Source organism: Elaeis guineensis, chromosome 16 (assembly GCF_000442705.2).
Source record: "Elaeis guineensis isolate ETL-2024a chromosome 16, EG11, whole genome shotgun sequence".
Taxonomy (NCBI): Eukaryota; Viridiplantae; Streptophyta; class Magnoliopsida; order Arecales; family Arecaceae; genus Elaeis; species Elaeis guineensis.
Window position 1 is genome coordinate 29,427,496 of NC_026008.2, and position 51,070 is coordinate 29,478,565.

At 35.2% G+C, this 51,070-nt stretch overlaps 1 pseudogene; it reads left to right on the forward strand.

Annotated features, from left to right (window-relative positions):
* The first annotated feature begins 2,262 nt into the window (after positions 1-2,262).
* LOC140854259 (bZIP transcription factor 29-like) lies at positions 2,263-43,300 on the forward strand (annotated as a pseudogene).
* Positions 43,301-51,070: the final 7,770 nt, after the last annotated feature.

Here is a 51,070-nt window from a genome sequence, read left to right on the forward strand (position 1 = left end):
TATAATTTTAAAAAATATTGTTCCAAACTATAGAGTTTAATATAAATTATAATTAATTAAATATGAAAATGATGGTACAAAAAATATAAAAAATGCAACAATTTTTATCATCCATTTTTTTTTTGTCCTCCTCTTTCAAGCTCATCCAAGGCTCTTTCTCTTTCTTTCTCTTTATTTATTTTTTCTCCTCTTCCTTCAAACTCGCTTAGAATCCCTTCACTTTCATGATGGCTCTCTCCACCTTCAATCTTTCTTACCAGTAGTTCCTCTTTCTCCTTTCTTTTCTTTCTTCTCAGTCACTTCTCTCCCTCGAAGTCCATCCATGAGTGCTCTCCCTCTTTCCCTCTTCTCTTTCTTTTTTTTTTCTAATCCTACCTGTGAGTCTTTTGATATCATTCTCTCCCTCTATACCAACCTTCATGATTCTACTTCCATCTTTTTGGTGATCCATCAAATATGAGTAAAAGATATTTTTATTTGTTGAAATAGAAAGCTAATACTATTTGTTGATAAGTGAACAGTAGGATCACATTAGAACATCTCAAAAATTTGAATGACTAGTTTGATATTTTTTAAAATTAAAAAAATATAAATAAAATTAGATTAAAATTAAAAAGATACTTTTATAATTTATTTATAAAAAATTTAAATCAAAATCTTGTTTGAAATTTATTTATGATAATAACATTCTCGTATTTGGAAGTAATAAAGGAGATGAAGTCATCTTAGAATGAGTTGATGCAGTGCCTGAAATCATCAATCAGAACTTGTTCTTCTACTCTACCAAAGCTATCCAATAGATTTGATCTTTTCAGCTTCAATTCTTCCTCCCAAACCCAGGGGCCGCAACGCCAACTACCATCGAGTCCTAGCTTCAGCCCCTAGGTCAGCAAGGGCCCCAGCATTCTGTCGGTCCACCCCACCCTCCCTCTCACCTCCCCCTACCCCCTTGCCTCCCTCTGCCCCTAAATCCCCTCCTCCGCCACTACTAAGGCTGTAAATAGGTCGGGTTGATCCGTGATCCGACTCAACCCGATTCGGTTAGACCCGACTCGGACCCATTTAAAAAACCCATAGAGCCGGGTTGGATTCAAAAATTGGACCCATTCCCTTTTTCGGGTCGGGTCTGGATTTTCAGAATTTGGATCCGATCCGATCTGTGAAGATTTTTTGATTAATTTGGATCTTAAGATACATGACCCAATCCGATCCAACCCGATCCGAACCCAAACATAGGATTCGAACCCAATTAGAGTGACTCACCCAAATAGGGTTTGGGCTTGAGCCAAAATTTTTCAAACCCTTCGATCTTCCCCATCCGATTCTCAAACTAAAAATCTTCAAAATTAAAAATTTTTCAAACTTTTCAGTTCTTTTATTCTGACTGTTGTAACATTTATAACAACCCGAGGAGAAAAGATTGGATGGATTCTTGATAATTTAAATGAAGAGCATCGTGATTACTTCTTCTGACTTCTTGCTGGGCTCAATTTTCTAAACATTTTGGTTTATGTTTACTATGCCATGAGGTACAAAAGCAAGAGGGCTTCTTGAATTTCAATTCGTTTTGTTGACTTTAAGAAATTTTAGAGTATGCTCTAATGTGCACAGATGTTGTGTCATCCACAGTATATGCAATCTCATTTTTAATCATGTATAAATATTTCTCTTGTATTATATTTTATATTGGAACAATTATATCACTATATAAAATTTATTTTTTTTAAACTTTTTTTCTTCTATGTGGACTTCTAGAATCTTGATTTTTCTCAAAAATCATTTGTTTCCCTTTGCTATTCAATACAATTAATTATTAGAAGTTACAGTTGGAGGATTGGAGGAAAAAAAAAGAAAAGAGGCATTTCTTAGTTGTCATCCAGCATTAATATTCATTGATGGTAGGTTTCAAATAAATTAAACCCGTGATCCGATCTGATTCGAACTGGATCCAGATTTCATGGATTGGGACTGGGTTATATATGGACCCGACCCGATCCGAATGATCCAATGGGTCAATAAATTCGGCCATGGACCTGACCCGATTCGATCCAATTTTTTATTGGGATGGGTATGGGTTCAATATCAAGACCCAATCAAAAAATCGGATCGGGTCGGGATCACTCAGGACCTGGTCTGACACCACCCATTTGCAGGCCTAGCCATTACCGTCCCTTCCCACTCCTGCTCCCTATCCCAACCGGCCTTCTTTAACCTCGACTCATTCGCCTCTTTGAGCCCCTACCCTCCTCCGCTAATGCCCCCATGGAGGACCTCGTAACGGTCATCTCCCCTACTTCGATGGAAGTGCTGCTCACCATATCATCCTCTGGTAGGGCATCTAGCAAGAGGCTCCTACCCCGCAAGGCCCACCGGCGGTCGTAGAGTGACATACCCTTCAAGTTCTTCCAATCGAGCCTCCCATGGTAGGAATTCACATGCCGGTGCTGCAGTAGGCAAAGGATTTCCTCGAGTGATTGTCATTAGCGAGGGAGGGGTTTGGGCCTGGTCGGCAGACACCGTAGTTTGTGAAGCATGAGAACAAGTGGGAATGGATTGGGGATAGCAGAGCTATAGGGATCAGAGAATGAAAGTGAGACGGGGATTTAGGGGATGATCTGGTCAATGCTTACATGAATTTGGACAGCTTGGATGCTTTGAATTCCTTTATGTTGATGCCAAATCCCAAGCCAAAGAGGTCAGAGTTAATCTTCTCAAAAGAGGGCGAGGAGAAAGTCCTCGATCAAAGATGAGGTGCTAATGTAGACAACCGAATGCTAAAGCAGGACTTACAAAATATCCTTAATCGGAGTGTTTTCTAATGGAAACCCTTCGATACTCAAGTTAGTTGGAAATTGGAGAACAAAGAAAGAGAAAGAGAGAGTGGAGTGTCTTGAGACCATTCAAGAGCTTAGTTGGGGTCTCTTTTTCTCTCAATATATTGAGGAGTATGAGTCATACACATCAGGGAGACTGGTCATTCTTGGAAAGGCATATGGATTGCATTTCCATATTTGTGATGCGGAGCCAATCGATAGTTATTTTTTGGGGCATAATCGAATCCTAGCAGTTAGGACTTTCTTATCTATCATTTTTATAGGCATAGGTAGACTGCTTTCCTAAAATGATCATCTCGTCAGACTAAGAGAACCTGCCCAAGTTGGACCATGTTCTGCAACTCTTCCAGGTTAGCTGCAACTGACTCTAGCATACCTCAACTGAATTTGAGGATCTGAATAGCCGAGGCCGAGGTGGTGGTCCATAATAGTTGCCCTCTACTCTCGAGTTCGAGTTTGAATAGAGATTGACCGAAGAGATCGTAGAAACTCAAAGCCAAAGTTGATTTGGTAAAGTTGAAATGTACCTTGGCAACCAAGCTCAGATGCCAGTAAAGGTTTGGACACACCGCCAATCAATACTACTGATCTTTTCAATCTATTGATCTAGACCGTCAAAGCTGTGGATCCACGTGAGGTCAATTATGGCCAACCTCGGATTGCCACTTGGCAACCATCAATAGTGGCTAGATGAATTGCCACCAGATCGAAACCGTCCGAGCTCCTATAAATAGATAGTCCCTTTATTCGGATTTTATTTTTACTGTTTATCATTTCACTATCATAGAAGAGGAGTGGGGTCCTTAGGCAATTTTTGGTGAATCTCCGGTGATCGCTGTTAGTAGCCGTAGTCATCTTCAGCTATAATCAGGCTCTGAAATCCGACCTCCGACCTCCGACCTCCGACTTCTGACCTCTGAAGCTTAAGCCTTGGGCTATTCAATCATCCCTATTCTAGGCTAGCTTTCTTTCTTTTTCTTTCTTTTTTTAATCTTGCTCAGGATGAGTGTATCAAGGTCATCTGTCGGCACTTGGTCCTCTGATCAGGACCCATCCAATGAGGGTCCTCGGTCCAATGGTGAGCCCTTATTGGAGAGCTTCGAGGTCAAGGAGGTGTCAAATTTTGGCCCTTTTCGAGTGGCCTATCCTCACTCGTGAGGATCTAGAGGTCATCTACCTCCAATACCAAATCCCTCCAGAGTTCAAGCTGAAGCTTGTTGGTCCTGAGGACCGAATAGCCAGGCCTTCTTGAGGTTAGGTCAGACTCTATAAAGAGTCCTTGAAAGTCAGCCTTAGGTTGCCTCTACATGTTTTTTTATTGTAGAGCTCCTTAGGGCTTTTCAAATAGCTTTTTGTAGCATGGCATGGAACTTATAGTGCCTCATAGTGGCTTTTCTTTCTTATTGTTTTCTTCTTGGTGCTAAACTAACCATCTGTCTCTTTCGAACGTATTTCTCATTCAAAGAACACCCCAAGGAGATTGGATGGTGGTATGCTTATTGTTGCCCAGCTAGACAATCCAAGGGGGGTGTGAATTGGATTATTAAAAATTTTAACTAAGTAGTACAGTGAATAAAAAAATTAAACTGAGATCAAATAAAATAAGTGAGATAGCAAGTACATAAACACAATAAGTTTATAATGGATCAGTGTACTTCAAATACTTATGTCCACTCTTTAAGCAATCTCTTAAAAATTTCACTATAATCTACTTGATTACAGTGAGTTTGTTTTATCCAGACTCACAAATAAATCTAATTGATTTTAGCTCAGGTCAACCAATCAAAATCTTTATAAGCCTTACTCTTAGGCTCCCAATCCAATTCAGGGTTTGATCAACCCAACCTTTCAAGTCTCAGCCCCCACTAAAACTAATACAGAAATATCAGAATGAAAACAATACAACAACTAAAAAACTCTTTGAGTGGTTGATTTGTTGTCATTGAAGCTCACTTGAAGAAGTCTTGAATGCTAGTAGTGAATGTACTTAGCTTCTCCTTGATTGCGCTCAGAAAAAGTCAAGTGAAATTTGTTTGAGATAGGTGAACACTCTTGAAAGCTAATGAATGCTCAAAGTATTCTTTTTTTTTTTGAATAATGTTATTCCTTTTTGTTTCCTTTTCTTCTTTTTAAGTCTTATTGATTTTTTCCAAGTTCTGAATGATTTGAACCTAAAAGTAGCCATTTCTGACCGTTGGAGGTGGAAAATAGCTATTGAAAATAAGTTTCGATAAAACTTAGTTTGTTGTAGAACTAGCCATTATACCTGTTAGAAGCACTCGAGTTGGCTCGAAATGGTCTCGAGTCGGTTTGGTTTGGATTCAAATCGGCTCCGCTGCTTTTCGAGTTTGCTCGGCTTCGATATTAAAAAAGTAGCTCTCTGTTCCTCTGAGAGAGCCAGCTTCGATTTTAAGTCGAGTTGGCTTGGTTCTCAGAAATTAATTTTCAGTCTTTTGCTCCACTGAGAGAGCCAGCTTCGATTTGGATCGAGTCAGCTTGATTCTCAGAATATGAAATTCAGCCTTCTGTCTTTCTAAGAGAGACAGTTCGGATTCAATTCAAGTTGACTCGACTTTATGCCAAGGCAATCATGCCAGTCCTTGTTCATACCAGAGTCAGCTCAATTCTCAGATGAGTCGACTCCGAATCTTCAATAAGGCTTTTCTTGAGCCGTTTGTCTCCAAAACTGATTTTTTTTAAATCTATTGATCTTCAAATATATTTTGGGCCTTCCTATCAGTGTTTTTCTTACAAAAATATTTTTTGAAACACTTGAAAGATATTAGTATCATTTTATGCTCTAATATTTTGTAATCATCAAAATTATTTTTGGGATCAACAATCTCTTTCTTTTTGATGATGACAAGATATCAAGCATATAGTTGTGTATAATAAGTTGCTCAATGTAAAAAAGATGTACAATATTAAGGGTAAATAAATGTTATAGATATTTACACTTCATTATACACTATATGTATAAGTAATTACTGATTTGACAAGTTGTATAGTAGAAATACATAAAATTCTTAAGAGGTATCAATCTATTTAAATTTAAGTTCCCTCTTAATGAGTGTTTTTTATGAAATGGTTTATATATGAAATTTTTGTAGGTAGCAATGAAAATTTTTAACTTGAAGTTTTTAACTTTCAACTTTCATTTTAACTTGTGAATAGCTTGAAATATATTCAACTATATTACGAATAGCTTGAAATATGTTCAAATATGCTCAATCACTCAATTTTCTCTCCCTTTTTGTCAACATCAAAAAGAAGAAATCAGTGCGAAGGGGAGTTAAGATAAACTGAAGCAAACATCCATTGATAGATAATATTCATTACAAGATTGTATTGTTTACAAAAAGTTGCCTCACAAATAATACAACAATTGACATCACACTACATAATAAAGCAAAATACTAAAGATAAGAGACATCAGAAGACATTTTAAACCTAAGAGAACTAGTCCTCATCAGACAAAAACTCTATGATAGGCTTTAATGGATTAGAGGATGAGGAGGGCGTAGTTCTCTTGCTTTGGATCCTTGCTGAGGGCTCGGAGCCAACAAGAGGAAAACCAATGCCTGGTCTGACAACAGCATTGAAAGGTGGTCTAGCTGAGGAGGGGTGTGGCTGACTAGGAGAAGGTCTAGGTTGAGTTGGAGGTGGTCAAGATTGGGGTGGGGATATCCGAACAATAAGTAGATCGATCTGTGACTTCATCCTTCACATAGCAGCAATGAGAATCCCGATGCTGTCTTGTTCAGAAATGATGGCGTCCTTAACCTTCTTGACAAGTCGGATAGCCTCACAGTTAGATGATGAATGTCTGAAGATAAATCAGTGCACTAACTCTGCAATGTCTCTAAGGTCTCAATCCTTTAAGTTAGCCTAGCAATATCCTGACGAAGTATCTCAAATTGCTGCTGTGAAGATTGTCAGAGCATATTCTAACTCTGAAGCATCTGCTGATTGAAGTCACTGAACATGACCCCTATTTTCTCCACAACCTATTGAACAACCTCTTAGATACTAACAATCTGATGAATGTGAGGGGTATGAGGAGAGATAGGAGCTCTAGGAATGTGCTCTGCTGTAGCTGGCATGGGTGTTGGTGCTGGTGCAGGAGAGGATGGTCTGACTATAGGTGCAGGAGAGGATGGTCTAGTAGAATCTGAAGGGAATGATGATCCAGATGTATGAGAGGGTATCCCCTCTCTTTCTCTCACCTACTAATCATTCACCTTCTTGTATTCCATATGGTGAAAAGAGTGCTTGGTGTAATAATCAGTGTGTGTGAGAGTTTTAAAATCTTCTTCCTCCAACTCAATTTATGCATCTACAAAGACTAGAGTGAATATATTCCATAAGAAAGACAAGCTTTGGTTTTTGATCTACCTGCAGCACTCTTGATTTGCTCTAACATCATAAACGGCAAGTTCATAGTCCTCCCTTCAACCAAATGGTGCATGATAGCAAGTTTCCTTTTAGAGATCCAATCAAATCTGTCAGCCTTGGAAAAAATGATCCTGCAAATGATGTTGTGAAGAAGTCTCATTTCAGCCGGCAGTTGGTTAGCTCTGTGAAAATCAAAATTTTCCACATCTTCTCTACCCTAAATCCTCCTTAATCTTTCTATATCATTCTATAAGAAAGGGAAGCAGATTTTGATTCTTGGCATTTCCAATAGATACCCTAATTTTCTCTGATCTAGGGCAATCTCAGTTCCCTTAACTATGGACCAGACACAGTCCATGTCCATTTGCGTGTTCTCAAATAATTCTCTCACTAGATTAGGGTAGGTAGGTACCTGGAGTGAGTAGATTTTCTTCCAACCCTGCTGATGGATCCAAGTGCCAATTCAAAAATTTTCTCCATCTAGAAATGCAGAGTCGACCTTCCTCCCTGTGGTGACTACTCGAGAAGCCATGGAGACACAGTTTGGAGGGAAAATCAATGAAAAAGGACTAGGATGAAGATCATCAAGCTGCTGCTGGCATTTGGACTGTGCTTCACGCACCTCAGCAGTTTCTAATCTCTTCCCAATGGCAAATCAAGCTTGGGGTGCCATGATGCTCGGATTTCCTAAAGGATTGGAGAAGAATGGTAGACGAAGGTGTTTTGGAGAGTTTTGGAGAGGAGTTGAGGGGGTTTTAAGATGAGCGAGCTCGAAAAGGTAAAGTGAATAGGGTTTTTGGATGGATGGAGTTTTATAAAAAATTGGATCTCGATCATCGAGTCGGCTTGAGTGTCAAGCGACTCGCATGCACAACTGAGTCAGCTCGAGTCCCAGTACCAGACACACAAAAAAGATTCAAAATGAATTCAAAAATGATCCAAAAGCATCTGAAAAGACTCAAATCAAATCAACTTATGGATGAACAAAAATTTATTGAAAAGATTTTTATTTAGAAAGGATCATAAATTTTTAATTCTCCTCTGATCATTCTAATTCAATCTTCATTGAGGGGTTTGGTAAAAATATTGGCCAACTGATTTTAGTACAAATAAATTTAAGTATAATGTCATTGTTTCAAACATGATCTTTGATAAAGTGATGCCTTATTTCCATATACTTTGTCCTAGAGTGTTGAATAAAAATTTTAGTTAAATTAATAGCACTTGTATTATCACATCTTATAGAAATTTTGCTTTGATTTATGCCAAAATCTTCAAGTTATTGCTTAATCCACGATATTTGTGCACAATAACTTTCAGCCGCAATATATTCAGTTTCTGTAATAGATAATGCTACTGAATTTTGTTTCTTGCTATACTATAAGATTAAGTTTAGTTCTAAAAATTGACATATTCCACTTGTACTTTTTCTATCAATTTTACAACCTCCATAATCAGCATCTGTATAACCAATTAGTTCAATTGATGATTATTTTGAATAATATAATCTTAGATTTTATGTGTCAACTAGGTATCTAAGAATTCTCTTAATAGCAAGTAAGTGAGTTTCTTTAGGATTAAATTGAAATCTAGCACATATACAAATACTAAAAAATATATCAGGTCTACTAGCGGTTAAATATAGTAATGAACTAATCATACCTCTATGGAGCTTTTGATCTATATTTTTATCATTTTCATCTTTGTCAAGTCTGCATATGAGGCTCATTGGCATGTCAATTTCTTTTGCATTCTCTATTTTAGTATCTCTCGAATATATTTGGTTTGGTTGATGAATATTTTTTTCTTTATTTATTTAATTTAAAGCCTAAGGAAGAATATCAATTCTCCTATCATGCTCATTTCAAATTCATCCTGTATAAGCTCAATGAATTCTTGACAAAGATCTTAATTAGTAGCTCTAAAACTAATATCATTTACATAAATCTAAACTATAAGTAAATCATTTATTTTTCTTTTTAGGAATAGAGTTGTATCTATGCTACCTCTAGTGAAGTTATTTTCAAGTAAAAATTTACTTAGTTTTTCATACCAAGCTCTAGGTATTTGTTTTAATCCATATAAAGTTTTATTAAGTTTGCACACATGATTTGAAAAAATATGATTTTCAAAATCAAATGATTGTTCTATAAAAACTTTTTCAGCTATATAGCTATTTAGGAAAGCACTCTTTATATCTATTTAGAATAACTTAAAGTTCATATAACAAGCAAATGCAAGCAATAATCTAATTGCTTCTAATCTTGCTATAGGAGTATAAGTTTCATCAAAATCTATTTCTTCTTCTTGGTTATATCCCTTAGCTATGAGTCTTGTTTTATTTCTTATCACATTATGTTTCTCATCTAGTTTGTTTCTAAATATCCATTTAGTGTCAATAATTGGGTGATTAATTGGTCTACTTACTAGGATCCAAATATTGTTTCTTTCAAATTGATTTAACTCTTCTTGCATGGTAAGCATCCAATTTGGATCATTTTCAACTTCTTCTATGTATTTAGGTTCAATTTATGAAACAAAAGTAAGATAATCATGAGTTTCTCTAAAGATGGATCTAGTTCTTATCTCTTGTGAAGGATCACCAATTATAAGGTCTTTAGGATGATTATAGGCATACCTCCATTCCTTAAGTAGATCACCATGCTGTTTATTCATACCTTCATCTTGGATTTCTTCATAATTATCATCTTTTGAATCTCTATTTTCACTATGATTGAGTTTATTCTTCAGGTTGAGTTTCTTTACTTCTTTTTCTAAGTTTCCTGCATTATCATCAAGAACATCTTCTTTTCTCGAGGATAAATTGTTGGTCTCATCAAAGATTACATGGACAGACTTTTCAACAATTAAAGTATATTTGTTGAAGACTCTACATGCTTTGCTAGATATAGAGTATTCAAGAAAGATATCCTCATCTAATTTAGCACCAAATTTTTTTAGATTATCTTTTTCATTATTTAAAATATAATATCTACATCCAAAAATATAAAAATAACTAATATTTAGTTTTCTTTCTTTTCAAAGTTCATAGGGGATTTTCTTAAGAATTGGACGAATCAAAATATGGTTTAAAATATAACAAACAATATTTATAGCTTCAGCCCAAAAGTATTTTGAAAGATTTTCTTGACATAACATAGTTCTGGCTATTTCTTCTATGGTTCTATTCTTTCTCTCAACAACATCATTTTGTTGAGGTATCATTGGAATAGAAAAATTATGTTCTATATCATTTTCATTACAAAATATTTTAAAATTTTAGTTTTCAAACTCAGTGCCATGATCACTTTGAATTCTAACAATAATAGATTTTTTTTTTCATTTAAAACCTCTCAATAGAATTTTAAAAATATAGGAAAGGCTCCTTCTTTGTGAGCTAAAAATAAAAACTAAGTAAAATGAGAGAAATCATCTATAATCACAAATCCATATTTCTTTCCTCCTAGGCTTATGGTTCTAGTAGGTTTGAAAGGATTCATGCGAATTAACTCAAGTGGCCTAGTAGTTGAAACTATATTTTTGGATTTAAAACTCTTCATAGTTTGTTTACCAAATTAGCATATATCACAAACATGATCTTTTTCAAAATTCAACTTCAGTAAACCCTTAACTAAGTCTTTTGCAATTAATTTTGATAAAGTATTCATGCTTGTGTGATATCCTGATTTTTTTTATCGTACGAATCTCAAAGCAGTCTAAAAAAAAAAAGAGGAAGAAAATGAAGAAGACTCCCGCTGGGGGTCTTCTTCCATCCAAAATCATCGGAGGAGAAGTCGAATCCGAAGAGGATTCGACCTCCCCTCCAACCTATAAATCTCCTCTCCTCTCCTCTAAGGTTAGCCATGACGAGCACCGGATCTCCTCTCTTATTTTTCTCGATTTTTCTCATTGAAGCCACGGATGCCCTTATTGTGTTCGTTTCAAATCGTCATCGAAGATCTCACCAGTGATGGAGGTAAGCCCCGACCCTCCTTCTTCTCTTCCTTCCCTTCCTTTTTACGGCATTATGCAGCCCCACCAGCTATCGGATTTGCCAAAAAATTCACAAAAAGAAGAACCCTTATTTTTTTCTATTTTAAACGAGCCTTCTCCCTCCCTTTTCTGGCCACCAATGCTGCTGCCCATGGTGCCGCACCCATGGGTCATGACTCCCACCTCCCTAGCTACCTTCTCTGGAGGTTTGGCCATCAATGATTGGCTAGTGATTGGAAAAATCAAAGAAAAAAGATCGGCGATCCCCTATTTTTTTGAGTTTTTTTTATTTTTTTTGTTGGCCAGCCACTTGCCACCAGCCATCCCTTGCCTAACCGTCATCAGCCATCACTACTAGACCTCCACCTATGTCACTGCCACCCATTATCGGTCTTCCAGCCAAGAGCCAGAAACCATCCATCCCCCTATTTGGTCAAAGAAAAAGAAGAAGGAAAGAAGAAGGAAAGGAAAGAAAAGAAAAGAAAAGAAAAAGAGAAATTTTTTTTTCTCTCTCTTATCTCTCTCCTCTATGATTCTCTCTCTCTTAAAATCTCTCTAGGATTTTTTCTCTCTTTTTCTCTCTAAAATTTCTCTTTCCTCTTTTCTCTCTCTAAGAAAGATCTATAGATCTTGTATCGGGCTATCCTTTCCTCTTTTAGGGATCCATGTTGACCTCAGTGAGATGACTTCTAATCGATTTAGTATCCGGATGGTTTATCGAACTGATCACTTAGTCAACCACTTTCTTTTATTATTTAATTTTAGTGAATATATGAAATAAAAAATTGATCATGATTTAATTTTTTAAATAAGGTTATCTAATTTATTTAAGGAAGACTAAAGATCTAGGACGATCGAGGCAAGTGGATCTTATGCTCCTTATTTATTTTTAAATAATCATATTTTGTATTCAAAAAATTATTGTTGATAAAATTATATTTTTCATAAAATAAAGATCAGCATATGTGATATGAAAAAGTATATTTTATTATGAGCATTGATTTCATGAATATATTTTATGAAAATAGTATAATTATGAAGCATGAATTTTATTATTTTTTTATCTATGTATATGTATATTTTAAGAAAAAGATATAAGAATTTCGAAAGCTCTCAGATAGCTATGAACGAATCTCTTTGAAAAAATCGACATCTAGAGCTAGCATCTACACGCAATATGGCCCCACCAACAGATATAAAATTGGCACACAGAATAAGAACTCTATCGATTAAGAAATATAGTCCTGTCACTGGTATAATAGTGACCTTAGCATAAATATCTATGAGTAATATTTTGAAATATGATACGAATACATAATAAGAATGATTTATGATTCACGATTATAAAATATACATGATTTTATGCATGCATGATGGGTTTATAACTTATTTTATTATATGCTCTATAAAATATTTATTTTTATAATATCTATTACTTTCTAAATATTGTATTATTATGAAAAATAAAACTTATACTGGATCCGATAAGAAAGTACAAGTTTTACTTACTGGACTAGTGTCGCTCATATTCTTTTTATTTTTTATTTTTTGTACAGAGAAATAAGGTTAGGACCGATGAAGAGAATCCAGACTTGAAGATTTGCGAAGCAAGCTTAAAAATTTTGTAGTGAAAGTTTAATTTATTTTATGATTATAGACTTGTAGTTATGTAATTATGAATCTTAAAATTTGGGTTGATATTTATTTTTAGATTTAGATACTCTGAACCAGTTTTGATTTAATTAAATATTTGAATTAAACTTTATTATTACTTTTATTTGTGATGCATCTGTTATTATATTTAAGAAGATGAATGTTGGCTTCATATTATCATGGGCTGTATCTCTTGATAGCATGACTGTGTTATGTTCCGAATTTGGAGTGTAACACTTTATGATATCAGAGCTATACGTTTGATCATGGGTAGAACTTAAAATCTAGCAATAGATAGTTAGGCCATGTATTGTTAGATTCTGACTTAATTGAATAAAGAAAGATAAATTTTATTAACTATACTACTGCCCTATTATAGAAATGCAATAATCTTAAATTTTGAATAGGAAACGATGAGCGACAAAGAGGACGAAACCTTGGCAAATATGACTACTAGGACAAGATGAGCAAGAATGACGTCGCAGGGAGTTGCCAACCAATCGATTGAGCAGGCTCCTAATGCACCGGCCACTCAAGTAGATATTACTAGAGTTGCCAAATGATGGCCCAGCTTATTTAGCAGTAGCAACAGACACAAGTCACTCCTCAACCTACATCATCTATGGAGTCATACTGTTTGAGATTCAGAAGGTTCAACCCACCACTATTTGAAGGTGGACCTGACCTTTTGGTTGCAAAGATATGGATTCGAGAGATAGAGAAGATGTTCAATATCTTATCATATCCCAAGAATGTGCAGGTCAGAGTAGCCGTGCCTATGTTGAAAGGGAACACTAAGTTTTGGTGGATTACAATAAAAGCTACCTATGGGAATAATGATGACCAGCTAACTTGGGAGGAGTTTAAAGAGATATTTTATGATCAGTACTTTTCTGGGACAATGAGATTGATAAAAGAGAATGAGTTTCTGGCTTTGAAGCAAAAGGATGATATGACAGTACTGAAATATGCCAACAAATTTAATGAGCTAGGCCGCTTCTACCTCCAGCTTATGGAGTTCGAAAGGAGCAAAGCTAATAGATTTGAACAAGATCTAAGATATGAAATTCGGTCCCGTCTGTCTTCTCATATTTTCAATGACTAGAAGGACGTGTTGGAACGAGCTTTGAAGGTGGAGTCAGAATTAAAAAGATCAGATTTGAAAAGAGGAGATAGAAAGAGATCAAGATCAACAGAAAATTCAAAGGATCAGCAAAAAAATTTCAAAAATAATAACTCTGATAAGAAGAAAGAATCTACATCCTGTTTATACTGTGGTAAAAATCATAGCAGATCTTGTCTCAAGAAGATAGGAGCATGCTTCTCATGTGGTGAGAAAGGACATATGGCTCGTGATTGTCTAAATAAGAAAAAGGATGACTCCAGACCTACTAGACCAGCTGATTAAAAATAAAAAAGAAATGCATGAGTATTTGTTTTAACCCAACAGAAGGCCAACACAGGTAATCAAGTGGTGACAGGTAGTATCCCAATCAATTCCATAGGTGCTTGTGTGCTATTTGATTCCAGTTCTTCTTACTCTTTTATATCTTTCAAATTTACTACTTTAAATTGTATGCCTGAAGAATTGATTGAGCTGTTATATGTTAGCACACCTCTTAAGAATATTACTGTTGCTAACATTATTTTTAAGAATTGCATAATTTAAATAGGAAAAAGAGAATTTGCAGCAGATCTGGTTCGATTAAATATGCATGATTTTCACATTATTCTTGGGATGGATGGTTATTTTCGTACCATGCCCATATTGATTGTTTTGAAAAAAGAGTGGTGTTTCAAATTTCGGATGAGCCATAGTTCTTCTTTCAAGGTGAAGCTCATAACGCGGAACCTAAATAGTTAAAGCCTTCTTCGAGTATCATCTCAGTTATGAATGCAAGGAAGGCTTTAAGGAAAGAATGCAAGGCATTTTTGGCCTACTTAGTGGATGCCTAGAAGGAGAAGATAGAGTTGGATGATATTTCAATTGTCAAAAATTTTTTGATATTTTTTCAGATGAGCTACTTGGGCTGCCCCTAGATCGTGAGGTTGAATTTAAAATTGATATCACACAGGGGACTGGACCTGTATCAAAATCTCCTTATCGGATGGCTCCTATAGAATTACGTGAAATAAAGGTTCAACTACAAGAACTTTTGGATAAGAAGTTTGTCCAGTCAAGTACATCACCATGAGGAGTTCCTGTATTATTTATGAAAATGAAGGATGGGAGCATGCGATTATGCATTGACTATCGAGAGCTGAATAAAGTAACTATGAAGAATAAATATCTTCTTTCTCGAATAGATGACTTATTTGATCAACTACAAGGTGCTCAAGTCTTCTCCAAAATTGATCTACGATCAAATTATTATCAACTAAGAATTAGAGATGAAGATGTGCCTAAGACTGCATTTAGGATCAGGTATGGGCATTATGAATTTTTAGTAATGCCTTTTAGACTAACCAATGCACCAGCTACTTTTATGGATATGATGAACAGGATTTTCAAGCTGTATCTAGATCAATTCGTTGTTATTTTTATTGATGATATTCTAGTTTATTTTAAAAGTAAAGAGGACATAAGAGATACTTGAGCATTGTGCTACAAACCTTGAGGGAAGAAAAGCTCTTCACCAAGCTCAGTAAGTGTGAGTTCTGATTGGACAATGTCATCTTTCTCGGCCATATAATATCTAAGAAAAGAATCTCAGTCGACCCAAAGAAGATAGAAGCCGTGGTGAATTAGTTTTGTCCGACTAATGTGACAGAAGTTAGAAGCTTCTTAGGCTTGGCTGGTTATTATAGAAGATTTGTTGAGGGATTTTCTCAAATTAAAATTTTTCTAACCTGTTTGATCCAGAAATGAGCAAAATTTGAGTGGAGCAGTGAATGTGAGCAGAGTTTTCAGGATCTGAAACAATGATTGATATATGTCCCAGTTCTTACTTTACCTTCTAGTAATAGAGGATTTGTCATTTATAGCAATGCTTCCAAGAAAAGGTTAGGCTGTGTATTGATACAGAATGATAAGGTGATAGCTTGTGCTTCTCGACAGCTAAAATTCTATGAGCAAAACTATTCGACACATGATTTGAAGTTGGCAACTATAATATTTGCCTTGAAGATTTAGTGACATTGTTTATATGGAGAATTATGTGAAAGTTTTATCGATCATAAGAGCTTAAATTACTTATTTACTTAAAAAGAGCTAAATATAAGGTAAAGAAAGTGGCTTGAACTATTAAAGGACCATGATCTAAATATTAAATATCATCATGAAAAAGCCAATGTGGTGGCACATGCACTTAGTAGGAAATCCACAGCAAATGTGACGGCCATGCTTTCTACTCAGCAACAAATTCTGAAGGATCTTGAAGATTTATGAATTGAAGTGATCAGTACTGATGTTAAGAATGTGTTAGCCAATTTAATGGTACAACCAGCATTGATTGAATGGATAAAAATGGCCCAATAGAATGATATTCGTTTATGTCAGTTCAAAGAAGACATGGAGAAAGGGTTGCGACTTGAGCTTAGAATTCATTCAGATGGTACTCTATATTTTGAGAATAAATTATGTATATCTAAAGATCCCGAATTGAAGAAAAAAATTTTGGAGGAAGCTCATAAATCTTGCTTCTTCGTTCATCCTGACAGTACAAAGATGTATAAAGATTTAAAATAATATTTTTGGTGGAACAGAATGAAGCAGGAGATGGCTCAATTTATATCTCGATACTTGGTATGCCAGCAAGTGAAGGTTGAACATCAAAGACCTGCTGGTTTGCTAAAATCATTAGAGATATCAGAATGAAAATGAGAGCATATTACGATGGATTTTATCACAGGGCTTCCTAAAATAGTGGGGAAGAATGATGCAGTGTGGGTGATTGTTGATCAGCTTACTAAATCTGCCCACTTTTTACCCTTTCGAGTTGGTACTCCACTTAATAAGTTAGCACGGATATATATTGATGGAATAATACATCTGCATGGTGTTTCAATAAGCATTGTGTCTGATTGAGATCCATGATTCGTATCCAGATTTTAAAAAAAATTTTAAGATGCTATGGAGATCGAATTGAGACTTAGTACTGCTTTCCATCCTCAGACCAATGGCCAATCTGAAAGGACAATCCAAACTCTTGAGGATATATTGAGAGCTTATACTTATGATTTTGGAGGACATTAGGATGATCATGTGACTCTAATTGAATTTGCTTATAACAATAGTTTTCATTCTAATATCAAGATGGCACCCTATGAAGTCTTATATGGAAGAAAGTGTAGATCTCTTTTGCATTGGGATGACGTTGGTGAAAAGAAATTGTTGGGTCCTGGTTAGATCAAGATGCTAGAGAGAAAATTTATCTGATCAAGAGAAGACTCAAGGCAGCACAAGATAGATAGAAGAGTTGGGCTAATAGAAAGAGGAGAGAATTAGAATTTCATGTCAGCGATTATGTTTTCTTAAAAGTATCACCTACGAAGGGTGTTGTGAGGTTTGAGAGGCATGGCAAGCTAAGTCCACACTATATTGGACCTTTTGAAGTTTTGAGCAGAGTAGGAAATATTGCTTACAAACTAGTTTTACCATCAGAATTGTTCAAAGTGCACAATGTCTTTCATGTTTCACTACTGAAGAAGTTTGTACCTGATCTGAATAATGTGGTAAAGTATAAGCCATTGCAAGTTCATGAAGACCTATGAAGAGTTTTTTCTCTGAATTATTGATCGAAAATAACAAGTCCTAAGGCGGCACGTAATTTCATATGTAAAGATCCATTGGAGCAATCATGAAAAGAGAGAGGCTACTTGGGAGCTTGAAGATGATATGAAGTCAATATATCCTCACTTACTTGATAATGAAGGTATGCTATGTTTCGAGAATAAAATTTTTTTTAAGGAGGATAGAATGTGACATCTTGATTTTTTTTGATTGCATGAATCTCAAAGTAGCCTAAAAGGAAAAAAAAAGATAAAAAAAAGAGGAAGGAAACAAAGAAGACTCCCGTTGGGAGTCTTCTTCCATCCAAAATCATCAGAGGAGAAGTTGAATTCATGGAGGATTCGGCCTCCCCTCAAGCCTATAAATCTCCTCTTCTCTCCTCTAAGGTTAGCCACGACGAGCACTGGATCTCCCCTCTTATTTTTTTCAATTTTTCTCGTTGAAGCCGCGGATGCCCTTATCGTGTTCGTTTTAAATCATCGTCAGAGATCTAACCGATGATGGAGGTAAGTCTCAGCCCTCCTTCCTCTCTTCCTTCCCTTCCTTTTCATGGCATTGTGCACCCCCGTCGGCCATCAAATTTATCAAAAAATCCATAAAAAGAAGAATCCTTATTTTTCTCTATTTTAAATGAGCCTTCCCCCTCCCTTTTTCGACCACCAGCACCGCCGCCCATGATGCCGCACCCATAGGTCATGACCCCCACCTTCCTAGTTGCCTTCTCCGGAGGTTTGTCCATTGATGATCGGCCAATGATCAAAAAAATCAAAGAAAAAGTGGGGGGGGGCAATCCCTTATTTTTCCAAGTTTTTTTTTATTTTCTTTTGTTGGCCGGCCATCCCTTGCTCCACCATCGTCAGCCGTCACTGTCGGACCTCCACCTGTGCCACCGCCACCCATCACTAATCTTCTGGCCAAGAGCCACAAACCACCCATCCCCCTGTTCGGCTAAAGAAAAAGAAGAAGAAAAGAAGAAGGAAAGAAAAGAAAAGAAAAGAAAAAGAGAGAAATTCTTTTTCTCTCTCTTATCTCTTTTTTCTAAGATTCTCTCTCTCTTAAAGTTTCTCTAAAATTTTTTCTCTCTTTTTCTCTCTCTAAAATTTCTCTCTCCTCCTTTTTCTCTCTAAAAAAGATCTACAGATCTTGTATCGAGCCATCCTTTTCTCTTTTAGGGATCCATACTGACCTTAGTGAGATGACTCCTAATCGATTTAGTATCCAAATGATCTATCAAACTGATCACCCAGTCAATCATTTTTTTTATTATTTAATTTTATTAAATATATAAAATAAAAAATTGATCATGATTTAATATTTTAAATAGGATTATCTGATTTATTTAAAGAAGACTAAAGATCTAAGGCGATTGAGGTAAGTAGATCTTATGCTCTTTATTTATTTTTAAATAATCATATTTTTTATATCAAAAATTATTATTAATAAATTATAATTTTTATAAAATAAGGATCAGCATATGTGATATGAAAAAATATATTTTATTATGAGCATTGATTCCATGAATATATTTTATGAAAATAGAATGATTATGAAGTATGAATTTTATAATTTTTTTTATCTATGTATATGTATGTTTTAAGAAAAAGATATAAAGATTTCAAAGACTCTCAAATAGTTATGAACGAATCTCTTCAAAAAAATCGACATCTGGAGCTAGCATCCACACGAAATATGATCCTGCTAATGGATATAAAGTTAGCACACGAAATAAGAACTCTATCGATTAAAAAATATGATCCTGTCATGGATATAATGGTGACCTTAGCATAAATATCTATGAGCAATATTTTGAAGCATGACATGAATACATGACAAGAATGATTTATGATTCATGATTATAAAATATACATGATTTTATGCATACATGATGGGTTTATAACTTGTTTTATTATATGCTCTATGAAATATTTATTTTTGTAACATCTATTACTTTTTAAATATTGCATTATCATGAAAAATAAAACTTATGCTTGATCCGATAAGAAGGCATAAGTTCTACTTACTGAGGTAGTGTAGCTTATATTCTTTTTATTTTTTATTTTTTATATAGAGGAATAAGGTTAGGATCGGTGAAGAGAATCCAGGCTTGAGGATCTGTGAAGCAAGCTTGAAAATTTTATAGTGAAAGTTTAGTTTATTTTATGATTATGGACTTGTAGTTATTTAATTATGAGTCTTGAGATTTGGGTTGATATTTGCTTTTGAATTTAGATGCTGTGAATTAGTTTTGATTTAATTAAATATTTGAATTAAACTTTATTATTATTTTTATTTATGATGCATCTGTTATTATATTTAAGAAAATAAATACTGGCTTTGTATTATCATGGGCTGTATCTTTTGATAGCATGACCATGTTATATCTCGGATTTGGAGCATGACAGCTTGCATGTCTCAACCTATGATACCATAACCAATTAATTTCTTGGATTTTAGCATCCATAGAAATAAAGCATTGATCACTCTTTATGGTTATCTCATCAAGATCAACCATATAGACATTACCAAATCTATGACCAATAAATTTGATACTATCATCAAAGGGCCTAGTAACTATGCACAAAGATGATTTAAATATGACTTTAAATCTTTTATCACATAATCAGCTTATACATAGCAAGTTATGCTTTAGACTATCAACTAACAATACATTTTTCATAAAAGTGGAGGGAGTGATTTTGATTTTACCAGCTCTAATAATCTTTTTCCTTTGTCGTTATCACCAAAGATTACCATTTCTCTATGCTTTCTTTCAAGGGTAATGAATTGATCCTTGTCACCCACTATATGTCTTGAACAGCCATTGTCTAAATACCATGCTCTCTTGTTTTCATTGGCTACAAGATATTCTTGCAAAACAATCAAATAGCTGATTTAGGTACCCAAATTTTCTTGAGTCTTTTAAGGTTTGTGATTTAGGAACCCAAATTTTCTTCACAGTTTTGCCATCAGATTTATTCAGATTGCATGCATAGGCTTTATGTCCTATTTTATCATAGCTAAAACAAGTGATGTGAGTACTCATATTTAAGGAAGATGACTTTGTAAAGAAATTTTTTAGTAACTTTTGCTTGTTATTTAGTTTATATCCAATCCTGGCTTTATCATAGATACTTTTTTGACTATTTAATATCATTTGTAGTTTGTCAGAACTGTAAGTGAATTTGTTAAATAATGGTTTCAAACTATTTGCTTCATTTTTTAGAATTATATTCTCATCAAGTAATAGTTTATTATTTTATAGTACTTCATCCTTTTCTTTGGTTAATAATGTATTCTTATTTTTCAAGTCTTTGTATTTAGTACTAATCTTTTTGAAATCATTTAGTAGTTCTTGGAAAGCATCCTAGAGTTTTTCAAATATAAAATCTGTGGATGGTTCGGAGGTTACCTCTTCATCTTGTGCCATAAGACATAGATTCACAATATTTTGATTTTCTTCATATGAAGAAGAATCATCACTGTCACTCCATATTGCCATCATAGCCTTTTTCTTGGATTTCTTAAAAATTTTCTTGAGGGTTGGGCAATCAACCTTGAAATGGCCCGATTTTTTGCATTCATAGCATAGTGGCTGATTCCTGTCTTTCTCCCTATCTTTGCTTGATTCTTCTTTACCTAATGGCCTTTTCTTATATCCTTATTTTCTCTTTCTCATAAATTTTTTAAATTTTCTTGTAATAAGAGCTATGTCTTCGTCATCTCCATCATCTTTAGTTCGCTCCTCAACTTCTTCCTCATTTGCTATAGACTTGAAAGCAATAATCTTTTTTTTCGGCTTTCATCCTTATTGTCCTACTTCATTGCCAACTCATACGTCATCAGAGAGCCAATAAGCTCTTTTAAGGGTAGTTTGTTTAAGTCTTTTGACTCCTGAATTGCTGTGACTTTTGCTTCCTAAAATTTTGATAAAGATCTGAAAAATTTTCTCACCAACTTACTATTAGAATAAGCTCTATCAAGATTTTTTAATCTATTTATAATATCAATAAAGTATATGAACATATCAGTAATTGTTTCACTAGGTTTAATTTTGAAAAGTTCATATTGGTGCACAAGCATGCTAATTTTTGATTCTTTAACTTTGTTTGTGCTTTATGTATAACTTCAAGTCTATCCTAAATTTTTTTTGCGGAATTACATGTGAAAATTTGATTAAACTCATTTACATCTAAGACACAATACAAAATATTCATAACCTTGGTATTTAGCTGAATTGATCTTTTATTCTCTTCATTTCAATCCTTCTCAGATTTAGAAATACTAATGCCATCGACTATGTGCGGTCCATAGATTATGATACTCCACATATCATAATCAAGTGGTTGAATGAAAATTCTCATGTGAGCTTTTCAATAAATATAGTTTGTGCCAATGAAAAGTAGTGGTCTATTTATGAATTGCCTTTCAGCAAGTGAACCTCCCAATTATGTTGCCATGATCTTTTTCTCTTGATCGTTAGATCAGTATCTAGCTGAGAATCAAGCTCTGATACCACTTGTTGTGTAGCTAGACAACTCAGGAGGGAAGATGAATTGGGTTATTAAAAATTTTAACTAAGTAGTGCAGTGAATAGAAAAACTGAACTGAGATCAAATGAAATAAGTGAGACAGCAAGCATACAAACACAACAAGTTTATAGTGGTTCGGTGCACTTCAAACATCTATGTCCACTCCCCAAGTAATCTCTTGAAAATTTTACTGTAATCTACTTGATTATAGTGAGTTTGTTGTATTCGAGCTTACAAACAAACCCAATTGATTTTAGCTCAGGTCAACCAATCAAAACTTTTATAAGTCTTATCCTAAGGCTCCCAGTCCAATTCAAGGTTTGGATCAACCCAACCTTTTAAGTCTTAGTCCCCACTAAAACTAATACAGAAATATCAGAATGAAAATAATACAACTAAAAAATCCTTTGAGTAGTTGATTTGTTGTCGTTGAAGCTCACTTGAAGAAGCCTTGAATGCACTTAACTTCTCCTTGATTGCACTTAGAAAAGTCAAGAAAAATTTATTTAAGATAGGTGAACTCTCTTGAAAGCTAATGAATGCTCAAAGTACTCTTTCTTTGAATAATGTTGTTCCTTTTTGTTTCCTTCTCACCATTTTAAGTCTTGTTGATTTCTCTAAGTTCTAAATGATTTGAACCCAAAGGTAGCCATTTCTGACCGTTGGAGGCAAAAAATAGTTATTGAAAATAAGTTTAGATAAAATTGAGCTCGTTACAGAACTAGCCGTTATGCCTATCAGAAGCATTTGAGCTGGCTCAAAATGGTCTTGAGTCAGCTCGATTTAGATTCGAGCTGGCTTTATTGCTTTTCAAGTTTGCTCGTGTTCAATTTTTAAAAAAATGGCTCTCTGTTCCTCTGAGAGAGCTGGTTCTGATTTTGGATCGAGTCGGCTTGATTCTCAAAAATCAATTTTCAGCCTTCTGTTTTACTAAGAGAGCCAGCTCCGATTTGGATTGAGTCAGCTCGATTCTCAGAATATGAAATTCAATTTTCTATCTTTCTGAAAGAGTCAGCTCGAATTCAATCAGAGTCAGCTCGGCTTCATATCAAACCAATCGTGCTAGTCCTTGTTCATGCTAGAGTCGGCTCGATTATCAGATGAATCGACTCTGAATATTCAATAAGGCTTTTCTTGAGCCGTTTGTCTCCAAAACTAATTTTTCTCGAATCAATTGATCTTTAAACATATTTTGGGCCTTCCAACTAGTGTTTTTCTTACAAAAATATTCTTTGAAATAGTTGAAAGATATTAGTATCATTTTATGCTCTAATACTCTATAATCATCAAAATTATTCCTAGAGTCAACACTTATCTTTGAATAGGGCAGCACCTCTTTCAAGGTGCTCCTTCCTTGATCTATAGTCAGAAGGAGAGTTACTTTTTTGTTCCAACTGAGCAGTCCTGGGGTTTTGATACTTCATGAGGTCGATCTTGAAGGTCATCAAATAAGCCTTCGATGCTCTTTGACATCGAGAAGGAGACCTTGAAGCTCATTTTTAGCTGTACTGCTCCTATATGTAGACTCCTTTTCAAGACTTTATGCCGTTGCTAATACCATCTTTTTGTTGCTAATAAGCTTACCGATCAAATAAAAAAAAAATTAGTTATTAGCAACGCTTATAAGAGTCGCTAGAAATTAAAAAATCCATTGCTAATATTTTTTTTTTGCGACGGCTTCTCTTTTGGTTACCATTGGTGGTCGGTAAAAATGGTTATTAGTAATGGCAATATTGCCATCACGAATGACCATCGCTAAAGGTCCGTTTTCTTGTAGTGGGAACTTCATCAATAAGTGGTAGATTGATACCATAGCTTGGAGGGTATTCAGTCCTGGCCAACCTAATATAGCATTATAAGCAGATGAAATTTTTATGACTAGAAAATTGATATGGATAGTTGACTAGCTTGAAGCTCATCCTACAGTCATTGGAGGGAGAGACCCTCTTTACCGATAGCCAAACCCATTCTTACAAAAGCATCATAAAATAAAATATCTGTGAAACTTTCATTATCAATCAAAATACGAAATACATCATAGTTTGAAACATTCAAAGTTACTACAATGGGATTATCATAAGGATATTTTATTCCTTGTAGATTGGCATTTGAGAAAGTGATTCCATATTCTTTGATGTTTCACTTCTGCTGTTTCTCCTACTTAGCTTGGCTTGGTTTTAAGGTCGGATTACATATTCTTTGATTTTAAGTTACTTACCTCCTAGAGATGGTATGGATCACTCCTACCATAGGTCTACTCTCTTGGGGACCATTAAGTCGAGGTGATTCAAATCTGTTTCCTCCTAATTTGGCCGTTCTTTGACATACCTTCTCAATCGTCCATGCCTAATGAGCACCTCAGTCTCATCTTTCGGTTGTCGATATTCCTTGGTAGTATGGTCGTGATCCTGATGCTATTGACAATATTTTTTTGGTATTCCATGCATCAGGAGGGGATGTCATTTTCATCGGCTTTGGTAGGTCTTTTTGGTGCTCTATCTCCATCAATATCTGGGGTTGGGGTGTGTTGAGTAGAGTATAGTTATTAAATCTCCATAGTGGAGATCTAGATTGATGGCATCTGGATGGAGACCTAGTCCAGTCATTGCAAGAAGATGTTCAGGATCGGCATGACTTTCTATCACCTCACCACCCTTCCCACTTATGATCCCCCCTCTCATGTTCGTCAATTTCTTTCTTCTCTTTCTGGGGCTCATTATTGGGGTGCTTCCCATGCCGAGCCCATGCCTTCTCTGCATTCGCATGTTTTTCTCCCATTGCAAACATCTTGATGAAGTTTTTAGGATATCTCTTCTCGAGCGAGAAGAGAAAATCTTTTTTGAGCAGCCTAGCTTTGAGCATGGTCATGGCTAGTGATTGGTCCAGATCATGCACTTCGAGGGTTATGGTGTTAAAGCAATTGATATACTCCTGAAGAGACTAACCTTCTCATTGCTTAATGCTGACAAGTGAGTTCGAGCTGTGGCACTATTGATGGCTATTGATGAAATGGGTTGCTAATATTTGATCGAGCTATTCAGAAGAACTAATCAAGTCGGACTAAAGGCTCGAGTACTAATATCGGGCAGCCTTCCTTAAGGTGGATGGACTTATCCAATAAAAAATTCCATCAGTTGCCCCATGAAGGAGCATCAGAGCTTTAAAGCTCTCCAAGTAGTCGACAAGATCTGAAGTTCTGTTGTATGGTTCTAATTATGGCATCTTAAACTATGAAGGAAGTGGCTCATCTACGATCCTCTTAGAGAATGGAGGATCGATTCTGAAGCCGAGCTCTAGTTATTATTGAGTTCGACCCTTGTAGCGCTTTGATCTGTTGCTACATCTCTTAAAATCTTCTCTCCACCTCGACACCTCGAGTAGTATAGGGCTCTTGGTACTGAGGAGAAAGGTAGCCTGGGGTAGAGTCTTCCTTGACTGTAGGATCAGTGAGAGCATTTGTAGTCCTTGATTGAGGCTTGCAGGTCGGCTGTGTCGATTGTACCCCTACCTCAGACTACAAGACGGTAAATATCGTGTCACCGATCTAACTTGAGCTCAGCAAGGAGCTTCTAGACCAGGTTGAGGTGCAGCAACTTGCTGCATTCCTTATAACATAGTAGTCATGGCTTGTATCTGTTGGATGAGGCTGTTGAACTGATCATTGGAGACCATCGGAGCAAGTTGTGAAGGTGGTGACGGTCGGACCAACTCGGGTGTGACAGTTTGCTATTGGTTTTCATTGGATTGCACATTATTTGAGTGGCAAATGGCATTTGAAGCTCTTCTTCATGGCCTCATGATTAAATGCTCTCTCTTCAAACAAGCTCCGAATGCGACTGTAAGGGGTTCTTTCTCTAGCACTAATCTATTGTTGCCAAATCCCAAGCCAAAGAGATAGGAGTTAATCTTCTCAGAAGAAGGCAAGGAGCAAGAGCCCTTGGTCGGAGATGAGGTGTTGTGTGGATGGCCGAGTGCTGGAGCCGGACCTGCAAAATATTTTTGACTAGAGTATTTTCTAATAGGGACTCCACACTTAAGTCAGTTGAAAATTGGAGAACAGAGAAAAAGAAAGAGAGAGTGAAGCATCTTGAGGCCTTTTGAGAGCTTACTTGGGGTCCCCCTTAGCCCCCTATTTATAAAAAATGAGTAGGAGTCATACACGTTGGGGGGACTGACTGTTCCTGAAAAGTATAATAGATCATGCTAGTGGGGATTACATTTCTGCACTTGTGATGTGAATTCAGATGGTAGTTGCCTTTTGGGGCATAATTGAATCTTGACGGTTCGAACTTTCTTATCCATCATTTTCATGGGCATAGGTAGATTGCTTTCCCAAAATGGTCACCTCATCGGATCGGGATGACCTGTCCAATTTGGACCATGTTCTGTAACTCTTCCAGATCAGCTGTAGCCAACCCTGGCTTATCTTGGCTGAATCTAAGAACCTGGTTGGCTGAGGTAGAGGTGGTGGTCCACAAAACTTGGGGACCGAGGAGAAGCACTAGAACTTAGATAGCAGGATTAGCAGCATGAAGTTGAATGAGGATGATAGTAGTGAGAATGAATTAGAGAGCAGCATTACGGAGAGTAGCAGTAGCATTCAGTTTCGGACACCTTCCATTGAGAAGAAGGGACTCAGAGGAGCTCTCCTATAGATCCATCTTCGATAAATTCATGCCACCATCGGAGGATCTCCATGGATAGTTTAATGGGTGTTAAGTTTGATTCTTGGATGATTCTAGAAATTATTTTATATCATATTAGGATTGATTGTAATAATGTTAGGTTTGATTTTCGGATGATTCTAGGAATCATTTTGTATCATATTAGGAGTGATTGTAATATTAGATTAGACATAATTTTAGAGATTAATTGTGTTAGATGATTTGTTTACTATTTTAGATATGGAACAATGGCTATAAATAGCCCCATAAATACAATTAAAAATATGCAATACAAAAATCCCTCTCCTCATTCTCTTTCTATTATCATGGTATCAAAGCTAATGATTTTACGGTAGCCTTCTTTTTGCCTCTTGAGAACACTGTTGCTTCAACAGATTCCATTGCTATAACATTCATCTTGTCGCCATATAATAGGCTACCCTTTTCCTTCACCATGAATTCAAACATGGCACAGGCGGATATTGCTAAACCCATTCAAATTATTTTAGAGGGTTCTAATTATAATCACTGGGCTCAAATCATGCAAAATTTTCTAAAAGGATACAAACTTTGGCGATATGTCACTGGCAAAAATTATAAATCGAAGAAGTACTGAATCTGATATAGATTTTCAGACATGACTCGAGGATTGGGATAGCACAACTTCAAAATTATCACATGGATAACCAATGCTTCAATCATTTCAATCAATGTTTTGCTCGGAACAATTTGACATAGCAAAGGAACTATGAGATTTTTTGGCATAAAGGTACTCATCCATAGATTTAGCCCATTGGTACCAACTTCTCACAAAAATTTATCAGTTGAAACAAGATCCAGATTAGCGTATTACTAAATTTTATTCTTTGATGTTTGCTCTTTGGGACCAACTAGCTATGTCTGAACCCAAATGGAAGTGCATGGAAGTGCATGGAAGATGCAAATCAATTTCTTATTTATAAAAATAATATGAGGCTTAATCAATTTTTAATGTCACTTCATGATGATTTTGTATCAGTTCGAGCATCCATATTGCATCATAGCCCTCTTCCTACTCTTGATGCAATTATTGTAGAATTACTATTTGAGGAAACTTGTAAACAAACAATGAAAATTTATCCCACTAACTCGGTAATGGCTACAACTCCATCATTGAAATCTAGTTCTAACCAATCCTCATCAACATGACATGGCAATTATTGTCATCATGATGGCCATTTTATTGGAAAATGTTGTTAACTTGCCAAGAAAAATCAAAATCAGCAATGATTTGATTTTGGAGTTCAACAAAAGAATTCAAACAGAAATACCATGGGCTCAGAAAATCAGTACAGAGATTATCCTTATCATCGAGCTCCTGCCGTTGCTGTACATGATGAGAATCCATCTTTTGAGTGCATCTTGGCTACATATTCCCTCATCGAGGTTGCCATTGAGGCAATCGCCAAGGTTCTCACTAAAGTTGGTATCAATTTTTTTGTCTCTCCTTCTGCTTCTACCTTTTTAGTCACTCCAGGTAACTCTTCTTTGTATATAGACTCTACCTATTGCAACCACATGACCTCAAATTCATCTCTTTTCTTCACTAAATCTCTTCTTTTTAATGCTCCCACGATAATAATTGTCGATGATTCTACCATGAATGTGAGTCTCATGAGATCTATTTCGACTTCTAATTCATCTGTTCCTCAAATATTCTTAGTTTTAAACTTTCATTGAACTTACTCTATATGAGTCAATTATGTGATCTTGGCCTTGACTTACATTTTTCTTATACCGATTTTGTTATATAGGATTCTCAAATAGGATGGACCCTTGGGACAGGTCATAAGGTGAAATTTTTCTTTGAGCTTTCTTCACTGTATGTTCCAAGCTCTACATCACTTGCTGCTTCTGCTCATTCTAGTTCCTTTTAAGTCTTTGGCATTCACATCTTTATCATATTTCATCTTTTAATGTTCAGTTAGGATCAGTTAATTGTGAAGATTTTGATTGTATGTCTTGTCAGTTAGGCAAGCATGTTTATTTGCCCTTTAATAATAATGACTTCATTGCTTCTGCACCCTTTGATATTTAGGGACCTGAACCTATTACAACAATGGGAGGATTAAGATATTTTGTTTTGTTTATTGATGACTATTCATGCTTTACATGGATATATCTATTACATTCTCATTCTCAAGTCTTTGATGTTAATAAAGAATTTGCTAAAATAGTTCGCACTTAATTTTCTCGAAACATCAAAGTTTTTCGATCAGATAATGCAATAGAATATAAAGATGTCAAGTTTCTTGCCTTTTTAAGAAAATATGGTACATTATCACAATACTCTTATCTTAGTACTTCTTAACAAAATGGTAGAGTGGAAAGAAAGCATAGACACAATTTGGAATCAATTAGAACTATGCTTATGTCTGTATCAATTCCTGAAGCCTTTTGTGGAGAAGCTACTTTAATAGCTGTATACTCTATTAATCGTGTTCTCTCTTCTATTCTTGAAAATCAATCCCCAATTGAATGTCTCTATGGTAGGCCCCCAACATATAGTCTTTTTAAAGTTTTTGGTTGTGCATGTTTTATTCATTTTCAACCACAATCACAAAATTGGAGCCCCGCTCTCACCTTTGTTGCTTTCTTGGTTATGGCATAGAATACAAAGGTTATAGGTACTATCATTCTGTTTCTAAGCATTTATGCATCTCGTGTTATGTTATCTTTTAGGAACATAAATGTTTTCTAGTAGATCCAATTTCAATGTGTATAACATTGGCATCTTACCATTCTTCACAAACTTATCACTCTTGATTCTAACATTAGCAGCTCAGAAAGCTCAAATGACTCATCTTTACCTGCTATTGATGCATCTGGACAGTCTGATGATCTTGACAATGCACCAAACGTGCTAGTCTCGCATGCACCTTGTTGATCTACTAGAGTAAGGGAACTTCCAGCTTATCTTCATGACTATCATTGCTATTCTACTATTGCTTCACTTCATGAGCCTCGCACCTTTCGTGAGGCCTCTTCTATCCCCCTTTCATCGAAAGCTATGGCAGAAGAACTTGAGGCACTTACTAAAACTCATACATGAGACTTGGTTGACTAACCTCTTGGAAAGACTTCAGTTGAATGCAAATAGGTATACAAGAGCAGGACTCAGTCAGATGGTTCTATTAAGTGATATAAAGCTCACTTTATTGCTAAAGGGTTCACACTAGAATATGGTATTGATTATGAGGAGACTTTCACTCTGATAGCTTGACTCACATTTGTGAGAACTCTTCTAGCCATTGCAGCTATAAAATGCTGGTAGATATTTCAGATAATGTTAAGAATTCATTTCTTAATGATGATCTTCAAGAAGAAGTGTTTATACAATCATTGTCGGGGTGTGATCATCCTCCAAATAAAGCCTACAAGCTTCGCCGAGCATTATACGGTCCTAAATAAGCTCATGTGCATGGTTCTCAAAATTCAGTTATACTATTTTACGATTTGGCTTTACCTTCAGTTCTCATTTTTTAACTTTTTTTGTATGACATACCAGCTCAGGGATTATTATGTTACTTCTCTATGTCGATGATACAATTATTACTGGGGATAATCTTAGTGGCATTGATGATCTTAAAACCTTCCTCCATCAGCAATTTGAAATGAAGGCTATAGGTACCCTTAATTATTTTCTTGGACTTGAGGTTTCCACTCATTCTGATGGTTATTATCTATTTCAAGCTAAGTATGCTTCCAATTTACTCGTTAGAGCTAGTCTGACATATAGTAAAATCGTGGATACTCCGATTGAGACCAATGTGAAATTTTATCCCAATGACAGTGAGCCTCTTTCTCATCTCATTCTTTATCGATAGCTTATTGGGAGTCTAGTTTATCTCACTGTTACTGGATCGGATATCACCTATACTGTTTACATAGTGAGTCAGTTCATGAATGCACCTCGCTCTACACACTTTGCATGTGGTCATCCTTTGCATGTTGAGATATGTTAAAGAAACATTATTTTATGATCTATATTTTTCATGTAACTCATCCCTGGAGCTTCATGCATACTCTGATGCTAATTGGGCTGATGATCCTACAAACAGATGATCCACTACTAGCTATTGCTCTTGCTTGGGGATTCTTTTACTTCTTGGCATAGCAATAAGCAAATTGTGGTTGCTCGATCAAGTACCGAAGAATATCATACCATAGCTGATACGACATCAGAACTTCTTTGGTTGATGTGGTTATTAGAGGATATGGGTGTTTTGCACTTTGCTACCATGCTGTTGTACTGTGATAACTGAAGTGCAATCTAGATTGCTCATAATGATGTTTTTCATGAACGTATTACATATATTTGGATTGATTGGTACTTTGTTCAACATCATTTACTTTGTGGGATATTACGCTTATGTGCTTTTTCTTTAGTCGATTAGCTTGCAATATCTTTACAAAAACTCATTTACCTACATGTTTTCATGATCTACTTTCCCAACTCAAGTCGACGTCTACAGTACCACCTTGAGTTTGAGGAGGGATGTTAGGCTTGATTCTCAGATGATTTTAGAAATTATCATGTATCATATTAGGATTGATTGTAATAATATTAAGCTTGACTCTCAAGTGATTCTAGGAATAATTTTGCATCATATTAGGATTGATTGTAATATTAGATTAGATGTAATTTTAGGGATTAATTATATTAGATTTGTTTACTATTTCAAATATGGAATGGCTATAGATAGCCTATCCGTACCATTAAGAATATGCAATATGAAAATCCCTTCTCCTCATTCTCTTCCTATTATCAACGGGCAAGCTGCAATTGGGGCATGGATCATCGAACTGCTACCTTCCCTAGGCAATCAGATGGGTCAGCATTCAATGTAATACCCATCTTAAAATTTTTTCCCTTGTATGGATTTAGGGCATGACAAGGAAAAAAAGAAACAAAAAAAGGAGAAAACGATGAAGAAGACTCCCAACGGGAGTGTTCTTCCATCGATTCCATCGGAGAGGAAATCGAATCTGGAAAGGATTTGGCCTCCTCTCCACCATATAAAACTCTCCCTTTCCCTCCAAAAGATCTCACGACAAATACCGACCTCCTCTTCTCTTCTTCCTCCCTCTTTCTTCTCCATTTTACTGATCTTTTTAGACCCATGTCCATCGAAGATTGGAGTCGGAGAGACCGTCGGAGCTCGAGGTAAGCCCCTCTCTTTCTTTCCCTCCTTCTTGTACCATCGTGCATGACCGTCGGTCATCGGATTCATTGAAAAACCCACCAAAAATGGATGCTTTATTTTTCTCTGTTTGGTCAGGCTCTATTTCTTCCTTTTCCAACCATTGATGCTGCCATTTGCGGTGCCTCAGCCATGGGTCATGAGCCCCACCTCCTTAGCTTCCTTTTTTGGAGGTTTGGCTATCGATGATCGATCGATGATTGAAAAAATCAAAGGAAAGGGGGCGGTCCCCTATTTTTTCAAGTTTTTTTTATTGGCCAGCTACTTACCACCGGCCATTCCTTGCTCTGCCACCACCGACCGCCTATATCACCACCGAACTCCTAGCCATAAGTCATCAGCCTTTGTTCCCTTGATCGACCAAGAAGAGAGAAAAAGGAAAGAAAAGAAAAGAAAAGAAAAGAAAAGAAAAGAAAAAGAGAAAAAGAAAAAAATTCTTTTTCTCTCTCTTATCTCTCTACCCTCTCTCTTTCTCTCTCTACCCTCTCTCTTTCTCTCTCTATCTGACCCATGGGTTCTACTATGAATCTGATATGATCTTTTTAAAAAAATTCAGATTTGCTTTAATATATGTGCAGTTTGTTGATCCAAGTCTTGCCCTTATTATATATTTATAGATTTGATCACCATTAATCTCTATGGAGTTACCATGCTTGATGATCTTGATCATAAATTTTTCTTTTGAAAAATATGAAGATCTCTCTTTATTTTCTCTCTCTTTACCCACTTTCTCTCTCTAAAAATATTTATATTTTCCTCTTCTAAGAACCTATATTGACTCTAACAAGATGACCTGAAACTATTTTGATATTTGTGCCATATGCCAAACTAATATCGGGCTTGTCTAGTATCTTTAAAATCTACTATTGATGAACTCTATTGATCGATCTTGATTTTGATCCAATCCATGCTCTATGATTCCTTAATCAGAGTCGCTTAAATTTGATCCTCAGCTCGGAGACCTTGATTTGCCCTAATATCTAGATGGTCCAACACGTCCGATCAACAATCCTCTTTTCTCATGATTTAATCTTATTATATTCATCAAATAGAAATTGATGATGATTTGATATTTTAAATAGGATTAGCTGATTCTTCTAACGAAATCTGAAGATCTAAGATGAATGAGATAAGTGGATCTTACGCTTCTTATATATTTTTAAATAACCATATTTTTTATGTAAAAAATTATTATTGATGAAATTATATTTTTCATAAAATAAAGATCAATATATATGATATGAAAAAAGTATATTTTATTATAAATATTGATTTCATGAATATGTTTTATGAAAATAGCATGATTATGAAGTATGAATTTTATGATTTTTTCATCTACGTATATGTATGTTTTAAGAAAAGGATATAAATATTTCAAAAGCTCTCAGATAGCTATGATAAATCTCTATAAGAAGGTCAACACTCAGAGCTAGCATCCACATGAAACATGATCCCGCCAATGGGTATAAAGTTGGCACACGAAATAAGAACCTTGTTGATTAAGAAATATGATCCTGTCATGGGTATAATAGTGATCTGAGCATGAATATCTGTGAGCAATATTTTCAAACATGATACGAATACATGACAAGAATGATTTATGATTCATATTTATGAAATATTCATGATTTATGCAAGTATGATTTGATTTATAATTTATTTTATTATATGTTCTATGAAATATTTATGTTTGTAATATCTGTTACTTTTTAAATATTATATTATCATAGAAAAACTTATACTTGATTTGATAAGAAAGCACTGATTTTACCTACTGAGCTAGTATAGCACACATCTTTTTATTTTTTATTTTTTTATAAAGAAAAAAGGTTAGGATTGATGAAGGATTTAAGCTTGGGGATCTGTGTAGCAAGCTTGAAAATTTTATAATAAAAATTTAGTTTATTTTATGATCATGAACTTGTAGTTATTTATTTATGAATTTTGAGACTTGGGTTTGGTATTATCTTTTGGATTTAATCATTCTGAACCAGTATTGGTTTATTTACTTGATGAATAATAGAATTGAATCTTTTATTATAACTCTTTTTGATGAATTTTAGCTGATTATGATTGATTGACTTCATGTTATCATGGGCTTTATCTCTCAGTAGTATGGCCGTATTATGTTTTGGATTTGGGGCGTGATATTTTATGGTATCAGAGCTTAGGTTATGATTACTTGGGGCTATGGTATAAGTGACAAGGGCTAAGTAATATCAGAGCTTAGGTTATGATTAATGGGGATTATAACTTAAGTGGGATTTAAGTATAAAGATTATGATCACAAGAAACATGATAGAAGTAGTAGAAAGAATTCAAAGTCTAGATTTCTGATCAATAAGCATTATAATAAAATTTTAGCACAAAGTGGTATACGATGTGTATTAAAGAATTAGATGAATTATGTCTTGAATTTCAATAAATAAGGCTTGACTAAAGTATGAAAGATGTTGATTCTAGAATAAAATAAGTTATATTGATATGTTGTATTGAGTATACTTATTCAATTATTGTTTAGATGATTCTGGAGTTCTAAACTTGATATGAGTGAAGATCATGATGGCTTTTCAAATTTTGATGTCAATTATTTGATCATTATAATTTTAAATTTATTAGAATAAATTTGTTTAGGATATGGCTTAAGAAAGAATTACATCATACAAGAAATAAATATTTTTTGAGCATTGAACCTATAAAAGGATCGTGTATAAAATTTATAGGTAAATAATATATATATATATATATATATATATATATATATATATATATATATATATATATATATATATATATATATATATATATATATATATATATATATATATATATATATATATATATGGTTTATTGGTGGATTGGATGACATGCACATATTAGTGGAATCTTTAATAATTTGTATTACCATCTTTTATATTGGATTACTTAATCTTTCTTAAGTCTGTTGAAGCTAGTGGTGTGCATTGATTATTTCAAGATAAAGTTTAGATTTTAGAGCTGATCTTAGGTATCTTGCTATTATCAAATTTTTGAAAAACTTATATGAGTTTTTAATAAATAAGCGATAAGATTTCATGTCGATTTATTTATTGGTATAAGAGTCATGATGAAAGAAGCTATCTATAAGAGATAATCAAATTGATTCTACTTACAATAGTATTGACTTGAGACCTTCTAATTTGTTGGAGGTTTGGGTTAATCATTTTATAAAGAAAGGATAGTTTGGAATTGTCTCAATTGTCAGGAAATTTAGAGTTAACTTACTTCAAATTAATTCTACATATATTAAATTCTAGATGAGCGGTGAAAGCTTATACAATAATTTCAAATATAGAAAATAGATCAAGATTTAATTTTAATGTGACATGCTCGAGGAATAGTAAAGATAAAAAAACTTAAAATTTTGTTCTAGTTCTATCTATAAAAAAAAAATTAGAAGATTGGATCTTTTGCTAGGATTCATCCGATAGCCTTGGAGAATTTGATGGGTTCATATCAGAGTACACAATAGAATTGTGGTGGTTAAGAATACTAATTCTAATGCAATAAGTGATATGAATGGAGACTTGACTTTCATAAAAGAGACTGCAATTGATAAATGAAAGTATAAGATTGTTGATCCTTAAGATCATTTAGATGTGGCAATACTATCTTCCGTGTTTGATTCTTTTGTTATAGTAATATTTGAAAAAATTTTGAGCATCTTAAGTTTTAAGTTAGTGGATTGATATTCCTTGATTCAGCTCGGATATAGAATGTTTTAGATATAGATATCTTTTTCTTAGCTTTGATATTATTACTCTATTTGTTTGAATGGATTTGAAGATTTTTTTATGATAAGAGTTTAATTATTACATCAAATATTAAATTAAAAAGATAAAGAAGGTTGTAGATTATGATGAGCATCTAATGCTCTAGACTTTTCTATGTTTATCAAAACTAGATAGGGTCGATTATGATTTTCATGTGAAATTAATCAAGAGCAAACAATTTCACGGGTAAAGAATTATGGTATTTTGAGCCACGATTAAGAGGTCAAAGAAATTCATTATCATACGGATAGAAATAATCTACTTTTGAAATATCATATAGTTATTTAGTTTGAGAATTTGTGAAACAAGCACTTTGAGATGTAGATAATTTGGAAGCTTAAGGATAGCATGAGGATTATGTATTTTCAATATTCGAAATCTCAAGTATATCAAGTTTTGAAGATGAAATTTTTTTTTTAAGGGGGGTAGAATGTAATACCCAGTCCTAAAATTTTTCCCCTTGTATGGATTTTAGCGCATGACAAGGAAAAAAGAAACAAAATAAAAAAAAAAGAAACAGAAAAAAAGAAAATGATGAAGAAGACTCCTAGCAGGATTCTTCTTCCACCAATCCCATTAGAGAGGAAGTCAAATATGGGAAGGATTCGACCTCCTCTCCACCCTATAAAATCTCCCTCCCCCTCCAAAGGATCCCATGACAAACACCGGCCTCCTCCTCTCTTCTTCCTCCCTCTTTCTTCTCTATTTTATTGATCTTCTTAAACCCATGTCCACTAGAGATTGGAGTTGAAGAGAGCGTCGGAGCTTGAGATAAGCCCCTCTTTTCTTCCTCTCCATCTTCCCCTCCTCCCTGTACCATCGCGCATGGCCGCTGGCCGTCGGATTCATCGAAAAATCCATAAAAAATAAATGCTTTATTTTTCTCTATTTGGTCGGGCCCTATTTCTCCCTTTTTCAGCCATCGGTGTTGCCATTTGTAGTGCCTCAACCATGAGTCATGACCCCCACCTCCCTAGCTTCTTTCCGAAGGTTTGGCCATTGATGATTGGCCGATGATCGAGAAAATAAAAAAAAAGGGGTGGTCTCCTATTTTTTTTGAGTTTTTTTATTTTTTTTTTGTTGGTCGGTCACTTGCCATCGACCATCCTTTGCTTCACCACCATCGTCGCCTATGTCACTGCCGGACTCCCGGCCATAAGTCATCAGCCTTTGTTCCCTTGATCGGCTAAGAAGAGAAGAAAAGGAAAGAAAAAAAAAAGAAAAAGAGAGAAAATTCTTTTTCTCTCTCTTATCTCTCTCCTCTAAGATTTTCTCTCTCTACCCTCTCTCTTTCTCTCTCTATTTGACCCATGGACCCTACTATGAATCAGATATGATCTTTTTAGAGAAACTCGAATTCGTTTTAATATCTGTACAGTTTTGTGGATCCAAGTCTGACCCTTACCATATATTTATAGATCTGATCACCGTTAATCCCCATGGAGTTATCATGATATGATGCTTGATGATCTTGATCATAGATTCTTCTTTTAAAAAATATGAAGATTTTTCTTCTATTTTCTCTCTCTTTATCTACTTTTTCTCTTTAAGAATACCTATGGACCCCGATCGAGTCATGTCTTCCTCGTTTAAGAACCTATGTTGACTTCGATAAGATAACCTGAAACTGCTTTGATATTTGTATCATATGTCAAACCAATATCGAGCTTGTCTAGAATCTTTGAAATCTACTATTGATGAACTCTATTGATTGATCTTGATCTTGATCCAATCCATGCTCCATAATTTTTTGATCAGAGTCGCTTAAATTTGACCCTCAGCTTAGAGACCCTGATTTGCCCTGGTGTTTGGATGGTCCAACACGTCCGATCAACAGTCATTTTTTCTTATGATTTAATCTTATTATATTTATCGAATAGAAATTGATTATGATTTGATATTTTAAATAGGATTAGCTAATTTTTCTAATGAAGTCTGAAGATCTAAGACGAACAAGGTAAGTAGATTTTACGCTCCTTATATATTTTTAAATAATCATTTTTTCTATGCAAAAAATTATTGTTGATGAAATAATATTTTTCATAAAATAAGAATCAGTATATATGATATGAAAAAAGCATGTTTTATTATGAACGTTAATTTTATGAATATGTTTTATGAAAATAGCATGGTCATGATGTATGAATTTTATCATTTTTCTACCTATGTATATATATATTTTAAGAAAAAGATGTAAAGAATTCAAAAGCTCTCAGATATCTATGAATGAATCCCTATGGAAAGGTTGACACCCAGAGCTAGCATCCACACGAAACATGGCCCCGCCAATGGGTATAAAGTTGGCACACAAAATAAGAACCCTGTCGATTAAGAAACATGACCCTGTCATGGGTATAATAGTGATCTTAGCATGAATATCTATTAGCAATATTTTCAAACATGATACGAATACATGACAAGAATGATTTATGATTCATATTTATGAAATATTCATGATTTATGCAAGCATGATTTAGTTTATAACTTATTTTATTATATATTCTATGAAATATTTATTTTTGTAATATCTATTATTTTTTAAATATTGTATTATCATAGAAAAATTTATGCTTGATCCAATAAGGAAGCGCCGGTTCTACTTACTGAGCTAGTATAGCTCACATCTTTTTATTTTTCTTTTTCTTTTACAGAGGAAAAAGGTTAGAACCGATGAAAGATTTAAGCTTAGAGATTTGCGTAGAAAGCTTGAAAATTTTATAGCTGAAGTTTAATTTATTTTATGATCATGGACTTATAGTTATTTATTTATAAATTTTGAGACTTGGGTTTGGTATTATCTTTTGGATTTAGTCACTCTAAATTAATATTAGTTTATTTATTTGATAAATAATGGAATTGAATCTTTTATTATAACTTATTTTTGATGGCTTTTAGCTGATTATGATTGATTGACTTCGTGTTATCATGGATCCCATCTCTCGGTAACATGGCTGTGTTATGTTTCGGATTTGGGGTGTAACATTCAAGGAGTGGTTTTATGGATGGGACAAGTAGCACATTCAGCTTGGAGTTTGGGAATAGTGAATTAAGTGCTGCTGATATGAAGAAGACCATGGTAAATGAGAAACTTGCGGAGATGGCGCTAACAGATCCCAAACGAGTCAAGAGGTGTGAATTTTGTGGTTTGGTCATGGGAACATGAAGTGGGTGTGGAGATTTGAGTATAGCTAGATTCATAACTACTGACTCATGATCTTTGGATGCTAGAATTTTGGCCAACCGGCAGTCGGCTGCTCGTTCTGAAGAAAGAAAGATGCGGTATATCGCCAAATTGGAGCAGAAGGTGCAAACCTTGTAGACAGAAGCAACCACATTGTCAGCACAACTTGCATTATTGCAGGTTGATTGTCTAAAACTTCTAAGCATTGAAAGCTTGTTGTATTTGTTTTCTTTGATTTTTATTGCTTAGTTTTTCCTTTCTTCTTGTATTTCTGATCGTCTTGCAGAGGGACTCTACTGGACTTACCAGCCAGAACAGTGAGTTGAAGTTCTGACTTCAGGCCATGGAACAACAGGCACAGCTAAGAGATGGTAATTCGTTTTATTACGGCATTAAGTTCGTATTCTGAATTTTCTGTGTCAAAGAACAATTTTAGTAAAGCCCAGGGTGTACTGACTAACATTGTATAGGGTTTCAGTTACATCAACACTGCTTTATTGGTATAAAATCTTATGAAGGTAGTATGATACTTTGCATCCATGGATGTGTCCACTATACACATATGATGGAGGGTTAAACAAGTTATGTAATGTGCTGTCCATCGAACTTCATCTCTTGAAGAAATTGCGCTATATCTCTTGCACGTTCAATTTAAGATGAGATGAGAAATCGTAATGAAACTGAGAAGTCCAGTTCTTGGAAATAGGGCTGAGAGTGGATCTGATATCACTATTATCCTAATCTGTATTTGTTTTTACTTGAGGAATTGGATACCAATATAGATGTCAGGAGGATGCTAAAATTCATATCCATATTTGATCAAAATTCATACAAATACAAATAGGATGTTGACAATACAAATACAAATGCGGATATCGGTTAGTTGAGCTTTACGAGCCACCGAATCAATGATATACTATAGAGAACTCAATTTAAATTAAAGGCATGCTAATGTTGTCAATTATTTCCTTTTGAAGCTTAGGAGAGAGATGAGAGTAAGTGGGATCGCAAATGAATATTCAGATATGGATTGATAACTGTGTATTCACATACTTATCCACTTTTTTTTTTATGGATATAAATCTGGATATGGATATTAGGATAGTGAAATTTGTATCTATATTTAGATAAATTTGGATAGGGAAATGGGTGATGATGGGTATTATCTGATTCATTTTCACCCTAACTAGGGAAGCAAGACTTGGTTTGTCAAACGTTGTCAAATTTCATGTTACTATGGCCATACTTGTGAACAATTGTCACCTTGAGTGTTTTGTTCACTGTCGGAGGCATATATAAATGCCTTTTTGAATTTTGAGTAATCATGTTGTGAAATTCAATGCTGTAAAAATTAATAAGAAGGTTTTATTTGGTTAGGGCTATTCTACTGAGACCAACTAATCTGATAGCTTTTTAGGTACAATTTACTATTATATATATATATATATATATGTTATTGTGATAGCCTAGTCCAATTATATCAAGCACACAAAATTTTAAAGCGGCAAAGAAAAAAATAAAGGAACGAAGGCTTCCATCAGGAGCCTTCTTTCCTAAAAGACTTTGAATAGGAGTTGGACACCAGTGATCGCCCAAGCAAAAAAAGAGTCCCAAGGCCTTCTATAAATTTTCCTCTCTCCCTCCAAAGCAACCCACGATGAAACCGGATCTTCCTTCCTCTTCTTTCTCCTTGGTTTCTCCTGTTGAAGCCATGGATACCTTCATCGTGCTTGCCTAAAACCCTCGCTGGAAAAGTCATCAAAACCCGAGGTAAGCTCGATCTCTCTTTTTCTCTTCCTTCCCCTTCTTCCCATGTTATTGCACATGACTGTTGGCCATCAGATTCATCGAAAATCCACCATAAAGAGATCTCCTATTTATCCGACCACTCTTTTGATTTTTTTTTTTGGGCCATTAGCATTGCCATCTCTTGAGGCCAAGCTTTTGGCCAAGTACCCCGGCCTCCCCACAATCCTCCTCGATGGTGCCAATGCCATCGATGACCGGCCAATGGCCAGAAAAAATCAAAGAAAAGAGCCAGAGTTTTCTATTTTTTGAGGTCTTTTTCATGATTTCTGTTAACCGATCCTCACCGCCAGCTATCCCCTACCCTATGATCATCGACCACCTACTGTCAGATCTCTGGCTATATCATCGCACCCTACCAGAGCACTAGCCACCTCTCGTATCCTTCTCTTGTTTGGCCAAAGAAAGAAAGAAGAAAAGAAAAGAAGAAAAGGTAAAAAAGAAAAGAAAAGAAAAGAGAGAGGTGTCTCTCTCCTCTCTTATGTCTCTCTCTACCCTCTCTCTTTCTCTCTCCACCTAATCTATAGATCCTGATGTCTGTTGTCATGGTCTCCTACTATGAACCCAAGAAATTCTTTTAGAAAAGAGACCCAAAATCATTTCGATATTCGTGCACTAGGTTGGATCCCAATCCAGCCCTTGTCAGAAATTCATAGAATTTGATCGTCATTAACCCCTATTGAATCACCCTGATATGATCCATAATGATCTTGATCATAGATTCCTCTTTTGAGGGATACGAACTTTCTACCTACTTTCTCTCTCTGTGCCCACTTTCTTTCTTTAAGAAAATCTATGAATCTTGTATCGAGTCACACCTTCCTCTTCTAGAGATCCATGTTGATTCCATCAAGATGATCCCGAATCACTTTTTATTTAATTTTATTAAATTTATCAAATAAAAATTGATTATGATTTAATATTTTAAATAAGATTATCTGATTCATCTAACGAAGTCTAAAGATCTAGAGTGAATGAAAAAAATAGATATTACGTTCTTTATTTATTTTTAAGTTATCATATTTTCTATGCAAATAATCTATTACTGATGAAATTATATTTTTCATAAAATAAGGATCAGTATATAAGATATAAAAAAATATATTTTAGTATGACCACTGATTCTATGAATACGTTTTATGAAAATAGCATATTTACGGAGCATGAATTTTATTATTTTTTTATCTCTATATATATATATTTTAAGAAAAAGATATAAATATTTTAAAAACTCTTAGATAGCTATGACAACCTTATGAAAATGAGGTCCATCGATAAATAGCTCTCTACCAATGGATATAAAATTAGTAATGAATATGAATTATGAAACTTATCAATTATGATGACGATCCTGTCACAGATATAAAGTGACCATAGTATGAATATTTGTGAATAATATTTTAAAATATGACACGAATATCTGACAATAAATGATTTATGAATCATGTTTATAAATTATTTATGATTTATACATGCATGATTAACTTTATGACTCATTTATTATATGCTCTATGAAATATTTTATTTTATAATATCTATTATTTTTTAAATATTGTATTATCATGAAAAAATTTTTGCTTGATCCGGTAAGAAAATATAGGTTTTACTTACTGAGCTAGTGTAGCTCATATCTTTTTATTTTTTTTCTTTTATACAGGAATAAGGTTGGAGGAATGGAAGATGTGGGCTTAAAGATTTGCATAGAAAATCTGAAAATTTTATGGTTAAAACTTAGTTTATTGGATGACCATAAACTTATAGTTAGTTATTTATGAATTGTGAGATAGAGATTTAATATTTAATTTTATATTTTGATATTTTGAATCAGTTTTGGTTTATTTAGTTGATGAATAATAAAATTAAATTTTTTATTATTATTTATTTGTGATGAATTGTAGCTGATTATGATGGTTAGATTTAATATTATCGTGGATTATATTCCCAGTAGTATGGTCATATTATGTTCTGAATTTAGAATGTGATAATTATTATTGATAAAAAAAAGATAATCTTTCTGCTCCATGTAGTACCCTTTGTATTCACTTCCGTATGACATGAAATGAATTGATGGGCGACCCATGTCTCAAAAAGATTATTTGTTCTCTTATTCCTTTTGCTAATAAAGCCCTAGTTTAGTGTCTAATTGAAATGTTTGCGTGTTAGTCTACTTTGTTATTCATTTACTTGCCTGCATCTCTGTATTTATAATTCCAAAAGATCTTTAGGTCGACAAAAAGTATGAACAGCTCATCTGTTCTTGTTAGTTGCCTGTCTGATGACCATGTGATCTGTACGAGCTTGATCACGTTATTTCAGCAGAAACTAGCAGGTAAGGTTGTTTGGTTAGTTACTTTGGTACTTATACAGCTTCAAATTTGTCAATGCAGCTCTGAGAATGACTCATCGTGCAATGATTGTCCATGAGAATATGGAAAGAGTTGCTGCTGCTCGCATTTAGTTTGCAATCAAAATCAAAATAAAAATAAAAATCGAAATGGATTAGAATCAGAATCTAGCCAAATCCGATTCGTGACCAAAATTGAAGGGAAAATTTAAATCATTAAGGAAGCAAGGATTGGATTTTAAGTAAATTGGATCATCCCTATTCCGTCTCAAAATTGGATTCCTTCCAACCAAATAGTTAGAATGGAAATTATCGATTTAGCTGAGAAGAATTGAGGTCTGAAATCGAAATAGGACTCCTAATCAAACGGTTGGAAGAAGAGTCTACATCCTAACTCCCCCAACCAAACACCCCTTTTGTTATATAATTCCTTTGTGCGAGAGAAGCCGTGAGAGAAGGACATGGCAGATATTTGAAAGAGGGAAAAACAATGATGTCACACGGTTACAAAGTGATCAAGATTAGAAGGTTGCCAGGTAATTTTGTGGTGGGACGTTGAGATGAGGATTATTAGGGCCTCGTTAGTTGGCTGGAGAATCAATCATGTTTGAGTCTCCAATTATTTATGCTTTCAAAGAATACGTCCAGTGATCTTTAGGTTCCCTCTAAGAGTGGAGAATAAAAGTAGATGGATAATTTTTCAACTTTAATTTTCTGTTTGGTGGAAACTTAGTTCTCAATACAGGTTCTAATGTAATGCATGAAACATTTTCAGATTCATGCGCATTTTTATGATCATATTTTTTTAGAAAGAAAAGTAAGTGTAGAATGGGAATCAATATCTGCCTTCAGCTAGAAATGTTTAGAGAAAACAATATACAAACTTAAGCAAGAAAAATAATGCCTTAGACCTTCTAAAGTAATGAAAAATGGGTGAAGCATGCACTGGAGGTCACCCAATAGATTATTGCTCAATAGCCGATCTATGGAAATCGGTGATTCACCGAGCAACAAATAGGGTCCAACCGACACCACCGGCCAGGAATTGCAATAATCCTTTTTTTTTTTTTTTTTTCAAAAGTGCCTTTAAAATTATCAAAGCATGAATAGAATGAAGCAAAATCTTTCTTTTTATTAAGGATATAATAGACATGTTACAGTTACACAGCTTTTCTAAGAAAATAGATGCTCAACCAAATATAACTGGCTCTAAAATATATCACTTTTTTGGATCAACCAAACATGCAACTATTTTCTTAGGCATCATATTCCTAAGACTAAACTTTTCAGAAAAAATGTTTTGATGAGGAAGAATTCTTCTCTTGAGCCAAACACCCTTAAGGCCAGGCTTTTTTCCTAGCAAATAATTGTGATAGACCTTGTGACCTCTTGTATTTAAGCAAGATGGTGCTTTGATTGAGCTATATTTTTCATTGCATAATTAAATCGATTGTAGACAGTTTCCTTCCTTTATATATTGATGATCAGGAGAGCTTTACTTGGGTCGAAACCGTGAGGAATGTTGGTGTTGCTTTAGTACAATTAATGCTAGCCAAAATTGTAAATTGCCTTGGCATCATTGTTTGCCATATCTTGAAAATTTTTAACATCCCATATGCATTGCTGGCATCGCAACATCTCTTGAGAGATATATGCATACAAGTCATAGTATGATGCACATGCTATATATTTTTTATATCAAACTTAACTCGCTTCTTGTAAATGAAGGTTATGCATTTGGTGCGTCCAATTTAACCCGCACCTAGTCAACAAAGGTAGTTTGCTAAACTACCTGTTTCCACCTTGACACAAGTTTCAACATACATGCACACATATAAGTATAGATTCATTAGTAATTGATGATTCTTGCTATCATTAGTCTTTATAAATAACATGGACCGAGCAGCTATTCGAAGAGGATTTGGACTTGATGAAAGTATATATGATTTTTTGCTAAATGACTAAAACATACATTATTCTTTCTACATGCAGCCTAACCTGTCTATCTAAATATAACGTTATTTCGATACAATTATTAATAATTTATATAAGCATCATTTTATCACATACCCTCATACAAGTTACTAGCTTAAACACTAAAAGAAGGGAGAAAAACAAAACAAAACAAAGACTATCCTATAATCAAATCAAAGGAGATCATGTGTTGTTGAAACCTTCATCAAGCCGTTCATTCATCCACGGATGCAGTGATATCTGGTGTGACCAGGACCTGTGCACGGCGGGGAACTTGATACATGCGAACAAAGTAGACAACCGCTCTCACAAGACGGAGGATCCAAAAGAAAACGACGAGCGACAGCACGGCTATGGAGTAAAAGACCATCCACAAGTAGATTTTGTTCCCATGTCCCCGGACGGACCAAACCCAGATGGCCGCCACGCTGAGGAACACCAGGACGACACTGCTGAACACCAACAGCACGTACACTACGTTGCATGGATGGATAAAGTGGATTTGCCCGAGAGGAACGCAGCCTTCCTTCTTCACTGGTTTGGAGTCCCCTGATTCCATACTGATCTCTCTATCTCTGTAGCTTTTGATTCAGCCTCTTTCAAAGGGGTGGTAAATGGGAGGGAAGAAGGAAATATTTGACTAGACTGTGATGGAAGGGGTTGTGACTAGGCTGTGATGGAAGGCGAGAGGCCGATATGCATTTGTTGTTGGGCTAAAGTGCATGGTCGTCTGAGGTTGAGGACTTGGTAAATGAGGTTAAAAACATTGCACACTTCTTCAAAGGCACGATGAATGAAGATGGAAGAAGGGAAAAAAAGTTTCTGATTAGTTGATGCTGTAAAAAATAAAAAAAAATAAAAAAATAAAAAAGAAAAGAAAAGAGCCTAGTTTGCCACTCTAAAGTACAACTTCAGGTAACCAAAAACATCCAATGAGCATGCTAGCAAGTGATCATTAACTGTATGATCATTCAACAAGAAAACCACAGCAAATCACCGGAACAAATTCACTGTCGGGTTTTGATAGATGAAAGAAATTCATGAGATTTTTTAGAATTTTCATTTATACCAGTTTTCAAAGAAAAACTCCTAAATCAAAATTACACAGAATATATATTCAATTTGATGGAAGAATTCTTCTAATTCATTTCTTCCAAGCATTTTCTATTTTTTCAACTGATCTCTTATTTTTGAATCATGGCATAATTCAGCACCTATCCTCGTATTTCTTGTACCATCCTTTCCATGTTTAATTGGTTATAATTTATATTAAACTCTATAGTTTACAGCAATATTTTTTAGAATTATTTTTTTTAAAAAAATAGATGATAGAAATCACATATCAATTATCTAAACAGTTGAATACAATCTACTATCTTTAAATTTCTTACATACAAAAAATCTAGTAATTTGAAGACATCTAACCTACATTTCAAATGGTCAAAAAATATATATGATTTCATATTATTTAAATTGTTCAATTTTTGACTTATGTATAAAAAATATCCTAATGCTATTAGAATTACATGTTTCTAAAAAAAAGTAATTGCAATAAGATTTCTATAATTGTAGCAAAGTCTAAGTACAATAAGACTGAACAGGACATGCTAAAAGTGGGGGAGACATGCCAGAGCGGACGAAGTTGTGTTAACAGAGGACACCGAAAAGACTGCATTAAGCCATTAACGACATCAATGCATAGACAATCTACTAACCAATACCTTTGGCTCTCTTGTGACAACTGGAAAATAGAGATTCGCAAACACTGGAATGCCAAGAAATCTAATCTTGACAATGGCCTTCCTGCATCAAACATCCTGTTCTCTTGCGGACCACCGCCGGCGAAGGGTACACGAGGACGGTGGTGGAGGCGGTGGCGGAGGAGAGGCACCACGAAGATGTCATATCATTGGAGAGTGGAGATTTATCTCTTTCCCTGGCGCGAGGGGCAAAGTGAAGGAGAAGCCGAACAAGAGCTTCTTTCCGCCTCCACCTCCTCTCTTTGTAATCCAGGAACGAGAGGAGGGAATGGATGGCTCGAAAATATTTAATTTTTATAATTAGACCCTCCAAAATTATGAGTTAGTTGCAATATGGTCTAAACGTAAAACGTCCATCCAACCAACCTCTTGCATTGTAAATTGTATGAAATGACTAAGGCACCCTTGAATTTTTCATTCCCGCCGCAACACAACTCCTCTATTAATCCAAAAAATAAAAAAAAATCGCCACAACCCCTCTTCTAATCCAATAAATAAAAAAAAATTGATGAAATTTTATGTTTAAACTGATTTCACGACAATCAAGTGTTCATGGAACTTCATAGAGATTGATGATTGGACTATGTTACGGCCGAAACATAAGTTTTCAAGTTTAATTTAAAAAATTAATTTTTTTATGTAAATATAAATCATAAAAAAATAAAAAGATATCATTATAATTTTTTAAAAAAATTATTTATAAAAAAAATTATCAAAATATCATTTCAATTGGACATCATTTCCGTATAAAACCTATTTGGAGTCTTAGAAGTAGAGCCTGTACAGCTCAATTTGCAAATATAGATCGGCCCATTTGTTTGGATACTTACAACTTAAATTATTCAGTAAATTGATTCCCTCGTTAGGCTGTAAATCAAGTCGGTTTTATGATAAATTGACTCGCAGTCAAATTGCCAAGGGCCGAGCTGCACCCACTCGAGTAAGTAACATAATTTTTTTTAAAAAAAATATTTTCTCACTTCCCTATCCTCCTTCCTTAGCCTGCTCCCAAGCCCTACTTCCCCGTTGCCCTTGATGCTATAACCGGCCCCCACCAACTCCTTAGATTTCGCCGCAACAGCTTTCGCATCACCCTTCTCTTCCATCATCTTGCTGATCACTGCATTACGACTCACCTCTACTCACTCCCTGACCCCATCCTCAGCACTGCCTTCCCCGCGTGCTTGTGCATGTGAGTAACATATATATGCAAAAAAAAGAAAAAAGAGAGAGAGAGAGGAAGATGGATATAATGTTTAAATACCATTCCTATAAACATGATCTGCGAATTTTACAGATACAACGGCTGAAACTGAAAGATCTCTGAATGAAACCAGACTCAGATAACTATCTCAGATCAATCTAGTTGCGAATCCACACTCTCGAGATGAATGTGATGCTTTAATGGTTGGGTCCGTGGAGTACCGGATCTACACATGGCCGACCGGCGTCTTATTTAGCTAGTAGTGAGAGAGTAGAGAGCGGATATGGATCAAAAGAGACCAACGTGAAACGAGGATCCTTTAACTAAAGTTACAATCTTTATTCTTAGTTCCAGTAACAGGAAAAAAAAAAAAAAAACAAGAACAAAAACGGAAAGGAAAGGGGAAAGTACCTTTGCCTCGGCGATGCGATGACTCTGGAGCTAAGGGGAGGGAAAGGCCAGGGAGGAACGCAGCGTCCCCTGCAACCCCCTCTGTCTCTCTCGAATCTCCGTTGACTGCCCCAAGTCAAGACTCCAGGAAAGAAATAATCTCCTCGTCTTCTCTTCCCCTTCTGTTTTATACCTTGCTCTTAGCACACCAGATTCTCAATTGGATCGGATCGAATCCGGAGAGATCGGCGGAAGCGGGAGGCGGAAATCCCGCTACAAGCTTGTTATTAGGCTAACAGCAACGACGACAACAACAACAGCGCGAGGGCAGAGGAAATAAAAGAGGCGAGATCGCTTCCTCGCCGTCCACCGACTCGCTCCTCCTAATTTCCACCTCGCCGTCCCCGGTAAGACATTAACTTTTGATGTTGGGTCGGGTCTCATGGATGTTCATCCGACGGCGAATTGGGTTTCATCCCTTCCACGATGGGCGAGGAGCTGGTCGATCTCCAATCCATGGTTGGTATGTCCGAAGTGGAGCCTAGGCTATTTTATTTAAATAATATTAATTTAAAAAAATTATAAAAATAATATTTTTTTCAAAATATTTATCAAAATATTATCCAAAAAAAACCGTCCTATGATAAAGCGACTTTATATGCTGATAGCAACTCTATAAGTCGCCATATCGTATAGCGACTTATAGAGTCATTCTATGATATAGCGACTTTATGCTTTTTCTATCTACAACCCTCGCGGTCCAATCATCTCTATCGCCTTCCCCACTCATCTGCCCTCTCTTCTCGTCCTTCTCCTCTCACCCTCTCTGTCTCGATCAAAGAGGCCTCATTGGCTTCCCTCAATGGTCTGAAGATGTGGAGACTCTTCCATGGGATAAGAAAAAGAGTAGCATTGATTATTAATGCCAGCAGTGATGAGAAGGAGGGAAGAGAGGGAAGGATGAGAAAAGATTTCTTCCTTTGCCGTTGTCTTTGCAATGCAATAAAAAAAGATTTCTGTGTTTGGATAGATCTTCTTAGCAAAATGAAAAGATATAGATGATTAAGAGGATTGCAGTTTCATCGAGACTATTTTTTTGGCACTTATGGATAAAAAAAATTAATTATTTTAAAGAATTGGATATAAGATATGAGAAAAAATTTGATCTAAATAGTAAATATAGAAAGTAATGTTAAGACAAAATTCTGAAGGCATGGTTAGTATATGATCGCATGCAAGGAAGAAAAATTTGTACTGGTTGGATCGTGGGGGCTTGTAGTTGAGAAAAGCACAAAGTTGCTCTACCATAAAGCGACTCTATAAGTCGCTCTACGATAGGGCGACTTATAGAGTTACACTATTTTGGGACAACTTACTAATTATTGACTTCACCTTCCATATGGCGTAAATGCTGATGAGTCAGTATATAAAGTCATCCTATGATAGGACGACTTTGTTTTGGACAATATTTTGATAAATATTTTGGAAAAAATATTATTTTCATATTTTTTTAATTTAATATTATCTAAGTAAAATTGCTTAGAACCTACCACATCATTTCTTTTTGAAAATTTAATTCTCGATCCCCTTTTGACACCACTCTAACAAAAAATCTATGTTTACTAAAACTCAAACTCCCTTCTTTTGGGATATCTTTTTGATGACATTTTTCTTTATAATATATCGAATATACCCTTTAGTTGGGTCTAATCTTTTTCAGAGGCAGAGAGAGAGAGGTGGAGATGGAGAAGAATGAGGTATTGGAGATCATGTCGGTGGAGCACTTCTTGGCCGACGGCCATGAACGATGATTATAGGTCATCGAGGTTGGTGGTAAAGGAGGACAGGGAGCATGCAATCGCAATGACGGTGGCAATGGCCGCGGCGGGAGGTGCTGGATTTAGAGGCTAAGAGGCAAAGATGAAGGAGAGAGAGATTTGCTAAAAAAGTAGTGGTTGTCGAGGAGCTGGTGGCCAAGAGAGAGGCGGGGAGTGGAGTCACTGTAGAGAGCGGTGGTGCACCACCAGAAGGCGGTGGAGGGGGGTAATGATGGAGAAGTAGCCAAGAGGGAGAGGAGAAAGTCGACGACAATCAAACGCTGAGTGGCAAAGAAGCGGCTATACTAGAGAAGGTTGACAGTGAGGTTGTCGGTGAGGAGGGGGCCTTTGTGGTACTTAAGGACTAGAGGCTGCTACTGGATCTGGATAAGCTTTTTGGGAGTAGTTGCGGAGGAGTGGAAAAAGAGGTGGAGAGAGAGGGTGAGGGTGGCGAGTGGTATAGAGAGAGCAAGCAAGGTGGCCATGGCTTTGGTTCTAAGCTTTAAAAGCTTATAATTCAAGCTATGGAAGTTTACAAGTGAGGACTGTGAGCAAGGAGAAGAACCGAGCAGAGGGATATATATAGGTGTTTAAAGGGAAATTGGGTATTTGAAAATAGCTGTGGGTGATGGGGTAGGAAGGAATAAATGGGAGGATGGGAGTGATGGAGATCTGGTGGGATGAGTGGGCTTTTTTTTGACTAGTGGTGTATTGGTTTGGATGGTAAATCAAGTTAATA